The 72089-nt window shown below is 38.5% G+C and overlaps 2 protein-coding genes across 2 annotated transcripts; one reads left to right on the forward strand and one right to left on the reverse strand.

The window, feature by feature from the left end:
* Nucleotides 1-5355: 5355 nt before the first annotated feature.
* LOC128640486 (tigger transposable element-derived protein 4-like) lies at nt 5356-6918 on the reverse strand. Its single transcript, XM_053692963.1, has 2 exons — nt 5900-6918; nt 5356-5788 (listed from the first exon to the last, which is right to left on the reverse strand). Exons 1-2 carry the CDS (start codon nt 6916-6918, stop codon nt 5356-5358), a joined length of 1452 nt encoding a protein of 483 aa, XP_053548938.1.
* Nucleotides 6919-13392: 6474 nt separating this feature from the next.
* Nucleotides 13393-58365, forward strand: CLRN3 (clarin 3). Its single transcript, XM_053691730.1, has 3 exons — nt 13393-13703; nt 50783-50965; nt 56845-58365. Exons 1-3 carry the CDS (start codon nt 13469-13471, stop codon nt 57117-57119), a joined length of 693 nt encoding a protein of 230 aa, XP_053547705.1. The 5' UTR covers nt 13393-13468; the 3' UTR covers nt 57120-58365.
* Nucleotides 58366-72089: the final 13724 nt, after the last annotated feature.

Below are 72089 nucleotides of genomic sequence, written 5' to 3' on the forward strand. Positions count from 1 at the left end.
GGTGAGTGGAAGAATTTGACTCCATGCGATGTTTGCAATCTCAGTTTAGCCGGGAACAGTAAGGCTACCTGTCTCCCTTGCTCGTGAAGCTGAGAGCACAGTGGAGCAAACTCTTTTCTCTGCTTGGTTACCTCCATGGAGTAATCTTGAAATAGAAGAAGTTTTGAATCTTCATAAAGAATTTCTTTGCGGGCCCTATAGGCCCTTAGGATTTTGATTTTCTCCTGGAAATTTAGGCATTTAAATATAACCTGTCTGGGTTTGTCTTTGGCTTGATCTAGGCCTCTCTCCGGGCCTATGCGGTGCGCTCTCTCTACATCTATTGGCAATATATCAGGGTGGATGCCAAGGAGCTTAGGAAAGGTTAACGCCGTAAATTCTAAGAGGTCTTTGCCTTTGATGCGTTCTGGGACCCCAACTAGCCGTAGGTTGTTGCGCCTACTCCTGTTTTCCAAGTCATCAACACGCTCCTGAAGCAGTTGTGATTTCTTTACTAGTTGTTTAATTGTTGCATCTGCTGTCACTTGTCTGTCTTCTACATCTGAGATGCGAGTTTCAGCTGCATTTATTCTGGAGGCAAATTGACGTACCTCGCATGTAAGTGTATCAACTCCCGTTTGCAGGGAGTCCATTTTGGGGAGGAAGAATGACTTTAACTCCTGCAGCAAAGCATTATGATCAAGTCCTGTGGGTGCCCCCTGATCCAATGTATCTGACATTTCTGCATGGACCTCTGCAGGGTGTCTGAGCTGTTTTTTATATTCAGCGTTCTTTGTCCTGTGTGACATGTCTGTGACTGCAGGCATGGAGAGTTTGTGAAAAAATTTATCAACTTTCATCGAAATTTAGGGTTTTATTAACACTTTGGTGTGTCTCTGTGTGTGTTTAGTTGCACACTGCGTTGTGCGTTGCGTTGTGGAGGCTGTGGGGACAGTTAGCTGATTAAACGGCTTTGTTCTTTCTCTTTTCTTTTCTAAAGAGGTGGGGAGAGACCAAGCTGTTAAGAAGTAGGAGAGGAAAGTTATTTACTCTTAAGACTGTAATATCTTTTAATTCCCCCCTAAAGGCAGGATGTATTGTCCCTTTAATATAAGTTTTCTTTTATCCTCCACCTTCAGCGCTCCCAATAAAATGTGGTTTGTCGCCTTGGTGGCGATTTGTCTGCTCTTGGTGTAGGGGAACACGTGGGTGCCGTTATCTCAAACCACTCTGAATGTGTTGCGGTGCGGATTTAAAACATTAAAAGTCTCTGCGTCTATTTTCTCTGATATGTTCACTCTTATGTTAGTTTCCCAGCTCTTTTTAATTATCCCCCGCTCTCTTTGGATAGCTCCGTGGAGGTTGTATAAGCCTTTCTTCCAGGCCTCCCCCCTGAAAACTCTCCCCACTGATCAAAGTTCACTTCTATGTACGGAGTGTCTCCTGCTCTATCGCTGAGGCTGTTTTATAGTATAAGTCCCCTTTAAAGGTCTAGCTCGTGATTACCTGAGCAGTATGAGGGTAAGCCTGCAGGCGTAGTTAATGCTCTGTGTCCCGGAGTGATCCCAGTATGATGGGGGTAGAGCCAATATGGCGGTGCGCGTAAGTGTGGCGCTTTATCTTTTCCAGGTCTCCCGGTCGCTAGATCCGATGTAGCGATCTGCACACTGGTGATATAGGTCGGCGAAGCTTCTTGCTACCCGACAGTGTTTGAAAGTGTGGGGCTAGGCAGGTATTAGAGGTTTGTTAGGCTAAACCGTAACTTCAGTTTACGGAGCTCTGTTGAGATGCGACTGCCTGGTGAGCCCGCCTACCGGAAGTCTCGACATTCCTTGTTCTTATGTGTGCCTCCTGGTACCTGAGTTGTGGCTCTGTAATGGGGTGCACCAAGGGGGTTAATAGCCATGGTCTGCAGCCGTACCCTGCGTCACCTGTCATGTAACATATGTGTTTGGATTACTACAGGTACATCATGTGCTTTAAAAAGGGTCACAACATGAATCACAGATAAAAGATACATTTCAGCAAAATATTAATGGAAGTAATCAGGATAGTTAATTAAAATTAAAAGGCCTATCTGAATAATGGAAGAGAGATTTATACTAGACTGTCCATTTAATAAGAACCTGCAATTGTGAGCAGCTTGATAATTAACTTTTATTACATTAGGAATACCCCCCAGTCGATAGAAGCCTTGTTTAAGACGGTTCCATTCCTGGGGGGTATGGGGGAAATGAATGTATCGTTGTGTCTGGTTATCTAGAGCAGTCAGAACCTCCCCTAGAATCCTGGAGAAGGTAGACTGCGCTAGGCCAGACACAAGCCCCTCTGTTGACTGGTATGAGCCAGTTGCCAGGAAGTGTACAACACACAACAGCTTCTGCATACCAGTCAGAGCTCGGTTCCTATACGCTTGAGGGTCAATTTCATCCTTCAACACCTCATATAGGTTAATGAGGCTTGCAGATGTCAAGCGATATTTTTCCCTGACCTCCACTTCTGTCATCCCAAACAGGGTGACCCTAACCCTGTGTACCCTTGGTGCTCTTCCCCTCTGCTGATGCCTTCGTCTTATAGGCCCTGCTGGCCTATGGGCAGCTGCAGCAACAGCAGCATGGGGAGCACCAGGAACAGGGACAACAGCAGGAGGATCAGGGAGGGCAGCAGCAGCAGCTGGAGCAGGGACAGCTACAGCACCATGACCAGGGACCTCAGCAGCAGGGATACCATCCAAAACTGGGGCTTGTAGGGGTTCCAGCACCCCTTGTGCCCCACGATGCTGTCTCACTCTAAATGCTATATACTGCAAGGGAAACATGGTGGCTAATGAGGGTGTGCATTTGCAGGTGTTTTAAGGTTGCAGGTGAGGGGTTGTGCTGTTTGTGATTGGTTTGACACACTTGCAGGGGCAGGAATAATAAATGCTTTTAAGAGGTTAACTATTTGTGAACAAGCTGCTGCTATGTATATTGTTAGGCATGCATTTGTTAGGCCTTCTGAGAGTTACGTTGGTTTCTAAGTCAGTGCAAGGGTACCTGCGCCTTCAATTTGTGGCGAGCTGAGAATGGCGTAGATTTAGAAAAATCTGCGCGCGTAAGTCCTTACGCCGTATATAGGATAGCAAATTGCGCGTGTTTTATATGTCAGTCTATGGGCCAAAAAACTACGGGCGACGCCAGAAATCTACGCGCGTAACTTCTAGCTTACGCCGTATATAGGATACCAAATCCGCGCAATTCTTGGCGTCGCCGGATTTTGCGGGCGACGATTTTTATCGGATCGACCCCCAACTGTATTCTATACAAATACAGTACTGAACATTATTAAGTGTAAAAGATGAATTGTTGCATCAACTTTGTTCACAATTACTGTAATACAGTAAACATTTTAAAGTTCAGTACTGTATAGTGTGTGTTATGTTTTTTGTATCCAATCCAGTACTGTACTTTAAAATGTTTGTAGCTGCAATTGGAGACAGTGTTTACATAGATTACTTTTTTAATCAAGTTCAATACTGTACTTTAAAATGTTTGTACTGTACTGTTGCTGGAGAGGTCTTGCTTGAAGGTCCGGATACAGAATGATCTGGAACAGGCCAGTGTGTTCTAAAACAGGAAAATACAGTAGTTAGTCATCAGAAATAATGATCATAAACAAAACATTCAACAGTACTGTTAAATAATGTACATTACTGTACTAAAAAACAGTACAGTACTGTACAGGGAGTGCAGAATTATTAGGCAAGTTGTATTTTTGAGGATTAATTTTATTATTGAACAACAACCATGTTCTCAATGAACCCAAAAAACTCATTAATATCAAAGCTGAATAGTTTTGGAAGTAGTTTTTAGTTTGTTTTTAGTTATAGCTATTTTAGGGGGATATCTGTGTGTGCAGGTGACTATTACTGTGCATAATTATTAGGCAACTTAACAAAAAACAAATATATACCCATTTCAATTATTTATTTTTACCAGTGAAACCAATATAACATCTCAACATTCACAAATATACATTTCTGACATTCAAAAACAAAACAAAAACAAATCAGTGACCAATATAGCCACCTTTCTTTGCAAGGACACTCAAAAGCCTGCCATCCATGGATTCTGTCAGTGTTTTGATCTGTTCACCATCAACATTGCGTGCAGCAGCAACCACAGCCTCCCAGACACTGTTCAGAGAGGTGTACTGTTTTCCCTCCTTGTAAATCTCACATTTGATGATGGACCACAGGTTCTCAATGGGGTTCAGATCAGGTGAACAAGGAGGCCATGTCATTAGATTTTCTTCTTTTATACCCTTTCTTGCCAGCCACGCTGTGGAGTACTTGGACGCGTGTGATGGAGCATTGTCCTGCATGAAAATCATGTTTTTCTTGAAGGATGCAGACTTCTTCCTGTACCACTGCTTGAAGAAGGTGTCTTCCAGAAACTGGCAGTAGGACTGGGAGTTGAGCTTGACTCCATCCTCAACCCGAAAAGGCCCCACAAGCTCATCTTTGATGATACCAGCCCAAACCAGTACTCAACCTCCACCTTGCTGGCGTCTGAGTCGGACTGGAGCTCTCTGCCCTTTACCAATCCAGCCACGGGCCCATCCATCTGGCCCATCAAGACTCACTCTCATTTCATCAGTCCATAAAACCTTAGAAAAATCAGTCTTGAGATATTTCTTGGCCCAGTCTTGACGTTTCAGCTTGTGTGTCTTGTTCAGTGGTGGTCGTCTTTCAGCCTTTCTTACCTTGGTCATGTCTCTGAGTATTGCACACCTTGTGCTTTTGGGCACTCCAGTGATGTTGCAGCTCTGAAATATGGCCAAACTGGTGGCAAGTGGCATCTTGGCAGCTGCACGCTTGACTTTTCTCAGTTCATGGGCAGTTATTTTGCGCCTTGGTTTTTCCACACGCTTCTTGCGACCCTGTTGACTATTTTGAATGAAACGCTTGATTGTTCGATGATCACGCTTCAGAAGCTTTGCAATTTTAAGAGTGCTGCATCCCTCTGCAAGATATCTCACTATTTTTGACTTTTCTGAGCCTGTCAAGTCCTTCTTTTGACCCATTTTGCCAAAGGAAAGGAAGTTGCCTAATAATTATGCACACCTGATATAGGGTGTTGATGTCATTAGACCACACCCCTTCTCATTACAGAGATGCACATCATCTAATATGCTTAATTGGTAGTAGGCTTTCGAGCCTATACAGCTTGGAGTAAGACAACATGCATAAAGAGGATGATGTGGTCAAAATACTCATTTGCCTAATAATTCTGCACTCCCTGTATTTAAGCTTTACATACTCTTATACAGTACTGTACTGTATTTAGATAGTGTTCTACAGTTACTGTCTACTGTATGTTTTTACTGTACATACCTTTATTGGTTTACTTGTCCCCACATTCCCAATAATGTTGCTTGTTTTCTTGGGGCATTGGTTATCCTTTTTTCAATTAAATGTCTAGTGGATGTTATTGGTTCTAGAAGCTCCGGGCAGTTATTAAATAATGCAAACTCCTGCAACTGGTGAACTTTCTCTAGAGCATCTTGGTAGCTTTTAATCAATGGCTCACTGGGAATTTCTGTGGTTTCAGCACTTTGATCGTCATCCATGTTCTCATCACTGTCTTGTTGTTGATCTAAAAGTTCCACAGCATTTGTTAATGTGCTTTCCGTCGCAAGTTCTTTGTCTATGTCAATGTAACGGTCTATTTCACTGTCAACAAGACCTCCTTGCTGGAATAATGAACAAATATCATTGTTTTCTTCTACAGTCACCTGTATTATTTCTGGAAATTCTTCATTATCGTTCCTGTTTGAATTAGAGAAACCAGCTTTTACAAAGCACTTGCAAATGGTATCAGCAGAAATAGCCTTGCATGCCATAGAAATCCAGTTGACAGCATCAAGGACTGTTATGGACTTGGCAAGCTGGTGTACATTTTGTGTGGTAGAAATGTTTGCAACCAAGGACTGTAGCAATAATTTTCTATAGTGTGTCTTCATCGTGAAGATAACACCTTGGTCCATTGGCTGTGTTACGCTTGTTGTGTTTGCAGGGAACCAGGCTAATTTTACATTGCTAAGTTTCAGATGCGGATGGCAGGTAGCGTTATCCAAAAACAGGATGACTTTATGACCTTCTCTCTTCATTTTTCTGTCAAAAATCTTGAGCCATTCAGAGATTAGTTCTGCTGTCATCCAGGCTTTTTTATTTGCACGCCAAATAACGGGAAGCTGTGTAGTGTCTATGTTTTTGAAGCAACGTGGCTTTGCTGCCTTACCAATCACAAGAGGCTTCTCCAATCTCCCATCCATGTTTCCACAGAGGAACACCGTCAATCTTTCCTTGGATAACTTTCCGCCTGTGCATTTTTCACGTTTAACAGCCAGAGTTTTTGAAGGTAGCAACCTAAAGAATAGGCCAGTTTCATCGCCATTGTAAATATCTTTTGTAGCGTATGGTTCCTTAAGCATTTTGAGCTTTTCTTCCCATTGGCTAGCAGTTGCTTGATCTACATCATTTGCTTCTCCACATATTTCATTCCATACAATGCAATGCCTCCTTTTAAAACTTTCCAACCAGCCATTAGATGCCTTAAAATCTGTTTTGCCTAATTCTTTGGCTAGTTCGAGGGCTTGTGTTTGTAGTATAGGACCAGAAATTGGTAAATTTTTAGAGCGTGCGGCTACAAACCATTCCCACAGGAGCTTGTTTAAATCTTCATTTCCAGTTGCCTTTGCTTTCCTCTTCACTTCGCCATTGCCAGCTAACCATTCTTCCATGATTTTCTCTTTATTTTTGATAGCTTCATAAATTTGCGTTTTGCCACACTTAAATTTCTCTACGCATTGTTTTACAGACAACTTATCTTTTGTGTAGGCCTCAATCACTTTAACTTTCGCAGCGAGAGTAAGAGTGTTGCACTTTCTAGGAGCCATTCTGTGTCCCACACCTCTTAAGTTTCAGCATCCGTCCCAACACTCCTTCCGTTTCAGCGTCCTTCCAACACCCCTTCCGCTTCCTTCCCACACCACTTCTGTTTCAGCGTCCTTACAACACCCCTTCCGCTTCCTTCCCACACCACTAACGTTTCTGCATCCTTCTCACACCACTTCCATGTCAGCGTCTGTTCCGTCGTCTCATTCCCACCTCACTTCCGTTCCAGCATTGCCACACCCTTCCGCGTACATTTTCCGTCATATCCAGGTAAGTGAACCAAATGTATACGCAATTAACACTGTGACCACGTTCCGTTTCTACGTTGGACAGCTTATCCAGGTAGTAAAACAATGAAAGTATACACTAAACGCCGGGACAAATGGATATTTCCGACATGGACAGGTTTCCGTGTTATACAGAGTCCGTCTTGGACAGTTTTCACTGTATATGTATTAACCCCTAAATCCGCCAACCCCAACATCGCAAACTACCTAACAAATGTATTAACCCCTAATCCGCCATTCACCCACATCACAATCTACCTAATAAATGTATTAACCCCTAATCCACCATTCACCCACATCACAATCTACCTAATAAATGTATTAACCCCTAATCTGCCAAACCCCCACAATGCAAAGTACCTATTAAAACTATTAACCATTAATCCGCCATTAACCCACATTGCAACAAACCTTATAAATCTATTAACCCCTAATCCACCAAACCCACATCGCAAAAAAAATCCTAATAAATCTATTAACCCCCTAATCTGCCAAACCCCCACAAAGCAAATAACTAATTAAATGACTAAGCCCCCTAACCTAACACCCCCTAATTATACCCCAATTACCTAAATAAAAAAATACTAAGTTACAATTAAAATAAAAAAAGCTAACATTATTTAACCCCTTAACGACCAGCGCTGGTCGTTATGCCCTTAAGGACCAGCAATGTACCCTGTACGGTGAAGTCTTCTTCCACTGCAGCAACATTTTTTATCTTCATCCAGGACCAAGCCGACGCTGAGTGGAGATGAGCGCGGAACAGAAGACCGGCGAGCACGGAGTCATCGAGCGTGGAGATCCTCTTCGTACGATCACCACCGCACACTGAGGATTGAATTCAAGGTATGCGTTTAAATATGGGGAACCTTGCATTCCTATTGGCTGATTTGATTCTTCAAATTCGAATCAGCCAATAGGATGAGAGCTACTGAAATCTTATTGGCTGTTCAAATCAGAATTATGCTCCCACCCACTAACTATCGGTACCACCGCTGCCGATGCAGAGAGGACGACAGAGTGGCCCCCTCTTCATCAGTAACTCTGCAAATCTATTCCTACAGTGCCCCACTGGTGGAGCATGCAGAAATAGCGCAATCTCACTATTTTGAGCAAGATCGCGGAAGAGAGAAACCCAGGGTACGTCGCTGGTCCTTAAGGGCATAACGACCAGCGCCGTAAGGGTACAACACTGGTCGTTAAGGGGTTAAGTAATGTTAGCTTTTTTATTTTAATTGTAACTTAGTATTTTTTAATTTAGGTAATTGGGGTATAATTACGGGGTGTTAGGTTAGGGGGCTTAGTAATTTAATTAGTTATTTGCATTGTGCCGGTTTGGCGGATTAGGGGTTAATAGGTTTATTAGGTTTGTTGCGATGTGGGTTTGGCGGATTAGGGGTTAATAGATTTATAAGGTTTGTTGCGATGTGGGTTAATGGTGGATTAGTGGTTAATAGTTTTAATAGGTACTTTGCGTTGTGGAGGGTTGGTGGATTAGGGGTTAATACTTTTATTAGGTAGATTGTGATGTGGGTGAATGGCGGATCAGGGGTTAATACATTTATTAAGTAGATCATGATGTGGGTGAATGGTGGATTAGGGGTTAATATATTTAATTAGTTATTGCGGTGGGGGTTGGCGGTTGACAGGTAGATAGATATTGCGCATGCGTTAGGTGTTAGTTAGTATTTTCAGCCAGTTACAGGTGTTACGGTACTTTTATACTCAGTGCAAGGCTTGCTGTGCCTGCCTATGTGTGGCAAGGTAAAAATGGAGTAAAATATCTAAATTTTCGCTGCGTAAGTCCTTGCGCTGAATATGTGATACCGATTTGCGACACGGTTCTATGTTAGCTTATGGGAGTAAAAATTGCGGGCGACGGGTGAAATATATACGTGCAGCATATGTGATACTAAAACCGCATCGCCGGCATCTGCGGGCGACGCCGCATATGTAATCTTGCCCCAAGAGGGTAAGTAAGTGATAAGTGAGAGAGCAGCACAACTGCAGCCTTCAGTCACAAAATATTCCATCCAACTACATCCACATATCTGTTGAACTATCCATACATACCACAGAATCACTGCAGGCTCCTGATCAGCCGTGGAACCATTTGTTTTCTCCACATACCTATACTTAACTCATCAGGTAAGGAGTGTTACCCTGGTTTTTATTTTAATTTTATTCTAGAAAACAAATTACTGCACTATGATTGGCCTTTGTACCAACTGAAGGAAAAATATCTTTGTTACAAATAGCATAAATGATAGATTTAGAAAGGCAACATTTTCAATATCAAATTATTACTTCTGTTTTCCATGCATAACAATCACCTTTCAACAAGCTTTATTCATAACTATTGCTTTTGTGGAGAATCACTGGCCTGAGTGTGAAATGATGCTGATCCTTAAACTGATTAACGGACAAGTAGATAGACGGATCTGTGTTATAAAACTGCTTTAGGGTGAACAATTGCACGTTTAATGAACTGTTAAAAGCTCAAAAGCAGCATGTCAAGGTCAATACCATGATAGAATAAAGACTGACAGAGCATGGCAATAGTTCCTTTCTAAATCTCTTTGTCTCCATGTAAGAATCTCTACAAATTCACCGTTCATTGTTAATATTAAGCAGGCAATACAAATCAAACTTAAAATTAGAAGAAAAAAATTAGGGAATGACATAAAAAGTAAGGCCTTGAACACTGTTTGTTTTTTCTTAATCCTTTTAGAAGACACAAAGGGTATTTTTTGTAAAGGATTTGAATACATTTTTTTATATTGTTTAGTTTGCTGTTTCATTGTTGTCTCTAAAAATATGTATTTTAAATTATATTAATTTTTGTTTTAGGGAAACATGTCTCTGTAAACCAATGCAGCAGTGGGAGTTTCCCTTGCTAGTTAGGGATTAGATGAGCAGAAAAATAATTTTTTGTTACAATATTCATCTTAACCTTTAAACCTCTTAATTTCTGCCTGTTTCTAAGACACTAAAGACAGCCTCATGATCACATGCTTTTGTATTAGCGTTTCACAACAGGGGAGTGCTAGTTCACGTGGGCCATATAGACAACATTGTGCTCACGCCCATGGGTTCTGCACAGCACAGCACTAATTGGCTTAAACTCAAGTCAATAGATAATAAATAAAAAGTTATGTGATCAGGGGGCTGTCAGAAGATGCGTAGATACAAGGTAATCACAGAGTGTTTTCTGTACAAAACTAGGGAATGGGTAATAAAGGGATTATCTATCTTTTTAAACAATAAAACATTTTGAGTTGACTGTCCCTTTAAAGAAACACAAGCCACTTTTTCTTTGCTGCATATAACTTATTGCAGATTTTTAAAACCCCTTAATAACAGAGATGTACCCTGTAAATCACCTGTCGCAAGGGGCTTTAAGGGCTTTAACAGGGCAGTCTAGCCAATTTCGGCAAGACCCATGCTGTTAAAGGCTGGTGAACGCTACAGACAACCAATGTACAGGGTACTTTGCTGTCTTTAAAGGACCTCTAAATACAGCAGAATTAAATAACTACGCAATGTAAAGACAATGCCATAGCATTTACTTTGAATTTGAAATAAGCATTAGTATATTTTATTGCAAAATTTAAAACTTTTCATTTCCCCTCCCTCTGTACCACGTGATAGCCATCAGCCAATCACAAAATGTATATCTGTCTATATTGTGCACTTTTGCACATGCTCATAAGGAGCTGGAGCCTCAGAAAGTGTGTATATAAAAAGAATGTGCAAGTTCTGACAATGGAAGTATATTGGAAAATTGTTTTAAATTACATTCTTTATATATATCATGAAACATTAATTTTTGACTTTAGTGTCCCTTTAAGGGTTAAAATGGATGTTTCTGTACTGAGGTTATTTTTATTTAACTTTTGAGTCATATGAATTTTAACCAATAACACAGTAGGAGTTCTGCTAATTAGCCAATGAACAATCAATCCTTGAGGCCCAATAGTTCACTGGTATCCTTTTAGCTTTAAATTCAAAATAAAAGCTTTACATTTTTCATCAATATTTGTAAACACATTTAAATAGTATTCCCACATAAACATGCTAGAATGTTTTAGAGTTTACTGTCTCTTTAATTATTTATCAACCACATTTATGTTGCAATAAAATGACACACTTCCTGCTGTCTTAGTGACGAACATTAGAGCTGGGTTAAAACATTACTCATACAAATAAAGCTGGCGAGGATCAGCAATAAAATACAGCAATTAACAGAAATGATCTTCATAGCTAATAGCTTTCAGTATCTGTGTACAGGGAATTATGAGAATATTATGGATGTAAATCCTGAAACTCATGTATCATAAACAAGATATAATCTATAATGAAGAAACTATCATCTATTAACTATGTACAAAATAGATATCTATATACTGTATGTACCTAAAGGGACATTGTACACTAGATTTTTCTTTGCATAAATGTTTTGTGGATGATCCATTTATTTAGCCCATCTTGGAGTGTTTTTGTAACAATGTATAGTTTTACTTATTTTTTAAGAACATTGTGCTGATTTTCAGACTCCTAACCAAGCCCCAAAGTATCAGATGTAGACTGAAGTCTGCAGATTCCTGCTGTCTTCTGTTTGTTTAATGGGTCTTTTCATATGCAGGGGAGGGAGGGGGGGGGGGGGTGAGTGTCTGCACGTCATGCTTTCTCATCCCCTTTCAGTAAGTAAGTTTTTAAAAGGTTTTATATTGGATATTTAGATCAGTATCTGTGCACATTCTTCTTTATAGTAGTGTCTATTGCATACAGTTATATCAAAATAGGTGTATACTGTCCCTTTTAAAGGGTCATTAAATATGTTGTTATCATTTAATCTAAAAGGAAATTTTAAAATGGTTTCCACTTTTCTTTCTTTGAAGAAATGAACATTTTTGTACTGAATGTTTTTATGCTTGTGTAATTCCTTATCAATAAAGTTGTTGAACTTATCAACTAGTAAACTTCTACCCGTGAGCCAATTAGGAAGTTCCCGAAAATCACACTAAACTTTAAAGGGACATTATACACTAGATTTTTCTTTGCATACATGTTTTGTAGAATAGATTATCCATTTATATAGCCTATACAGCTTCTTTTTTTTTTAAAGTACAGTATAGTTTTGCTTATTTTTAAATAACATTGCTCTGATTTTCAGACTCCTAACAAAGCCCAAAATGTTTAGGAGAATACTGATGTATACCTACTCCAGCTTGCTCCTGTTAGTATAAAAAGTCTTTTCTATATGCAGAGGAAGGAGGAAGGGGGGAATGTCTGTTTTTAACATTGGACCACTTGGAGTGGGTGTTCCAGCTAATCTTTTCAACAGTGCTAAACTGGGAGCTTCTAAGTAAGTTTTTAAACGGGTTTATACTGGATTTTTATATCAGTATCTGTGCATATTATACTTTATAGTAGTGTCTATTACATGCAGTTAAATGAAAATTGGTGTATACTGTCCCTTTAAAAAGGGATGTTAAATGCTAATCCGACCTTAGACTCTGTGAAGAAGGGTCGGATTAGTGCCCCCCCCCCCACACACATGTGCTAAAGGAAAAGGGTAACTTTTACATTAGTTCTAACGAAAACAAATGTAAATTAATATTCAGTAGTCCGTTTGTTTTAAATGTACATTATACTGAATAGTATAGCACACAAATATTCTGAAAAATGTTTTTTTCTGAATATTCTTTCCAAATTTAGTCTGCATGTCTACTGTTCACCAGTGAAGTTATTGGGTACCTTCCTTATCAACCAATGAGCTTGTATCCCACAAATCAGCCTGCACTTCCTGTTAGTTTAAAAATAAAAAATAAACAGCTTATAATTAACATTTTCATAAAAAAATAAACATCTTTAAATAGGGCCCTTTTATATGCATAATAGAACTTTAATGATGTCCTGAAAAGATAAATTATCTGCATCATAGTACAACTCATTGTTTCCCTGTGTCAAATATAGGATACAATTACTATTTGTAGTTTAGTTGGGTAAGAAAACAATATCCAATTTTCCATCTCTATTATTTCACCTGAATTATTTTGTAGCTATAGCAACAGGCTACTAAAGATCAAAGTTCAGTCACTGGGAATCTTTATTGCTATAGCTAGTTCAAGGTCCATTGGAAAAATCAGCTACAAATATTAAATCCAGTTTACGTCTTGCCAACAAAGAAGAGTCTCCCGGGAATATTCTTTTATCTGTAAAAAAAGCAAAAAGAAACCACAAATAAAAGGAACCCTGTAAAATGCCATCAAAGCAGAAAACATTGTTATTTTTATCTGGGTTTGTAGCAAGTATTGGATCTTTTGCTTTAATTTGCACATGTCTGGGAACAGAAGAATGGGTCTCAACTAATATAAATTTCATTGCAACCAACCATTCAGGCTATATAAATGTGAAACTTGGTCTTTTTCAAGGAAGCTTTTCAAAGTTTGTGACTGCAGGCGCTGGACTTGGCAAACAACCAGAAAGGTTTCAAGGTAAATAATTCTTATTAGAAAAAAACAATCATAGAGGAGATGAATTATTTTTTATATTATGATCTGTGTCAGAAAGAATGATACATGCATCAAAACTCACTTTTCCTGGGACATTCACAGTTTTAAATCTCCTGTCTCTTGATATATTTGTGTTGGGATTCTGCCCCATATTGTTAAATTCTGCCCATGAATGTAGACTTGGTGTGGATATCTGATAATGTTGGGATTAGACATGAGGTCTTTGTTGGTATTATGTATATATTTGTTTGCATAATGGGGAATCTGAGCTTCCGGCACTTTATATTTTTATATTACAACAGAATAATAATAAAATAAGATTTCTAATACAAAACCAGCTCAAGTCATTGTGCTGCCTGGTCTAAATATTAAATGATTCATAAAATCTAAACCCAGCAGCCTCAAGAGATTAAAGTCCATTGAAGTTTCACTTGACTTGATACAAAGCTAAAGGATCCAAAATGGTAAACAATTCTCTGAAAAACATTATTAGCCAGAATATGCTCTAAATGTGCCCCCCTCTAGTCAAATGCTGCCTGGATCTTGTGGTCTCCCTAGGTTCTTTTAGATAGCTGGTCTTCATGTAATTACCTGGTCTTTTGCAATCTACTGATTAGATCAAATAATACAATATTTCAGAGTGTTCATATTGTGTGTATGGCCAAAACTCGAAAAATATATTACTTTGTTACAAAGTGTTACTGGAAATGTCAACTTTAAATAAAGCAGGGATGGGATTGGTCAGGGTCCAAATTACATAATCCTCACACTTATGCTAAAACCACTCCTCAAGATAAAATGGCCTTAATCACATTTTTAGCTTAATTAGTACAGACAATGATTTACTATTAACTAATTTAATGTAACTGTATATGCCTATAGCTTAACAAAACTTTGGAACAAATATATATATCATTTTTATTTTATTATATGTATTAAAATACATGGAAGGTCAGATGTGGAGTGTGACCTATAAATTGGATGTCCCTGCATTTAAATGTTCACAGTATATTTGTTAAAAACAACTGCATTAAACATCATTATTAATTTAACTATTAGAATTTTGATTGTGACATTATGGTCAGCTATTCTAGTCTATGAAGTATTCTAATAGGTCAGGCTTAGACTGAATGTTACATCTTCATAGGAAATTGATTAAAAGGATAAATTATAGTTTGTATTTTTAACCCATGTGTAAAACTTCAGCATTTTGTACCTAGTTGTATAAAAATAGAATTAGAATGTGAAAGTTCACATAATGAGATAGAAGGAAGTTGTGGTTTTGTTAGAATTGGAACAAGAAGTTTGGTACTAGTTTTAAGGAGTTGTGTGATCATGGGCAAGATCTATCTCAGGAAGAAATGACATCACAATCATCCAACCATTTTTAGTGTGATATTAATATTTTCTTTACATTAATGTTTCTATAGAAAACCTGGTAACATTATTCAGTCGTAATTGGATGAATTTAAAGCAAATGCATTGCATTACTTTTGTTTTACTGTTTGTTTGTGGAAACAATATGTATATTCTCCTCTATAATTATCTCCTCCATTTCCTATTTTTTAGGGTTGGCAAATGTCCAGTATTAAACAGTCCAGTAAATCAAGTGTCTGTCCACTAAAATTTATGGAAAAAAATATACACTTAAATGTCCATCTTTTTAATCCCCCAAGATAGCAACATTTAGAAAGGCCCCCAGTCCCTTAGAAATATGGTGGCAGCTCTTTCAGGATAACAGACAAGTAGGATCTCTGCTCTATGAGGTACTTACAGTCAGGTGGGGTCAAATTGCTACAAAGTTTGCGCTACTGGCAGCTGAGGGGTAAAATCTCTGATTTATGCGTTATCTATCTATCTATCTATCTATCTATCTATCTATCTATCTATCTATCTATCTATATATATCTATCTGTCTATAATCAAAATCATTATACAGAGCAACATATATATTATTATCAGAAGGGGCTCTAAAGGTAGTGAGGCCTTAGGCAAACTTAAAATATTAGGTCTTGTATATTTAATTTCTATTACCAAATAAAAAATGTTCTTGACCTTTATACCTGGTTGTATATAATAGGTTTCACTATTTTTGTTATTTACCGTATTGTGCCGCATATAGGCCGCACCTGAATATAGGCCGCACCCTTAATGTTTGGTGGCATTTTGAAGAAATTTAATTTTTAAAGAAAATATCTTCACACCTACAACACTCATAATGCAACAAAGTTCCCAAAAAGGGAGGCCCTTAAATGCACATTAAACCAACAAACACTGTGTGTATAATGGCTTAGCAAGTCAGCCTATCATGCGCCCATAGATAAAGTACCAAAAGCTAAATTAACCAAAAGCTAAGTTAACACACTTACCCACAAGCTGCGGCAACTTCTGTCTAACACCCGGTGCTGGATGTGTGGCTAACCGGACAACCCAGTCCCCTACGATTGTGTAATCCCCTTGAATGTAGCTGGGAGTGCTTCCTTCAGCAATAACTGACACCTCCATATTCGTTCTTCAGGTTACTTGGACTTCCGCACCGGGTAATGACATCATCACTCAGCGGCCAATTCAGTGGGGTAGCAGTAGTGGATCATGGTTGCATTAAGGGTAGAAACGAGTGCTCACTCCTAAAGGCCAAGTCTGGATTCAAATGAAAAATTGCAAGGGGAGCACTCACTTGTTGTAAAATGTCACTTTTATTTTGCCAATTTAAAAACTGCTTACACAACAGTCCATAAAACAAGCATCATAGAATCCCAAACAATACAGATAGCTGCTATCTGAATCGATTGGGCTTCTACAATGCTTGTTTTATGGACTGTTGTGTAAGCAGTTTTTAAATTGGCAAAATAAAAGTGACGTTTTACAACAAGTGAGTGCTCCCTTTGCAGTTTTTCATTTAAATACAATACCCATAAGGCCACGGGGTGCACCGGAAGTTCGGCAGCACTGCGCATGTGCAATATTGCCGATAAGCACCCGAATATAGGCCGCGGCCCGCATATAGGCCGCACTGCAAATTTAAAGGTACAAATCAAGGGAAAAAAGTGCGGCCTATATGCGGAACAATACGGTATTTAGATAATTTATGTTTTGACATTCATTTGCAACAAGAGAGAGATCCTAAAGAGAAAGAAAGGAAAGATGAGAAAGAGGAATGAGAGGAAAGACAGTAGATAGAGGGAAGAGAGAGTGTAAGAGAGTAGAGAGAAAAGGGGAAAAATAAGAGGTACTAAAGGGAAAAGGTAGAGAGTAGAGATAAGATACAGAGATTGGATTAGGAAGATAGAGGGAGAGTGTGAGAGACAATGAAGAGATATAGTTAGAAATAGACAAGGAGAGAGAAAGGATGGAGACAAGACATAGTTGAAGGGAGATAATGGAGTGAGAAGGGAAAAAGAGTGAGAAGAGAGAATGGAGAATGGAAGAAGACAGAGGAGGGTAGAGAGATGGATACGAAGGGAGTTAAGAAGAATAGAGAGGGGAGAGAGTGAAGAGAAAGAGGGGAAGAGAGAAGAGGGAAATATGGAAAAGAGGGTACAAAGTCAAGAGAGAAGGGAATGAAGAGGAAGAGAGAGGGGGAGAGACTAAAGAGAAAGAGGAGGGGAGGGGGGAGAAAGGGAGCAAAAGATGGAAATGTGGGGAGTGAGAGAGAAGAGAGTAAATAGAGAGAGACAAAAGGAAAAGAGGAGTGTGGGGGACCCTGAGTGTCACTATTAGCTTATCACCTCTGGTTGCAAGAGGGTTAAATTAATGCATTTTGCAGTGAGTTGCAGGGAGGGAACCTAGGAGATACTTGAGGACAACTAGACTAGGTGCAGCCCCCCTGTTCATTTCTGCTTGTGTCTCCCTGCCTTCTGATTATACTGAGGATGACAGCACCACACTGGGACAGGCAGAAAGTGGAGGAAAAAGAGAAGCCTGCACTTGATAGCAGCCAGAGAACGTTGCATTTAAGAGGCTCTGAGGGTTAGGAATATCTGGCTGTGCTAGAAAAAAAGCTGGTTGGATGGGTCTGCTATACCAGTGTTTCTCATCCTTTTTGTAGAAAGTACCCCCAAATGCACATAAATATTACTAGGTAACAAAGATAAGTGAAATGCCCCAGAATGTGGGTAAAAGATAATGAAAGGTCAAGCCACTGACTATAGCCACTATACTACCAAAAAATAACTGTCCCAGGGACAAAAATAGAAAATAAATAGCACACATTTTGTATTCCACTATGTGAGACCCCACCATGAGTGCAGCCTTAGGCAGTAGCCTATTTGGCCAAAAACTAGGGCCGGTAATCTTATTACTATTGATTACTACTGAGTCACTTTGGGGGGCCCAAACATTTTTTGGCACCTGGGCCTGTGTTGAGTAGATTCGCTATTGAGTCTATCCCCTACTTTTTAAAACAAAGTATGTAGTTCTACAGCACTAAGTATTTAAAAAGATTTACTCACACATTAAAAACAAGTACAAATGCAAAGCGACGTTTCAGGAGTTATTCCCTTAATCATGCTTCCAAAAAGTTGCTTTGCATTTGTAACTGTTTTAAATATGTGAATAAACCTTTTGAAATTCTTAGTGATGTGGAACTGCATACTTTAGATATTTGAGAGGCTTGCAGTCACCTCTGCACCACGGGCATCAAAACTGTCAGGAAGGTCCTGTATAACAGGTTGTGTATGTGCTACTTTTCAAAACATCAAGCCTTCTGTAAAAGGTTGCTTTTTTAGTGAAGTTTACCAGCCTCTATCTTAAAAGTTCTTCATCATCATAACCCACCAAAATAAACTTACAGCTGCCTTACATAAGCAAGATTCAAAACGATTTCCAGCCTCCAAATAGTAATTAAAAAACCTTTATGAGCTTATACAGGGTCCATAATATAGCAACAGTTGTTATAGTTGTTTCTATATTATGGACCCTGTATAAGCTAATAAAGGTTTTTTAATTACTATTTGGAGGCTGGAAATCGTTTAGAATTTTGGAATGTGAGGTTGGGATCTGGCTAATCCCCTTTTCCGTGCCCCAAAGTTTGGTGAGAGGTGCTGGCTTCCCTTGAGAATATTTACATAAGCAAGACCCAGAGCCTTTGGTTGAAGCCACCCCTAGACCTTCTGTTTGTAAGCTCTTCAAGGTCCTCCTACATTTATATCAATTTGTAATTGTCAAGTCTAAAAAACATAATTTATGTAAGAACCTACCTGATAAATTAATTTCTTTCATAGTTGCAATAGTCCATGAGCTAGTGACATATGGGATATACATTCCTACCAGAAGGGGGCAAAGTTTCCTAAACCTCAAAATGTATATAAATACACCTCCTACCTTATTCATACCTTAGTTTAACGTGTAGCTAAGAAGTGAGGTGTAAAAGAAGGAGTAAAAAACATACAAAAAGAGAAACTGGAAAAATAAAGTGCTTTATACAAAAAATCATAACCACAAAAAATAGGGTGGGTCTCATGGACTCTTGCCACTATGAAAGAAATGAATATATCAGATACGTTCTTACATAAATTATGTTTTCTTTCAAGTAAGTGGCAAGAGTCCATGAGCTTATGACGTATGGGATATAATACCCAAGATGTGGAAAACCATGAGTCACTAGAGAGGGAGGGATAAAATAACAACAGCTAAATCCGCTAAGAAATTAAATCCAAAATATTTAAGTTTTCTTTAAAAAAATTAAAAAAAAAAAAAACTTATATCAAAGGCATTAGAATCAAACTGAGACAACTGCCTGAAGAACCTTTCTACCAAAGGCTGCTTCAGAGGAAGCAAACACATCAAAATGGTAAAATTTAGTAACAGTATGCAAAGAAGACCAAGTTGCTGCTTTGCAAATTTGATTAACTGAAGCTTCGTTCTTAAAAGCCCAAGAAGTGGCAACTGATCTAGTAGAATGAACTGTAATTCTCTGAGGCAGGGACTCAACCAAGATGCCAAAGAAATGGCAGAGGCTTTCTGACCTTTCCTGGAGCCAGAAAAAATAACAAATAGACTAGAAGTCTTTCTGAAATCTTTAGTAGCCTCAACATAATATTTCAAAGCTCTTACCACATCCAAAGAATGTAAAGACCTTTCAAGAGTATTCTTAGGATTAGAACACAAGGAAGGAACAACAATTTCTGTATTGATGTTGTTAGAATTCACAACCTTAGGCAAAAATTTAAATGAAGTCCGCAAAACAGCTTTATCTTGATGGAAAATCAGGTAAGGAGACTAACAAGAGAGAACAGACAATTCAAAAACTCTTTTAGAAGAAGAGATAGCCAAAAGAAATAACACTTTCAAAGAAAGTAATTTAATATCCAGAGAATGCATAGGCTCAAAAGGAGGAGCCTGTAAAATCTTCAAAACCAAATTGAGACTCCAAGGAAGAGAAATAGATTTAATAACAGGTTTGATACGAATTAAAGCCTGAACAAAACAGTGAATATCAGGAAGTTTAGCAATCTTTCTATGAAATAAGAAAGAGAAGAAATTTGTCCTTTCAAAGTATTTGCAGACAAACCCTTATCCAAACCATCCTTAAGAAACTGTAAAATCCTAGGAATTTTGAAAGAATGCCAAGAATAATTATGAGTGGAACACCATGAAATATAGGTTTTCCAAACCTGATGATACATTTTCCTTGAAACAAACTTACAAGCCTGTATTATAGTGCTAATAACTGAGTCAGAGAAACCTCTATGACTAAGCACTAAGCGTTCAATTTCCATGCCTTCAAATTTAGAGATTTGAGATCCTGATGGAAAAATGGCCCTTGAGACAGAAGGTCTGGCCTTAAAGGAAGTGGCCAAGGCTGGCAACTGGACATCCGGACAAGATCCTCATAAAAACCTGTGAGGCGAGGAGGCTCTGGAGGAGGAGCTCAGGTGCGTGGTCACGCATAGCACCTGTTCTGTATCACCTTCCCCCAAGCTGCTGGCGAGAGACTCGCGCCCAAACCCACAGACCAAGGGTGGCTTGAACAGCCGAATACATTGCTACTAGAACCTCCATAAGTGCCATAACACTGCACTTTAAAGCTATATTTGACTATCCTCAAAAGGCTCACTCTTACATATACCTAATTCTACAAACAAATAGACATTTTGAGTTCTATACAGAGACCAGCACCGGGACGCTGCAGTGAACTTTCACACTCACTGAGAATAATAACTTTCCTGATATCATAACTGCAGCAGAAAGGAGAAATAATGCACCCAGCAGCGATAAGGGAAAGCCGATCGATAAAGCCTGCCTGGGGAATTTCCAAACCTGGATTCACAGAAGCCACCTGCGTCTTGGTAGGGGACTCCTCCCTCTCAGGTTGGCTTAAACCTTGCTTGTATTCGAGCTCTGGCAGTCCGGCCGGCAAGAAAGATCCTACCTGTTGCTGCAGTGCTAAACACCGCTATCTGCACCCGTGCAGGGAACGCATCCTCTCTAAGCAGGCTTGAATCTTGTCTGTATCTGCCTCCCGGCAGCCCGGCGGGTAAGAAAGACTTCACTTTTCGCTGCTTGACTGTACATCGCTGTCTTCATCCCGGCGTGGAACTTCTCCTCCCCAGACACATCCTCTCTAAGCAGGCTTGAATCCTGGCTGTACCTGCCTGTCGGCAACCCGGCAGGTCGGCTCGAATCCTGTTGTCACCTGTTTCCTGGCTGCCCGGCTTATAAGAAAAATCCTACCTGCTACAGCACTGTCAAGGTACTTGCACTGTGGACCACCGGTCCGCTCTAACAATGCTCACGAAGCTCCCTCCCACCGAAGCTGTGAGAGGGATAGGATTTGTGCATACCGGCAAAAGTTTTTCCGTGTGGGCTCATCTGTGACTCCTCACCAGCTACCGATACAACACCTGGTCAGAGATCAACAGCATCCATGGCCATCTGACAAGGCCACCCAAACTCCCCCTCCCACCGGTGCTGCACGAGGGGCAGGCGTTGGGCAAATCTGCAGAGCCGTTTTGCTGAAAAAAAACAGGGAAGACCTCACCTCAGCTGTTTCCAAAGGAGTTACTGCAAAGAACCTCCAGATCTCATTTTCTGCTTCCTTTGGACCGCTGGTAACCTCTGCCTGACCCCTTTCCTTGATCTCTGCCTGGTTCAGAGTGTACGGAGAGGGTTAAAAAAAAAAAAAAGTGGAGAGAGACTTAACACACCTGGAGACGGACACAAAGAGAGGTGGTAACGTATATACATAGTATATGTTGGTTCTACTTTCCCCCCTCTCTCTGGTGGATTAGCTGGGCGGATATCACCCTCTGTATATCAGCAAAAGGTGCCACGTTTGAAACCCCTTGGAACTCATTAAACTTAATACACGGGACAATAGTACAGAACTTTGTATATAAAATAACCATACTGGGTACTATTGTGGTTAAAAAAAGAGCACAATTAGAAGTTCTTTTTAGAGTATCTATCTTTATTGTAGAGGATAATTACTAAATATTATATGTCACCCTGGCTTAACCACACTCTGCTTTATTTAACAAGAGATATTTTTTTTTTTTTTTTTTTTTTTTTTTTATAACTTGATTCTACCACAGAAAGCTATTTTTCACAAATTGATAACAAAGTTGCAGTCTGTATATTAGTAACAGCAGAGCACTGGTTGAAGTACTGTTATTGTTTAAACTAAGCAGGTTGTCTTGTTGTGGGGAACCCATAGAGTTTTATACTCTCTCAACAAAGTCCCCCCTTATTCAGGAGGCTAAGAGATTGTACTTTAAAATACTTTGTTTAAAATCATAACGCCTTTATTTTTCTCTTTTGTTACAATTGAAAGAGGGTAACTAGATAGCTATATTATTCTATTTCCTCGTTCTATTTAATAACAAGATATATCTTTATATAATCTGAGGCTACTACAGAAAGCTGCTCACGCAAGCTAACAACAAAGTTCCATTTTGTACATTACTGAACAGCAGAACACTGGTTATAGTATTGTTATTCTTGAAACTAATCAGGTTTTCTCATTGTGGGAAACTAATATAGTTAAAAAAGTAGGAAGGAAGGGAAGAACAGAGGGGGAAAAGGGGAGAAGGGGAAGGAAGAGGGGAAGAGTGAAAAAAAGGGAAAAGAATAGGGGGAGAGTAACTGCATAAAATCTTATATCTTCTCAACAAAGTCCCCCCCCACTTAGGAGGCCAAGAGATAACACTCCAAGATACTTTGTTTAAAATCACGTTTCCATTTTTCTAGTTGTACAGATATACTGCTTCAATCGAAGAAGGTTAACTAGATAACGGTATTATCTCATATCCTCTAGGTATCACTTCCTCCTCCTCAGAATTTACAAATTAACCAATCCTTCCCGGGCGGTAAACGAAGGAGTGACTAAAATAATTTAGATTAGAAGTCTTAACTGAATTAATTTAAGACCCCCCTCTTGATATACTCCCCGGGACCACGCCGGGAATTTTTATAAGAGTGTAGACCTTGATATTTCTCTAAGTCTATTTTTTCTCTGGAAAGTAATATTTCCTTGCTGTTCAACAGCGGGGCTGGAGAACAATTGCCTTTGCACTTAGGAATCCTTTATCTTTGTGAATTTGAAATCCACTTGATTTTGTAGAAATTAATATTCTCTGTTGAGTCTTCCCATTGGCACATAGATCTTTTGAACTCAGCGTACTCCTCCTGTCACGGCCTAAAGGAGAATATTTATAATTTTTTATTCTCTGCTGGAATTTCTCTTTCTTTCCTTGTTATTTTTTCTTCTTTTCTTTTTTTTCCTCATCACTCTCCCTTCACTCCACACATGTCCTTCCCTTCACTCCCATTTTCTAATGGCACAAAAGGGAAACATCACCCCTTAAATCTCACATTAAATTTATGTTTCTTAGACACACCTACGCTCACTCACACCTACGCTCACTGGGTATCTTCTACCCCTTCCGATTAATTTATAATCACTGCACTATTATTCACTATTCACTTCACGAATTGGATAATCCCACATAGTTATCCTTAACTCACTATACTATTTATGGATAGATTTCTACACGGGCACCCCAAAACCCCTCCTTTGGCCATGACTGGGAGACAAAAAGAAAAAAGGAATAAAGCCGTTTTAGAAAAATCCGCCGACACACAACCACTCTCTATTTCTCCCTCAGTTACCTCAGAACAACTAGATATTCATTCACTAGTCTCTAAAATTTCTGAAGCATTATCTCCTAAATTTGACTTACTAGAAAAAGAAATTAGACGAGACATTGCTTTTCTATCTAAAGAGGTAAAACAGTTCGCCTGCAGATTATCTGAGGCTGAACAAAGAATTTCAGATCTGGAAGACCTGACCGTTAACTATAAAACAAATTTTGAATCTATAAATAACATTGTATCAAGAATGCAAAACAAAATTGATGACCTAGAGGATAGATCGAGAAGGAACAACCTCAGGATCATAGGGGTTCCTGAGGAAGGGCAAAATGAAGACTTGGAGAAATTAATTAAGGTTACACTTCCCAGGCTATTGCAAATATCAGAACTTCATTCGTCTATAACTATAGAAAGAATACATAGGGTAGGCCAACCCAACACACCTAGAAACAATACCCGACCAAGACCTATCATTGTAAAAATTTTAAACTTTCAACATAAGATGCTACTACTTCAAGCTTTTCGCAAACAGCAACCTATTTTCTTAAATGAGGCTAAAATATACCTGTTTCAGGATTATTCTATATGCACAGCTACAAAAAGAAGGGAAATTGCTCCATATTGCACTAATTTCATAAAGAAAGGTGTGCAAGCAACCTTGCTATACCCAGCCAGGTTGAAACTCTCCCTTGATGGTCATACACACTTCTTTGATACAGCATGAGAAGCAGCTAAATTTTATGCTGAATCTTTCCCTCAGGATAAAAACTGAGCAAAGTTGATTAGCTAAACAGAGATACCCACCTAGAGTGAGTCCAATGAATGAGTTGACAGCATACGGGGCACAAGGGGCTACAGGGTTAAAATCACTTTTCATCCCCCCCATCCTTGTCCTTTTTTTTTTCTTTTTTTTGTGTGTGTGTGTCGCTATTTTTTCCATTTTAAATCAAAATGGCAGCGGGGAGTAGCTTAAAAATGACCTCCTGGAATATTGGAGGCCTCACTTCACCCATTAAATGGAAGGCCATACTCGCCCAATTAAAAAAGATAAATACTGATGTAGCTTTCCTACAGGAAACTCACTTAAAACCAGAGGAAGTTTTAAAACTTAAATCTTCCTGGGTTAGGGAAGTCTTTTTTTCTTCTACTACACAAAGAAAGGGCGGGGTAGCAATCAAATACAAATAGCCACAGACCAGGAGGGAAGATACTTACTGATAAAAAACAGAATTTATGTTTACCTGATAAATTACTTTCTCCAACGGTGTGTCCGGTCCACGGCGTCATCCTTACTTGTGGGGATATTCTCTTCCCCAACAGGAAATGGCAAAGAGCCCAGCAAAGCTGGTCACATGATCCCTCCTAGGCTCCGCCTTCCCCAGTCATTCGACCGACGTAAAGGAGGAATATTTGCATAGGAGAAACCATATGATACCGTGGTGACTGTAGTTAAAGAAAATAAATTATCAGACCTGATTAAAAAACCAGGGCGGGCCGTGGACCGGACACACCGTTGGAGAAAGTAATTTATCAGGTAAACATAAATTCTGTTTTCTCCAACATAGGTGTGTCCGGTCCACGGCGTCATCCTTACTTGTGGGAACCAATACCAAAGCTTTAGGACACGGATGAAGGGAGGGAGCAAATCAGGTCACCTAGATGGAAGGCACCACGGCTTGCAAAACCTTTCTCCCAAAAATAGCCTCAGAAGAAGCAAAAGTATCAAACTTGTAAAATTTAGTAAAAGTGTGCAGTGAAGACCAAGTCGCTGCCTTACATATCTGATCAACAGAAGCCTCGTTCTTGAAGGCCCATGTGGAAGCCACAGCCCTAGTGGAATGAGCTGTGATTCTTTCAGGAGGCTGCCGTCCGGCAGTCTCATAAGCCAATCTGATGATGCTTTTAATCCAAAAAGAGAGAGAGGTAGAAGTTGCTTTTTGACCTCTCCTTTTACCAGAATAAACAACAAACAAGGAAGATGTTTGTCTAAAATCCTTTGTAGCATCTAAATAGAATTTTAGAGCACGAACAACATCCAAATTGTGCAACAAACGTTCCTTCTTTGAAACTGGATTCGGACACAAAGAAGGCACGACTATCTCCTGGTTAATGTTTTTGTTAGAAACAACTTTCGGAAGAAAACCAGGTTTAGTACGTAAAACCACCTTATCTGCATGGAACACCAGATAAGGAGGAGAACACTGCAGAGCAGATAATTCTGAAACTCTTCTAGCAGAAGAAATTGCAACCAAAAACAAAACTTTCCAAGATAATAACTTAATATCAACGGAATGTAAGGGTTCAAACGGAACCCCCTGAAGAACTGAAAGAACTAAATTGAGACTCCAAGGAGGAGTCAAAGGTTTGTAAACAGGCTTGATTCTAACCAGAGCCTGAACAAAGGCTTGAACATCTGGCACAGCTGCCAGCTTTTTGTGAAGTAACACAGACAAGGCAGAAATCTGTCCCTTCAAGGAACTTGCAGATAATCCTTTCTCCAAACCTTCTTGAAGAAAGGATAGAATCTTAGGAATTTTTACCTTGTCCCAAGGGAATCCTTTAGATTCACACCAACAGATATATTTTTTCCATATTTTGTGGTAAATTTTTCTAGTTACAGGCTTTCTGGCCTGAACAAGAGTATCAATGACAGAATCTGAGAACCCTCGCTTTGATAAGATCAAGCGTTCAATCTCCAAGCAGTCAGTTGGAGTGAGACCAGATTTGGATGTTCGAACGGACCTTGAACAAGAAGGTCTCGTCTCAAAGGTAGCTTCCATGGTGGAGCCGATGACATACTCACCAGGTCTGCATACCAAGTCCTGCGTGGCCACGCAGGAGCTATCAAGATCACCGATGCCCTCTCCTGATTGATCCTGGCTACCAGCCTGGGGATGAGAGGAAACGGCGGGAATACATAAGCTAGTTTGAAGGTCCAAGGTGCTACTAGTGCATCTACTAGAGTCGCCTTGGGATCCCTGGATCTGGACCCGTAGCAAGGAACCTTGAAGTTCTGACGAGAGGCCATCAGATCCATGTCTGGAATGCCCCACAATTGAGTAATTTGGGCAAAGATTTCCGGATGGAGTTCCCACTCCCCCGGATGAAATGTCTGACGACTCAGAAAATCCGCTTCCCAATTTTCCACTCCTGGGATGTGGATTGCAGACAAGTGGCAGGAGTGAGTCTCCGCCCATTGAATGATTTTGGTCACTTCTTCCATCGCCAGGGAACTCCTTGTTCCCCCCTGATGGTTGATGTACGCAACAGTCGTCATGTTGTCTGATTGAAACCGTATGAACTTGGCCTTTGCTAGCTGAGGCCAAGCCTTGAGAGCATTGAATATCGCTCTCAGTTCCAGAATATTTATCGGGAGAAGAGATTCTTCCCGAGACCAAAGACCCTGAGCTTTCAGGGGTCCCCAGACCGCGCCCCAGCCCACCAGACTGGCGTCGGTCGTGACAATGACCCACTCTGGTCTGCGGAAGCTCATCCCCTGTGACAGGTTGTCCAGGGACAGCCACCAACGGAGTGAATCTCTGGTCCTCTGATCTACTTGTATCGTCTGAGACAAGTCTGTATAGTCCCCATTCCACTGACTGAGCATGCACAGTTGTAATGGTCTTAGATGAATTCGCGCAAAAGGAACTATGTCCATTGCCGCTACCATCAAACCTATTACTTCCATGCACTGCGCTATGGAAGGAAGAGGAACAGAATGAAGTATTTGACAAGAGTTTAGAAGTTTTGATTTTCTGGCCTCTGTCAGAAAAATCCTCATTTCTAAGGAGTCTATTATTGTTCCCAAGAAGGGAACCCTTGTTGACGGAGATAGAGAACTTTTTTCTACGTTCACTTTCCACCCGTGAGATCTGAGAAAGGCCAGGACAATGTCCGTGTGAGCCTTTGCTTGAGGAAGGGACGACGCTTGAATCAGAATGTCGTCCAAGTAAGGTACTACTGCAATGCCCCTTGGTCTTAGCACCGCTAGAAGGGACCCTAGTACCTTTGTGAAAATCCTTGGAGCAGTGGCTAATCCGAACGGAAGTGCCACAAACTGGTAATGCTTGTCCAGGAATGCGAACCTTAGGAACCGATGATGTTCCTTGTGGATAGGAATATGTAGATACGCATCCTTTAAATCCACCGTGGTCATGAATTGACCTTCCTGGATGGAAGGAAGAATTGTTCGAATGGTTTCCATTTTGAACGATGGAACCTTGAGAAACTTGTTTAGGATCTTGAGATCTAAGATTGGTCTGAATGTTCCCTCTTTTTTGGGAACTACGAACAGATTGGAGTAGAACCCCATCCCTTGTTCTCCTAAAGGAACAGGATGAATCACTCCCATTTTTAACAGGTCTTCTACACAATGTAAGAATGCCTGTCTTTTCATGTGGTCTGAAGACAATTGAGACCTGTGGAACCTCCCCCTTGGGGGAGGCCCCTTGAATTCCAGAAGATAACCTTGGGAGACTATTTCTAGTGCCCAAGGATCCAGAACATCTCTTGCCCAAGCCTGAGCGAAGAGAGAAAGTCTGCCCCCCACCAGATCCGGTCCCGGATCGGGGGCCAACATTTCATGCTGTCTTGGTAGCAGTGGCAGGCTTCTTGGCCTGCTTTCCCTTGTTCCAGCCTTGCATTGGTCTCCAGGCTGGCTTGGCTTGAGAAGAATTACCCTCTTGCTTAGAGGACGTAGCACTTGGGGCTGGTCCGTTTCTACGAAAGGGACGAAAATTAGGTTTATTTTTGGCCTTGAAAGACCTATCCTGAGGAAGGGCGTGGCCCTTACCCCCAGTGATATCAGAGATAATCTCTTTCAAGTCAGGGCCAAACAGCGTTTTCCCCTTGAAAGGAATGTTAAGCAATTTGTTCTTGGAAGACGCATCCGCTGACCAAGATTTCAACCAAAGCGCTCTGCGCGCCACAATAGCAAACCCAGAATTTTTCGCCGCTAACCTAGCCAATTGCAAAGTGGCGTCTAGGGTGAAAGAATTAGCCAATTTGAGAGCACGGATTCTGTCCATAATCTCCTCATAAGGAGGAGAATCACTATCGATCGCCTTTTCTAGCTCATCGAACCAGAAACACGCGGCTGTAGTGACAGGGACAATGCATGAAATTGGTTGTAGAAGGTAACCTTGCTGAACAAACATCTTTTTAAGCAAACCTTCTAATTTTTTATCCATAGGATCTTTGAAAGCACAACTATCTTCTATGGGTATAGTGGTGCGTTTGTTTAAAGTAGAAACCGCCCCCTCGACCTTGGGGACTGTCTGCCATAAGTCCTTTCTGGGGTCGACCATGGGAAACAATTTTTTAAATATGGGGGGAGGGACGAAAGGTATACCGGGCCTTTCCCATTCTTTATTTACAATGTCCGCCACCCGCTTGGGTATAGGAAAAGCTTCTGGGGGCCCCGGGACCTCTAGGAACTTGTCCATTTTACATAGTTTCTCTGGGATGATCAAATTCTCACAATCATCCAGAGTGGATAACACCTCCTTAAGCAGAGCGCGGAGATGTTCCAACTTAAATTTAAATGTAATCACATCGGGTTCAGCTTGTTGAGAAATTTTCCCTGAATCTGAAATTTCTCCCTCAGACAAAACCTCCCTGGCCCCCTCAGACTGGTGTAGGGGCATATCAGAACCATTATCCTCAGCGTCCTCATGCTCTTCAGTATCTAAAACAGAGCAGTCGCGCTTACGCTGATAAGTGGGCATTTTGGCTAAAATGTTTTTGATAGAATTATCCATTACAGCCGTTAATTGTTGCATAGTAAGGAGTATTGGCGCGCTAGATGTACTAGGGGCCTCCTGAGTGGGCAAGACTGGTGTAGACGAAGGAGGGAATGATGCAGTACCATGCTTACTCCCCTCACTTGAGGAATCATCTTGGGCATCATTTTCAGTGTCACATAAATCACATCTATTTAAATGAGAAGGAACCTTGGCTTCCCCACATTCAGAACACAGTCTATCTGGTAGTTCAGACATGTTAAACAGGCATAAACTTGATAACAAAGTACAAAAAACGTTTTAAAATAAAACCGTTACTGTCACTTTAAATTTTAAACTGAACACACTTTATTACTGCAATTGCGAAAAAGTATGAAGGAATTGTTCAAAATTCACCAAAATTTCACCACAGTGTCTTAAAGCCTTAAAAGTATTGCACACCAAATTTGGAAGCTTTAACCCTTAAAATAACGGAACCGGAGCCGTTTTTATCTTTAACCCCTTTACAGTCCCTGGTATCTGCTTTGCTGAGACCCAACCAAGCCCAAAGGGGAATACGATACCAAATGACGCCTTCAGAAAGTCTTTTTTATGTATCAGAGCTCCTCACACATGCGACTGCATGTCATGCTTCTCAAAAACAAGTGCGCAATACCGGCGCGAAAATGAGGCTCTGCCTATGATTAGGGAAAGCCCCTAGAGAATAAGGTGTCTAAAACAGTGCCTGCCGATATTATTTTACAAAAATACCCATATTAAATGATTCCTCAAGGCTAAATATGTTATATATGAATCGATTTAGCCCAGAAAATGTCTACAGTCTTAACAAGCCCTTGTGAAGCCCTTATTTACTCTGTAATAAAAATGGCTTACCGGATCCCATAGGGAAAATGACAGCTTCCAGCATTACATCGTCTTGTTAGAATGTGTCATACCTCAAGCAGCAAAAGTCTGCTCACTGTTCCCCCAACTGAAGTTAATTCCTCTCAACAGTCCTGTGTGGAACAGCCATCGATTTTAGTAACGGTTGCTAAAATCATTTTCCTCTTACAAACAGAAATCTTCATCTCTTTTCTGTTTCAGAGTAAATAGTACATACCAGCACTATTTTAAAATAACAAACTCTTGATTGAATAATAAAAACTACAGTTAAACACTAAAAAACTCTAAGCCATCTCCGTGGAGATGTTGCCTGTACAACGGCAAAGAGAATGACTGGGGAAGGCGGAGCCTAGGAGGGATCATGTGACCAGCTTTGCTGGGCTCTTTGCCATTTCCTGTTGGGGAAGAGAATATCCCCACAAGTAAGGATGACGCTGTGGACCGGACACACCTATGTTGGAGAAATTAAGATTTCAAATACATTATTTACATTATGTAACGTATATGCCCCCAATGTTTTTAATCTCCCCTTCTGGGAAACATTTCAAAATAAGCTTTTTTCATTTACAGAAGGGTATTTGATACTCGCAGGCGACTTTAATATGGCTCCTCAACACCCGTTGGATAGGCTTAGACAGAACTCTACTCCAATTAAAACTAAGCGAGACAATTTGGAATCCAAATTATTCATTAGACTGCTTCGTAATCTAAAACTTTGTGATATCTGGAGACTACAAAATACTGATAACAGGGATTATACATGCCACTTGAGAGCGCATAAAACGCTTTCGAGAGTTGATCTTTTTCTAGCAGATGAAAGAGTATGTAGAATGAAAGTCTCCACTAAAATTTTACCTATAACGATATCGGATCATGCTCCTATGACTCTCGAGTTCCACCTAAATTCCATAGGGTTCAGGAATGGTAGCTTTGTATTTCCACGATACTTAACATCAGACTTAAAATTAAAAAATTGGCTTATTTCCAGATTTCAGGAATTTACACTGTTTAATCAACAACATACCTCCAAACCTGCCCTATTTTGGGAAACTGCAAAGGCGGTCCTCCGTGGGGAAATATTAGCATATACCATCTCCAGGTCCAAGAAAATCAAAAGGAGGAAAAATGAAGTGTTAAGGGCTGTTATGAATGCATACAATCGTTATATCCTACATAAGACTCCAGAAAATTGGTCTAGATATAATACAGCATTAGTGGAAAGGGATTCCTTTCTTCTTTATAAAACTACCCAGAGAGACCTTAGACTACAGGCTAAACTATACCATTATGGCAACAAAACAGGGAAGCTTCTGGCCAACCTGGTTAAAGTTGAAAAAGGTTCTCGCATAATAAAATCTATCATAAATGGCAGCAAAAGTCTTAATTCCCCTGAAGAAATTCATGGAGTATTCGCAGAATATTATGAATCCCTATATACCTCTAAGATCTCTAATAAATTCCAGAGAGAGAATTTCTGGGATAAATTAGTTTTCCCATCCTTGCCGCCTGATCTGCTTCAAACATTGCAATCCCCCTTTTCGGAAGCAGAAATTTTAACAGCAATTCAAAGTCTGTCTTCCAATAAAGCTCCGGGACCGGATGCACTTCCAAAGGAGTTTTACAAAATATTAGCACCTGAAATAACAAACCATCTAACTTCACTTTTTAATGACATCTACATCTCTGGTAACTTACCAACTAAAGAATTTGTTGCGTCATATACTACCCTTATTTTAAAACAGGGGAAAGACCCAAATAAAAAGGAGTCATATAGACCTATTGCTCTTCTAAACACGGATTACAAACTTCTTACATCTATTCTAGCGCATAGACTCCAACCACTGATCTTCATTATTATTCACAAAGACCAAGCTGGTTTCTTATCAAACCGAAATTCATCAGCCAAAATAAGGGAAGTATTTACACTAATAGAACATCTTAAGGTGCTCGAGGCGGGGGCGGCGGGGGGAGGGGACACCCCTGATATGGCGATCATATCTATCGACGCTGAAAAAGCGTTCGACTCAGTACACCACGACCACCTAAGTTTTGCGTTACAACAGTTCGGACTTAGAGGTAACTTCCTTTGTTTATTTAATAATTTGTATAGTAATACTTCCACGAGAATCATGGTTAATGGCGGTTTAACACAGGATATAAGATTAGTGAGAGGAACCAGACAGGGGTGTCCCCTTTACCTGTTACTTTTCGACCTAGCTATCGAACCCCTTGCTATCCAAATTCGTCATCAACTTGAAGGGATTAAAATTAAGGGAAAAGAACTGCAAATTGCACTTTATGCAGACGATGTTTTGATTTATATCTCAAATACTGCCAGAAATATTCCAATACTTCTTGACATTATAGATCAGTTTAGCTCTTTTTCTGGTTATAAAGTGAACATTTTAAAATCTGAGTTATACTGGCTTAAACATACGAATGATTCTTATGTAGCTATTCCATTTTCCATAGTCCCAGATGCATTTAAATACCTAGGTATCTGGATTTCTCCTAACCCTAACAATTGGTATGACTTAAATATTCTCCTGGTACTCAACAGAGTCAAGCAAGCTTTCAAAAACTGGCAGAAACTTCCTTTGTCCTTGTCAGGACGTATTGCTCTCTATAAAATGACTCTTCTCCCCAAAATTCTGTACGTTCTTCAGAATACTCCACTTGTCTTGAAAACAAAAGATATTCTTTCCTTTAACTCAGCTCTTCGTTCTTTCTTATGGCAGAATAAGAAACCTAGGATTTCCTTCTCTAAATGAATGCTTTCTACAGATTACGGGGGTCTTTCGCTACCAGATATTCGATTATACAATATAGTCTTTCAGGCTAGAGTGGTGGTAGACTGGTTAACAGGTGCTAATTACATTACGAGTCTTGATCTTGAAAACAACATCTTATCCACATTCTTTAATAGCGCTACTACACTGTAATAATAACATAATTCCACCTGAAATAAAAAAAATAAAGTCCATTTATAATCCAATTCAGATATGGAGAAAGATATGCTCTATGTTGCATATTCAATTTAGAGTTTCACGCTTCTCACCACTCTTAAATAATCCTCAATTTCAGGCTGGGATACAATCGGCTCTTTTCTCTAAATGGGAATCTCTGGGCCTTGTAAACATTGCTCAATTACTCGATTTTCAAAGAAAATGTATCAAAACTTTTGAAGCTATTAAAGAGAACTTTCAGCTTTCTAATAAAAACTTCTTTGCTTATCTTCAAGCAAGACATCTTGCACTCAAATTAGTAAATGATTATGGATGGGATTGGTCTCTGGGCATACTTGAGAACTGGATACTATTAGTTAAAAACGGCCGGTCATCAATCTCATATATATACCAAAAATTGACCTCCTTCAAAGGCCCAGAAATAGTGGAAAAAATCCAGACTAAATGGAGAGCAACCCTCCCGGAAAACTCAGTGGTCATTCCTGTAGTAACTCCATCAATACAAGCAATTTCAAGTGCCACACTTTCTGCCACTTGGCGGGAGGCTCATATTAAACTATTACATATGACGTACTTTACGCCAGAGAAGGGAGTCAAATGTCGAAGTCGTAATTTTAACAAATGCCCAAAATGCTCATATCCCTCGGTTAATCTCACTCATATGTTCTGGTATTGCCCAAGAATCAGGAACTGTTGGTTAAGAACGCAATACTGGCTTACTAGCTTGATGGGCATCACCCCACTGAAGCTATCCCCTGCAAACATAATTTTCCTCACGGAGGACCTCGGCCTTCCTCAGGAGAAACTTAAACTTGTTGTTATGGTAATTTTGGCAATGAGGTATTTAATTTTGAAGAAGTGGAACTCGAGAGCAATCCAGAGTATCTTAGAAATAAAAAATTGTTTGAAGAAACAGTGTATTATGGAACAATTAGATACCAACTTACAGAACGACCAGGATGTAAGAAGTTTTTTCTCTAAATGGTCTAATTTTATTAAAATCTTACCTCCCAGGGAGATTGATCAGTTGATCTACCCATTCAGAGATACGGAACTGCTTCTTTTGGGAGTTTGGTAAACCCCACGTAGCCAATAGAGCGACCCAAATATTTTGATTATTTTTTCCCCCTCTTTTTTTTTTTTTTTTTTTTTTTACACACTGGATGGATACTATGCAAGACTGATGATGTAACATTACTAAAATAAACTGATATAAAATCTGGGGGAAAATTAGAGGGAGGGGCGAGGGGAAAAAACAAGAAAAAAGGGGGCATCAGGTGGTACGCTTAAAGAATGTAGTTGAATAATTCACTTAACTGTATTAACCGATGATTTTATTATTGTTTATGTATGATGTGGCCCTGGTGTTTTAAGGGCTGGCATTGTTTGCGGGTTTTTCTTCTTTTTATGCATTCTTTTTTTCTCTTGCTGTAATTGATCTCATGTTCTGTTAAATACCCCTGATGCTTAATAAAAATAAAAGGAAAAAAAACCAAAAAAAAAACCTGTGAGGCCATGCTGGTGCTATCAGAAACACATGCGATTGTTCCATTATGATCTTGGAGATCACCCTTGGATGAAGAACCAGAGGCGGAAAAATATAAGCAGGTTGGTAAAACCAAGGAACTGCTATGGCATCCACCATCTCGCCTGAGGATCCCTGGACCTGGAAAGGTATCTGGGAAGCTTCTTGTTTAGACAAGAGGCCATCAGATCTATTTCTGGAAGACCCCACATCTGTACAAGATGAGAAAACACATCTGGATGGAGAGACCACTCCCCCGGATGTAAAGTCTGCCGGCTGAGATAATCCGCTTCCCAATTGTCTACACCTGGGATATGAATCACAGAAATTAGACAAGAGTTGGATTCAACCCAAGAAAGTATTCAAGATACTTCTTTCATTGCTGAAGGACTGCGAGTCCCTCCTTGATGATTGACATATGCCACTGTTGTGATATTGTGTGTTTGAAATCGAATGTAAAGTTCTCTCTTCAATAGAGGCCACGCCTGAAGAGCTCTGAAAAAGCACAGAGTTCTAAAATATTGAGTGGTAAGCTCGCCTCTGGAGGTTTCCAAACCCCTTGTGCTGTCAGAGACCCCCAGACAGCTCCCCAACCTGTAAGACTTGCATCTGTTTTGATCATGGTCCAGGAAGGACCAGCAAATGAGGCCCCTTGAACAATAAGGTGATGGTCTAACCACCAAGTCAGAGAGAGTTGAGTGTTGGGATTTAAGTATATCAGTTGTGATATCTGAGTATAATCCCTGCACCATTGGTGCAACATGCAAAGCTGTAGAGGTCTCATATGAAAATGAGCAAAGGGAATAATATCCGATGCAGCAGTCATGAGATCTAAAACTTCCATGCACATAGCCACTGAAGAGAATGATAGAGACTGAAAGTTTAAACAAGCTAAAACTAACTTAATTAGTCTCTTGTCTGTCAGAGAAAGAGTCATGAACACTGAATCTATCTGGAAACCTAAAAAGGTGACCCTTGTCTGAGGAATCAAGAAACTATTTTGTAAATTGATCCTCCAACCATGTTCTTGAAGAAACCACAATAGTTGTTTTGTGTGAGATTCTGCTAAATGAAAAGATTGAGCTAGAACCAAGATATCGTCCAAAACACCGCAATACCCTGCTCTCTGATTACATATAGAAGGGCACCGAGAACCTTTGAAAAGATTCTCGGAGCTGTCACTAGGCAAAATGGAAGAGCGACAAATTGGTAATGCTTGTCTAGAAAAGAGAATCTCAGAAAACGGTAGTGGTCTGGATGAATCGGAATGTGAAGATAAGCGTCCTGTAAGTCTATTGTGGACATGAAATGACCTTGCTGAACAAAAGGCAGAATAGTCATTATAGTCACCATCTTGAAAGTTGGGACTCTTACAAAACGATTAAAAAATTTCAGATCCAGAATTGGTCTCAGGAGGACTAGATTCCTCAATACCCAAAGTAAACAATACTTCCTTTAATAAAGAACAAATATATTCAATCTTAAAAAGAAAAGTTGATTTATCAATTTCAGTCTCTGAAGTAGAATAATCTGAACCAGATAAATTCTCATCAGCAGAAGATACTTCAGTATGCTGTCGATCAATACAAGCTTCATCAGATTTATGAGAGTTTAGGAGAGACCTTTTACGTTTATTTGAAGGCAGAATAGCAGTCATAGCCTTCTCTATGGCTGCAGCAATATAATCTTTTATATCTACAGGAATATCATGTACATTAAACTGTGAAGGTTTTACAGTAGATGTATTTGTACATTATCAGCATGTTATAATTTTTCATAACAAGTGCCACATATTTGAGTTAATTTACAACATACACACTTAGCTTTGGTAGAATTGTGTTCAGGCAGCTTAGTTCCTACAGTAACATCAGAGGCAGGATCAGTCTGAGACATCTTGCAAAATGTAATAACAATTAAACAAAATATTCAATTTCCTCAAAGTAGCAGTTTCAGGAATGGGAAAAAATGATTATGATAAAAATAAGGTAATAATCAAAAGCAAGCAACTTAGCCCTCTAAGAAAAAAATGAGAGCAGATAGCAAAAGAGGCAGATAATTAATATAACAATTTTTGGCACCAAGAATGGCGCAAATCACAGATAGCAACGCGTTTCTCAGACCTCTGTCTGTTTCATCAGGCTTCTGATGAAACAGACAGAGGTCTGAGAAACGCATTGCTATCTGTGATTTTAATATCAGAGTCATATGTTTGACATCTGTTTTTATAATTATCATTAAATATTGGAAATTTCTAACTACTTTTGAGAGTCTGAGCTTATTTTACCTATTGAGGACACCTGGGAGACCGGTACCCATATTGGGCCAGTGAGCTGGGACACTGAAAGTTCCCAGAGTGTTTGACTCAGCACTATTTGGTGCTGCTCCATTTGTGAGTATCAATTTGTCATTTACATAGTCCATCTTGTATCAACATTATCACACTAGGAGGTGCCTTTGTCTTGTGATTGTTGTTCACAGAGAAAGGATGAATCCCTGCGACCGATTACAGAGAGCCTTAGAATAGATTTCCCATAGGTGAAAACATAGTATCATCAGGCAATACTCCCTTCACATCCCTCAGACAAACACTGTACTTTGAGAGGAACTGGGCTTCAATATGCTTAGAAGCACCTATCCCAGAAGAAAATAAAGCACATCTTGCTTCTCCACCTCCACAAGGAGGCAAAGATTGTAAAACTAAGGTATGAGTGAGGTGGGAGGTGTATTTATAGGCATTTTGAAGTTTGGGAAACTTTGCCCCCTACTGGTAGGAATGTATATCCCATAAGTCTTTAGCTCATGGACTCTTGCCACTTACATGAAAGAAATGTATTGTATATACTAATTAATATGTAATATATTGTGGCACTCAAAAACAAATTAACAATATTTAAATCACTGAGTTAAATTTCCTTTTTCCCAAGATCCTATAAATTAAAGTGCCTCAAAACCTATTGTAACAAACACCCCCCTGATTTTGTTAGATTTCGTGTAATACATTGTCAGTTTTCATGTAATACAAAACTCCACTGATGTTGCCGGGCAGCCATTCTGCATAAGTGATCTTTGAATATAAGCAGGTGGTACAGCCAATGAGAAGACATACTGCCTGCTCCATAACCAAAGACAGTTTGCTTTCCTGGAGCAAAAGTAGACATGTGAGATTCAGTTCGGTTCGATTAGAAAATTCGGAAAATTCGGCAAATTCGGAGATTCGGATCGAACCGAATCTCCGAATTAAAATAGTGCCGAATCTACCAAATAAATCCGATTACTTCGGATTTATTCGGATTTATTTGGTAGATTCGGATGGCCATGGATTACACTAGTATTGTACAGTATATTAGGTTATATCACTCTGCTATGGGTTACACCTAATGTACAGTACATAATACTAGTCTAATCCCACCTAACACTTACCGAAATTCCGAATTTCCAAACCGAATCCAGCAGGATTTATTCGAATCCGAATGAATCCGAAACAAATCCGAACAGAATTTATTCGAATCCGAAACAAATCCGAACCGAATTGATTCAAATTTTTCCGAATTCGAATCGCTCCGAACCGAAATTCGAAAAAATCCGAATCGTTCCGAACCGAACCAAATTTTTTCGCCATGCACATGTCTAAGCAAAAGAAAGAATCTAAAGAAGAATTTCCTGCTCCACATGAGGATCTATTAATTTCTTTTAAAATGTTTTCAGCACAGGCTTCTCTAGAGAGTCGAGGGTGTTAGTGGCCACCACATGTGTGTGCCTCCCTAACAGTGATTTATACATATGTTTTCCTTTATATATATTAATGTGCACATTTGAATGCTTCATTATTTCAAAAATAGGTCTATGACATTGGCAAATATATATGGTATTAAATAAGGCTTGTTATAGACTTTGCAATTTGGGAGTACTACCAAAGGTTACCAAAAAACTAAACACTGAGGTTAGAGGGCTTTACTGGGGTTTTAAAAAAAATATATAATTTCTATTACTAATTTATTTAAATTTCCAAGTTGCCCATTCACTTGTTCTGGGTGCAGTGCAATACATAAAAACATTTTTTTTGTTGCTGGTGGCACCTATAAGAAGAGTAGCACACTTCCTTAGAGAACTGTACTCAATACTTTCGAATCGCTCAAAAAGGTTGTAAACATGCTTAGCCCTGGGTGCTCAATAGCACTCTCAGGAAGCTGTGCTGTCCCCAGAGTCCCAGGCAGTATACCCCAGACAAGTTTGGGTGCAAAGCCCATAGGGAAAATTAAAAAATAAATTAGTACAACACACAGAGAAAAGGGACTGCACTTTCAGATTGTACTGTACACATCATATGATCCTGCAATGTGCTCAGCCCTGGGTGCTCAATAGCTTGCATTTGTATGGCTTTATTAGGAACCCAGGTTTTGGGAGAGACCTTGACATGGTACCTGGGCTTGTCCCATTTGGCCAGATGCGGTAACTAACTCTTCCAGTTTTGCTTTTAATCTTAGCTGAGAGCTTGCAAGTGAGTGCTGGACTTTGGATATTTATATGTGTTACAAACAGATATACACATATAAACACATAAATACAAATGTATACATATATAGACATATATAGAAGTGTATTGGAGCCCTTAGTAGTTAAGTAGATGAAAACATGTAATATGATATTTATGTAATATTCATATTTTAAAAAAAGTTTTATACTGTATATTTACTGTAAATATCTCACATTCCAATGTTCTGCACATAGCAGATTATGTGCTATGTATTTAAAAATAGATATATATCTGTGTATACTCTATACCTTTATATAAATAAATATATATTACCAAAATACCATCAGATATATGTAGAAATATGTATTTATGAATAAATAGATCATCTTCTTCTATGTGAAGAACATTGGAATGTGAAATATTCAGATTTTCATGTCGGGTTAGCACACATGAGAAAATGCAATCGGTGTGTGCATAAATTATTTTTTTTCCCCACTTTTTTTTCTCTCTATTAAATTCTATGGGGGAATAGGTTATAACACGCATGATATTCTAATTGCGGCTTTTTGCGCGTGTTAAGTTAGCGCAAAAGCAATAACTTTTTAGTTTCATGTCATAATACAAGCGCAACCCGACGCGCACAGAAAATTTACTTCTAGTATAATTAGTGCAATTAGTGCTCTAGCGAATATAATAAATAGGCCCTAAATGTAGAAAACTCTTTACTCTCTATCAACCTTCCTTAAAAGGATATTCTAATGCAAAAATTGCATGATCTAAATTGCTATAATATGCATTTTTTGCACTAGTTAACCTAGATTACTATGGGCCAGATTACAAGTGACATTCTGATTGCGTCTGTGCTAACTTGTGCGTGTATTAATTTGAAAGTAAATGTGTTCGCTCAAGGGAAAACTAAATTTGTGCGCGTTGTGTTATCGTGAGTGCAGAGTAAGAGTTAAAAAAATGTGTACCAAACACAATATGAATACATTGAAATAAAGTGTTATACTCATATACTCACTATCTGACAAAAAAATATTTATATAAATATTAATATCATTTTTTAAATTAGAATTAAAAGGTATAAATGTTTATGGGTGTATATATGTGCATATGTGTGTATTTGTGTATTTATATAAGTATATATGTATAATATAAATGCATATATATACATGTGTGTGTGTGTGTGTATATATATATATATATATATATATATATATATCTATATCTATATATATATATATATATATATATATATATATATATATATATATATATATATATATATATATATATATATACAGTATATATACACACACGCACTTTGGAACCCTTTTCCAATGTTCTTCACATAGTAGAAAAAGTAATTTGTATTTACCTATATATATGTATCTGTATATATCTATACCTGTATATATTCATATAGATATACAGATAGATATTGATATATTGGTAGATAAATAATTTTTTTTTAAATCGTCATATATGTATATAAATTTATATTTAAAAATAAAAAGAACATTTATTTCTATGTGAAGAACATTGACCTAATGTGGTGTCAGATTAGCTTGTGAGCGGTAATTTTTTTTTTTTTTTTTAATGCAAGCTCCATTAAAGTCTATGGGGAGAAGAATTTAACACGGTTACGATATCTGACGTCCTGAAGTTTGCGTGCATTGGGTTTTGCTCCTACTCAATTTACATTCAACTTGTAATATGTGCGAAATCCTACATAAAAGGTTTACTTCCAGCGGTGTTTGTGCGCGAGCAAAATCACTAAATAGAGCACCAATTGTAATCTGGTCCTATGGGGCATATCTATCAAGCTCCGTATGGAGCTTGACGGCCCGTGTTTCTGGCGAGTCTTCAGACTCGCCAGAAACACAAGTTATGGAGATGCGGTCACAAAGACCGCTGCTCCATAACCCTGTCCGCCTGCTCTGAGCAGGCGGACAGGAATCGCCAGAAATCGACCCGATCGAGTACGATCGGGTTGATTGACACCCCCTGCTGGCAGTCCATTGGCCGCGAGTCTGCAGGGGGCGGCGTTGCACCAGCAGCTCTTGTAAGCTGCTGGTGCAATGCTGAATACGGAGAGCGTATTGCTCTCCGCATTCAGCGATGTCTTGCGAACCTGATCCTCACTGTCGGATCAGGTCCGCAAGACATTTGATAAATAGGCCCCTATATGTTTAACCACCAGACACAGGTAAAGTCTTTTGTGATTTGTGTTTTTTGCTATGTAGAGTTCTATATGTGAAATTAGATTCCTACATTACAAACTAATGCTCAAAAAAGTCCCCAAACGGTTAGGTGATTTCTCTTTTTGATCATAAGGTCCTTTTAGTTCTAGTGATATTCTTACTGGAAAGAATAGATCCATGCTGTTGTTTTTTTAATCACTCAAACTCCTGTTCTGTTTCAGGAAACCTATTCTCTAAAGTGTGCATGACTCTTTCACATGTCAGTAAATAAGCTCCAAAAGAACAGGAAATTTACAGACATTTGAGAGGATTCTTTCATTTTGGAGGAATAGATCTACAGGCTAAAATATATAAAGCAATGGGGTTTATTCCAACCATTCCAATTTTCTCTTTTGATATTGGAAAAAAGGGATTTACCTTTTTTTCTATCAAAGCTATCAAAATCCACCAGTCAAACACAGTTGAGCTTGATAACAGCCAGTAGATTCCATTTCCATTGACCACATGACCAACATACAACACGGCCACTATCAGTGAGTGTTGATGATGATGATAGGGTTAATGAAGTCCATGTTTGCAACTGGATAGAGTGATGTTTATTTATTTTTATTTTTTTCTCTCTCAAACAAGCTTTATTAAAGATTATGCAATTACATTACAAAATCAGAGTTCCATTCAATATCATACATTTAGAAAGAGTTCATGACCCAATGAATTGTGCCTGAAGTTTCAGATGGTTTGCGATAAAGTCCAATTCGAGGATTAGGCTTGAGGAGATCCCCACCGGAGACCAGCAGGGTCCCGCCTCGTACCAACATACATTGTAAGCCTTTTGTCCTTGGGTATCTTTACATGGTACTCTGTACGTCACAGCTTGACTTTTCAACAAATTTTTTTCAACAAACAAGCATAAAAAACTTTTTTTTGTTATTGAAATAAAGATACTCATCTGAGACATTCCATGCACACCGGGTATAGGGGAAAAGGGAAAGACGTATGATAGAAAGGGAGGAAGTTAAAAGGGGAAGTGGGAAAAAAAGAAGGGGAAGGGGGATTTCTAGAATGTGGGCTTCTTTAGCCGAAGGGAGGTTAGACTTATGTTTTAGAGTCAATGACTATATTGACTGTTTTGACTAGGGGAGGGGAGAGGTCCAAATAGCCAGCATCATGTCATACATGACCATCTGGTTACTCATAGTATAGTGCAGCTTTATCAATACCAATAATTCGTCCACGGCAGATCGCCACTCAGAGATGGTTGGCGTCTCCCTAGACTTCCATAATCTGGGAATAAGCCGCTTCGCTCCTGTAAGCATGATCAAGAGAAGGGCCCGCTTCTGCCTCTCCATTAGGTCGGGAAGGTGCAGAAAGAGAATAGTTTCAGGTGTAATTGGTATTTGTATGTTTAGTTTATCTGAAATCTCCCCAATTACCGTCGCCCAATAGTTTGTTAGTTTGGGGCAAGCCCACCATATGTGTATGAGTGTACCTGTCTCACCGCAGCCCCTCCAACAGGCGGCAGAAGCCGTCGGGAAGATTTGATGTAATCTAGAAGGTGTGTAGTACCATCTGGTTAATAATTTGAGCTGTATTTCCTGAACAGTAGCTGAGACGGAAGAGCATTTAACCATTCTAAATGACCTGAGCCATTCATCTTTCTCAATTGCATTATTAAGGTCTCTGTTCCATGCTCTAGTATATGTCGGCAATTGCATGTCCGGTGGTGTGAGTAGCAGTTTATATATTTTTGAGATTAGTCTTTTTGGTGGGGTAAGTCCCGTGCATAAAGTTTCATATAGAGTGAGTTCCCTGCAGAAGTCACTTTTGTGTTTGTGGTGCGTTACAAAGTGGGACAGTTGGTGGTATCTCAGCCAGGAAGAAAAAATGTTTCCATAATGTTCTACCATCTCTTGTTGGGGTCTCAGTTTGCCCCTGACAAGTGCAAAGTGTAGAGTGCCTAGTCTCAAGCTATATGGGTTGCAATTGCGTTTGCTCAGTGCATGATAGGGTATTTCAGGATTTTCTAGGATTGGGATTAGTGGTGAGGAAGTATTAGATATGTGCGTACTGGTGGAGATTGTTCTATCCCATTCTAGGAGAGTTTCTGTTATTAAGTGGTATTTATGCAGTATTTTGGGACGTTTAGCTGTAGGAATCCAGGCAAGGGAAGCAACATTACTATAATGAAGGAGTATGGCTCTTCTATATAGTGCTAGATTTGGGAAGCCCAGTCCCTCCTGTCTCTGGGAAGGTAGAGTGTCTTTTTAGGTATTCTAGGTTTCACTCCAGTCCATATAAACTGTTCTAGAATTCTCTGGAGGTTGATAAGGTAATCCTTAGGTAAGTGGATGGGAACAGTTTGCAACACATATAGAATTTGTGGTAAGATATTCATCTTAATTAGGCCTATCTTTCCCACCCACAACAAAGATTTATTCTTCCAAGAGGATAAGTCGTTAATTATTTCTTTCTTTAATTTAATGTAGTTGTTTTTGTAAAGGTCAGAGGAATGTGCTGACAGGTATATGCCTAGGTATTTCAATTTGGTAGATGCTAATGGTACTTTGTGATTCGATGTTAGGAATTGAGTATGTTCGGGAGGGGAATTAATGTTGAGGAGCTCAGACTTTGAAAGATTTAAGTGAAAATTGGAAAGTTTTCCATATTCCCTAAGTTCTGTGAGAAGCTCTGGGATCGATGATTCAATGTTAGAGAGGGTATAAAGAACATTGTCAGCGTATAACGCCTGCTTGTGTTCTACGTCGCCAATTCGGACTCCCCTGATATTAGGGTTAAGACGTACCTTTTGTGCTAGTGCTTCGATGGAGAGGGCGAAAAGTAAGGGGGACAGTGGGCACCCCTGCCGGGTGCTATTTGATATGGAAAAAGTATTAGACAATGTTCCGTTAATTCTAATCCGCGCATTAGGGGTTGAGTAAAGTGCGAAGACCATGTTGAGGAAAGATTCCCCGAAATTCATGGCCCTCATGACCTGACGCAGAAAAAGCCAATCGACCCGGTTGAAGGCCTTCTCTGCGTCTGTCGAGAAGAGTGCCATAGGCACTCCCTCAACTTGTGCAAAATTTAGTATCTGAATCACTTTGGTGGTATTGTCTCGTGCCTCCCTGCCTGGCACAAAGCCCACTTGGTTGGAGGAGACAAGGTTCACGAGATGTCTGTTAAGGCGATTTGCTAATATTTTGGCCAGAATTTTTATGTCTAGGTTCAATAAGGAAATGGGTCTGAAATTTGCTGGGGAATTTGGAGGCTTGCCCGGCTTAGGTAAAACAGTAATATGTGCTTCCAGCATTGTGTTAGATAGCGCTGGTTGCTCTATTAGGTTGTTGAAGAGTTGAAGCATCAGTGACCCTAAAGTATCCTTGAATGTTTTATAATATTTTAAAGAAAAGCCATCTGGGCCTGGGCTTTTTCCGCTGGGGAAATCTTTAATGGCCTGTATAAGTTCCTCTGAAGTGATGTGCGAATCTAAACTGTCTCTTTGTTCAGGGTTCAGTTGTGGTAAGGCTAACGTTGCCAAGTATTGGTCTATCATTTGCTTCCTAGTGTGTGCATCTTCATGGGGGTCTAGTGGGTCAGGGGACTGGCTTATGTTGTACAGTGTCTGATAGTAGGAGTGAAATGAATTGGCTATTTGCTTGCTGCCTTTGATTACGGAGCCATCTGGGTTTTGTAAGAGGTGAATGTGTGTTTTTAACTGTTTTCTGCGTACAGCCCTAGCTAGCAGCTTTCCAGGTTTGTTGCCACCTTCATAATATTGCTGCTTTACATTCAGAGTTTTACAATGGTATGCCTCAAGGAGGTGTGCTTTGAGGTCCTTTCTGGTGGTGTCTAGAGTTTTTTTGGTGTCAATATCTAGTGGGTTTCCCTTGTGCTTCTCTTCTAATTGTGTTATAGTATGTAGTAATTGGGTATGCTTTAGTCTGTATTGTTTATTAAGACGCGTCTTGTGTTTGAGGAATTCCCCCCGTATGACGCATTTGTGCGCTTCCCAGACATTTATGAGTGACGTTTGTGGAGGGTTATTATGTGTTAAATAGTCTTCCAGTGATTTTTGGATTTCTGTTTTAATGATAGGGTCGTTCAATAAAAAATTGTCAAGTTTCCAGATATATGTCGTGGGGGGGAGGTCAGGCCATTGGACTGAGCATGTGACCGGAGCGTGGTCTGACCATGTTATAGGCCCAATGGAGCAGTCGGTGACCATGTCTAGTCCGTTCGAATCTGTATAGAAATAGTCTATGCGGGAATATTTGTGGGGGAGAGAAATATGTGTAATCTTTAGTGTGCGCCATATGTCGTGGAGTTGAAGGTTAAGGATTGTGTTTTTGACAGATTTAATTATTTTAGGTGAGGTGCTGGCAGGGCCCTTCGAAGTATCTAGTTGAGTGTCCATAGATAGGTTAAAGTCGGCAGAAAGGAAAATCGGGCCCTTCGCAAGGTCAAGGAGGAGCTTTGAGATTTTAGATATGAATGTATGTTGTTTGGTATTTGGACTGTATAGCATAGCTAGTGTTATTGGGTGCTCGTATAGAAGACCCGTTATGATCAGGTATCTACCTTCCGGGTCTTTCTCAATATGTAAAATCTTTAATGGCACTGAATGGTGAATCAGAATGCCCACTCCACCTTTTTTAGATTGCCCTGAGGCGAAAAGTGCTGTGGGCTATTGGGAATTGAACCATTTCGGCTCTTTTCCCTTGCGGAAGTGGGTTTCTTGAAAGAACAGCACATGGCTGTATAGATTTTTTAGAGCCCGGAAGGCTATGGACCTTTTACCTGGGTTATTCAGTCCTTTGGCGTTAATAGTAGTCATCGTCAGGCCGTGCGAGCCGAACCTGCTAGGTTGTCGGTTCATTCTAGAGAGGAAGAAAAAAAAAAAAGAAAAAAAAAAAAAAAGGGGGGGGGGGAAGGGGAAAGGGAGGAAGAGGTAGAGTGGGAATTAAGAGAGACGGGTTGTAAGTAAGAGAGATGGGAAGGTTAGTTAGGGTTAGGGGAGAAGAGGATGAGAAACGAAAGGTAGGAGGGAGTAGGGAGGGAGAGGAAGGGGAGGGGGAGGGAGAGAGAGAGGGAGGGGGGGAGGGGAGAGGGAGGAGGGGGGGTAAGGAGAGGAAGGGGAGGGGAAGGGGAGGGGGAAGGGAAGGGAGGGGGAAGGGGAGGGGGAGGGGGTTTTGATGGTAAGGGAGAGAATGGGCTTAGATTAGGTGTTGATTAAATGGGATATGGGGCCTCGGACCCTTGTGTAAAAGCCTGTAGGTAAGACAGTATTGCAGTATTCGTGTAGAAGGATAATAAAACGTGAAGATTAACTTTGAATTAACCAAGCCTAGGTAACATTTTAAGACAACAAGATTAAGAGATGGCAATAGATTAGGATAACTAATGTAAACATCGTGTAAAATAACTGAGTAAACATAGTGATTCTACATTGCACTTTGTAAATGAGAGATGGCATATTGGACTGTAAGTTATGAAGAGGGCCCGTATTCTTAACTTTTTCTTACAGACTCCCTACATTTTCCTTGTGCCGAGGGACGTTCGGCTCTATGAGCAAATTTTCCCTCTCCATAACCTGCACGAGTGGAGACAAGTGCGACTGCATACATTGAACAGCTGATAGTCCTTAACAGTGTTCACAGTCACAATAAAAAGGATACGGTGGAAGCCTGTCCTCGTTAAGGGCCTTGGTGTCCCTCAGGGCAGGCTAGTCTCTAGTGTCAGCTGCTGGATCATGTATTTGAAGGAGTATTTTCAGGAGTGATGTCCCAGTGAGGTTGATCTTCGTCAATTGATAGGCCTGAGTAGAAGGCCTGTACGTCTGATCCCGGGTGAAAGACTGCAGATTTGTTCTGGTGTGTGGCCACTATCGATACAGGGAAGCCCCAGCGATATTGGATATTGTGGGCTCTAAGTTTGGCTGTAATGTGGCCCAGTTCCTTTCTTTTCTGGAGGGTAGTAGGTGATAAGTCCGAGAAAATTTGTAATTCTTCTCCTGCATGGTGTACTGGTTGTTTGAGTCGCGCACATCTAAGGATCTCCTCCTTGTCTCTGGAGTTTAAGAAACGGACAATGATGTCTCTGGGGGGGGGGCCTTGGGTGGAGGTTTTGCTCTGAGCGCTCTGTGTGCGCGTTTTAGAATTATGTCTGGAGAGGAAGGTGAGTCCTTCAGGGTACGGAACAGACTTTGGAGGTAGCCATCTATGGCTGGGGGGTGGATAGTTTCTGATATCCCTCTAAAGCGTAAATTGTTTCTTCGGCCCCTGTTATCTAAGTCTTCGATTTTATCAGATAGCTGTTGTATTACCTCTGAGTTGCTTTGAACCTCTGTGGTGATTAATTTTACTGAGGCGGAATGTTCTTGCTGCTTGGCTTCTACCTGCGAGACTCTGGTGTCGAGGACAGTGATATCTTTCCTAAGTTCGTTAAAGAGGCTGCGCATTTCCTGAACTGCGTCCCTAATGTCTTCCTTGGAAGATAGGTGTTTCAAATCCTCTTTTGTGATTAAGTGTTGGGCTTGTGTATCTGAGCCTTGTTGCTGTGTGTTATTAACACGTGGGTTAACTTCCATGTTGTCAGGTGTTGCTGGGGTGGTGGATTCTGCTTGCTTCAGGTATTTGTTAAGCGTGCCCGCAGGAGTATTTTTATCTGTCTTTTACTGCCTTTTGCAAGGCATCCCTTAGCTCTCTTCGTTTTGTGAGTGAGGAGTTAGTGAGTGTGTCCTTGTAATGGGCTCATCGCTCCCTAAGTATGTCTTTATGAAGATGCCTGCTAGGTGGGGAAGGGATGGTGATTCCTAGCCAAATGGTGTGTCTATGGTGGCTGGGTTTATTTGAGACACAAAGCAAAAATAAGTCAGTTGTTATATCCTGCAGTAGTATGATCACCCTGTTCCGTACTTGAGGGTATTTGGATAGTAGTAACTATATATTTGGGTGTCCTTATTGTTTCCTGGGTTAGGAATTGTCTCTCCTTAAGACACACTACCCTTTTAATGCGAGGGCAGCTATAGAGAGTGAGTGAGATCCGTGAAGCAGTTTAAACCAACCGAGAAGGCTGCTTAGTATGTGCACAAAGGGTTAATTTAACGTGTTTACTTGTGCAGCTGTACCCTTCCTCACCCTCCCGTCCAGTTATGGCCCAAAGTTTCACCCTTCCCCTGCTAAAGGTTAACAGTGTTGTTTGTTTGTTTTTTCTTTTTTCTTTGATTTGTCTCTAGTTATTTCACCACTGTTCACTGAGTGTTACAGAGGGAGCCGGGTTGCTTATGACTCCTTTGTGTGAAATCTCACTTGGGTATAACGGTCCATTATGCAGGGCCGTGTTGCACGTGTGCAGCTGAAATTAGTGTGTGGCGCACTTAGGTCTTAGTGCTGGCGTTATGTCGCGGGAGTTTGTGTGGGCAGTTGGCTTACCCTGCTTGATGTCGATGTCGAGTGGTCTCCATGCTCCCGGTTAGGGCTAATAGCCGATAGTGAACAGTCCCCCACTTCTGTGTGTCAGCGGGCTTTGAGGAGTTAGTGATGACTGCCATTTTACAGGCGCAGGTTCTCCGTCTCAGCGTGAGTAAGGGTAATGCCGCTGCAGCCGTTTCTGTGTAAATGTGCCGAATAAGGCTATTGCAGTTTCCTTCTAAGATTGGCCAGGTGATAGAAGATGCTTCAGTGCTCCCTTGCAGTTATAAAATAAAAAAAAGGAGTATTATTATAACATTTATAAGCAATGTACAGCTTGAGGGTTGAAGAGCTCTTCTAAAACACAGCCATCTGCCTGCGTGGCTTGGCTCCGCCCCCCGATGTTTATTTTTTATTAAAATAATGTTTAAACTCATTTACTGATAGGCGCACATTGGTATTAATATCTGTATTGATTTTGCAACTGGTCATACATTGTAGATTTGTTTTATACATATTTTTTTCATATACATATTGGTTATAATGACATATTCAGTATCATTTATTTGGTGCAAATCTATCATCATCAAAAAGGATCATCCCTGTTGTTGGTATGGACTGCAGCATCTTGTTTTTCTGGTCCAAGCATAGGCAGAGCTCTGGCACAGGTGTGTTATCAGTCTATCTGCGGGTTTTGAGCATTTATCAAGTGAACTCAATGTTTCCATTTTATTGTCGATATTTGGTCGATAACTTGTGCTGGGGGCGGATTGTGATCTCCAGAGTTCACACTGTTAAAGGGACAGTAAAGACCAAAAATGTTATTGTTTAAAAAGATTGATAATCCTTTTATTTACCATTCCCCAGTTTTGCATAACCAACACGGTTATATTAATGTACTTTTTACCTCTGTGATTACCTTGTAATCAAAGCTTCTGCTGAATGCCTCCTTATCTCAGTTCTTTTGACAGACTTGCTTTTCAGGCAATTAGTGCTGACTCTTAAATAACTCCACGGCGTTCGCACAATGTTATGTATATGGCACACATGAACTAGCACCATCTAGCTGTGAAAAACTGTCAAATGCATTCAGATGAGAGGCGTCCTTCAAGAGCTCAGAAATTACCATATGAGCCTACCTCGGTTAAGCTTTCAACTAAGAATGCCAAGAGAACAAAGCAAATTTGATGATAAAAGTTAATTGGAAAGTTGTTTAAAATGACATGCCCTGTCTGAATCATGAAAGTTAATTTTGGACTAGACTGTCCCTTATCAGCTAATTGTTTTACCAGTGCTCCAGTTCAGATATCCTCAAAAACTGGCCTGTTAGGGAGTCCTCCTGAGGAAAGGTTAGAAAACCATTGATTTAGACTAAATGACATAATACAAAAGTACAGAATCCCAATAAAGGCTCTGAGTCATCGCATAGTTTCCCACTCTGGTGCGAACGACGGCTCAGAGCCGTCGCTAGCACTCTCCTACCTTGAGGGAGATCTGGGGGCTCCCACCTGCTCCTACCCCGGCGATCGGGCCTGCATAGTGACAGGCATCGCCGGGGCTTCACGTTATGCGTGGTGATGTCACGCACATTGACTTGATGATGTCACTGCGCAACTTTAGATAAACAGGTTTGGAAAAAACGGAATTAGCCCCAATGTTTTTAAAGCGTACATGATCAGAAAATGTTATACTTTGTTGACTGTTTTACCATAGATAAATGAATTTATTGGACAGTATAATACTAACTGATATATTTTGTGGTTAGTTTTGCAGAAATTAAATGGATCGGGCAGCATTATAGTTACCCACATTTTGATGATATTATTCCAAGCATTGAGTTTGCTTTGTACATTCATGAGTTCTGCAACTACTTGTTTGAACAGTGTGAGCAATCCCTATGTCACTTTCTTGGGGCCTCTTGGTGTCTACATTTGGGTCTCAATCAGCGGTAAGTATGCATTACGTGTTATAGTAATTATACGCAGACTATATGCATTGCATTAAAAGGTCAAGTCTCTCAGAAAAAAAAGTTTGTTTATTCAGTACAGTGACACACATGTTTCAAAAAACCAAAGCACAATAATACATTTAGAAACATTTTTTTTACTGAGAAGAGAAACATTTTGAGAATCATGTTAGGCAGAATGATGTATGCTATTCAAAGCAAATATTAGCCTAAGAATAATATTCAGATGTATGTAAAAACTTTTTTAAAGTTTCAGTGTCCATAAAACAAAGAGCGCCGCCATGTTGCAACTTAGATTTCCTTCTCTGCTGAGGCCAATAATGGACAGCTATAAATGTGTCACTAGATTTTTAAAAATACTATTAAAAACAGGGGCACTTTCATTCATCAAAGTTTAGAAAGCAGCCATTTTGATTAAAAACTTACCTTTGTTTTTTTGACAGCCAGAACAGCTTCCCCCACCCGGAGATCCTCTCTTCACACGTCAGCAATGACTAATCCGGCTTCCTCTAATCACAGCTTTCCCCACAGGGGAGTCATTGCCTGAGGCCAAGCCGTGATTGCAGGAAGCCGGATTAGTCATTGCTGACGTGTAAAGAGAGGTTCTCCGTGTGGGGGAAGCTGCTCTGGCTGTGAAAAGAACAAAGGTACATTTTTAATCAAAACGGCTGCTTTCTAAACTTTGAAGAATGAAAGTGCCCCTGTTTTTAATAGTTTTTTAAAAAAATGGTCTTTCATTCATCAAAGTTTACCTTCACTTTAAATCTCAAATTGTTTAATGTCCATTAAAATTTTACAATTTATATCTGTAATCAAATGTATCTCTTTCTCTCGTTATCATTTGTTAAAACAAACCATTTTCTTGCATGAAAAAGTCAAAGCTGTATAAATTTAAAGTAAAACTAACAGGAAGTGCATGATTGTGTACTATACTGCTTTTCAAAATTGATCTGATGACACCTGAATTTTAAAACAGCTGGTTTTGATCTACTTAAAGGGACATGAAACCCAAAATGTTTCTTTCATAATTCAAACAGAGCATGTAATTTAAAACAACTTTCCAATTTACTTGTTTTATCAACAATTCTATTATCAACTATGGTTTATTAAGTTGGTAACCTTAATTGAAGGAGCATAAATGCAATACTGGGAGCTAGCTGAATACCTAGGGTAAGCCAATGATAAGAAGCAGATATATGCAGCCACCAATCATCAGCTAGCTACCTCCCAGTAGTGCATTGCTGTTTCTGAGCCTATCTAGGTATGAGTTTCAACAAAGTTTTGAGAGAATGAAGCAAATTAGATAACAGAAGTAAATTGGAAAGTTATTTCAAATTGTATGCTCTGAGTCATGAACATTTTAATTTTGGCTTTACTGTTCCTTTAAAGGGACATATAACTCAATTTGATTGTTTCATGATTAAGATAGAGCTTTCAATTTAAAATCATTTTCAAATGTATTTCTATTATCTCAGTTGTTTTGTTCTCTTTGTATCCTTTGTAAAAAAGTTTACCTATGTAGGCTCAGGATGGTGACTGCACATATATGCCTCTCTAGTCATTGTATTTCAGCTAGCTCCCAGTAGTGCATTGTTGCTCCTTCAACAAATAATACCAAGAGATTTTAGCTAATTAGATAATAGAAGTAAATTGGAAAGTTGTTTAAAATTGTACAATCTATCTGAATCAGGAAAGAAAAAAATTGGGTTTCATGTCCCTTTAATTCTGAGGGGAAATCTTCAAACACCAGTCTGTTTTTTTTTTTGTAAACTTACTTTGCATAGGTTGTATTCAGCACGAAGTTAGTGTAAATTAAAAACAAATATGCAGGTTTAAATCATAACGAGAAGCACTGACAATATGCTTTGAATTTAAATAACACAAAGAAGGATAACATTATTAAACAATAATTCAACTATAGTATAATCATTTAAAATTTAAAGTGCAACAGGAAGCCCATGATTATGTACAACTGAGTTCTTGGACTCTGATTGCTCATTGGCTGAGAAAGACAACTTAGACAGAAAAAAAGTTGGTTTATTCAGTAGAGGAACATCCTTACAATAAAAGCTCTGTAATACATTTTGAAAGATTATTTTTATTTATATAAAATATTTTAATATCATGTTCCCTCAACTTGATGTTTATTACATTATTTACAAATAGCTCTTTTACCTTTATTTTGCCATTTGAAATAGCTATGTTTCCCTGTTGAAATCACCAGCAATAAAATATGAATATTGCAGTATGTTCTATAGAAAAGCTACATAAACAAGGGTCATTCGCAGAAATCAACCTCCTAGTGAGGGTGGGAGCGAAATTAAGACAGCCCAGCCCATTTGAATGGGTGCTCCTGCAGCTGTGGCGATAACAAAGAACTCTTACTTGCCTCAATACATTGTTCATTTAACTTTTCATGAAAAAATATTACCAAACCATGTAGAACTGCTGCTCTTTTATATTTATGATAGAAAATATTTGAGTACAATGTCCTTTTAAGAGCATGTAAACAGTTAAGTTTAATTTCCACTTTCAGATCTCATTATCCTATGAGTAATGATTACCTTTATATGTTTGCACAAAATGCTCCCAAAGTGTCATAGTAACATCCCTGAAAACCAAGGGCAGAGTTATTTGCATATTTATTGTTTAACTAATGAGTTGTTCCTTCGCCTGACATTTAAACCAAGTCAGCAGAACACATAAGGTAAAAAAATAATACTACAATGATCATTGAATTAGTGGTCTTTATCATTTGCTAGCCTGCTGGTAAAGGCTAAATTAAATTCTTATTATTTGGCAAACAAATAGTTTGTCCAAAGTGGTAACAATGCTTTTTTTTAAAGCATTTTACGTTTAAATCAATTCCTGTTTTCACTACGGCCAGATTACGAGTGAAGCGTTAGTTTGCGCTCCAGCTCTCACATCAATCCTGCTAGACTTTGGCTTTTTGAGAGTGTATTACAAGTAAAAATCTTTTGCCCATGCGCTAACCCAACGCTCGCAAAAAGCCGAACTTCAAATATCATGACCACGTTAACATATTTCCTCATGGAGGCCGATTTATCATGCCCTGAATGTGGCCAGATACATCTGTTTCCGTGCGAACCTCTGAGGCGGCGTACAGCAATCAGCCCGATCACGTACGATCGGGTTGATTGACACCCCATGCTAGTAGCCGATTGTTTACCAGAACTGCTTGTGCAATGTTAAATGCTGACAGCGTATGCTGTCAGCATTCAGCAATGTCGAGCGGACATGATCGCTTCAGTGGATCATGTCTGTCCAACTCTTAATAAATCAACCCCATAGACTTCAATGGAGTTGAAAAGTGGAAAAAGTCTAACACCCTTACTCACGCGGAATCTGATCACATTTCCTCAAGTGCGCTAACCTGACATGAAAATATGAATATTTCACATTCCAATGTTCTGTACATAGAAGAATATGTTCTGCTTATTCATAAATACATAATTCTATACATCTGATGTTTTTTTTGGTAAAATATATATCTATACCACTGGTTTTCAAACTTGTCCTCAAGCTTCCCGTACAGGCCAGATTTTCAGGATTACCTTGAGTGAGAGCAGGTAAAATAACCATGGTTACTAATCAGCTGATTATTTCACCTGTGCTCCAGTTTAGATATCCTCAAAATCTGCCTGTTATGGAGACCCGAGGTCAGGTTTGACAACCAGTGATCTATAATAGAGGAATATTTATTTAAAAATATTTAGACCATGTTTCCCTATGTGATGAATATTGGAATGTAAAATATAGACAGTAAATACATAGTAAAAACCATTACTAAAGGAATAGTCTAGTCAAAATTAAACTTTCATGATTCAGATCATGCAATTTTAAGCAACTTTCTTATTTACTCCTATTATCCATTTTTCTTCATTCTCTTTGTATCTTTCTTTGAATGAAAGCTTAAGAGCCGGCCCATTTTTAAATCAGCACCTGGGTAGCGCATGCTGATTGGTGGTTACATTTAGACACCAATCAGAAAGTGCTACCCAAGTGCTGAAACAAAAATGGGCCGGCTCCGATGCTTACATTTTTGCTTTTTCAAATTAAGATAAATTCCCTGCTCAGTCTGAATCACAACAGTTTTTCAAATATGAATATTGCATAAATATTAATTTGACTTGTTTTCAGCTACTTGACCTCATATCTTTGAGCCCTTATAACTTTTTATATAATTTTTTTTAAAATAATTCTTATTAGATTGTAACTGTACTTTAAAATGTATTTTCGATGTGTTTTGTGCAACATTTTTGTCTTGCATAACAGTTACCAGAGCTCTTATGTCTCGCTCCCCCGACGCACACTAAATTAAATTGCGCTTGAGCGAATGTGTTTACCTACAACCCCTTTGCGCTTGTGCACAACAGTTAACGTGCCACTCGTAATCTAGCCCTATGTGTTTTACCCTTGCATAGGAGTTGAATACACACCAAACAAGCTCCTGTGTAATATTTTTTTAACAAGTCAAGCCAGTCGATTAATGGATACATACATATGCTACTCATGATTGGCTGACCAGTTGTCATGAGCAGCAACTCTTTACATCACCTTTTTGCAGGGGCCATACACACACTAAGAGAACACAATTTGTTGGAAACTATAATAGATCAATTTTATTTTTTCTTATTGTTAGCAGTGTCGTTAACTTTTTTTCACCGAAAAAGTTATGAACTAGAACCACCAGTGCCAAAATGATACAATTTGTATAACTGATATCAGAAATACTTTAGGATCCTAATTGGGCCACAGACCCTTACTTAAAGGGACAGTACATACCTTTAGATTTTTATTTACTTATGCATAGCCAAACAACTTTGTTATATATGTTCATAAATCATTTTGCAATCTTTTCATATAATTTAGCTCTAAAAAAGGTGACTTCCCTTATTTTCAGAGCTGGAAACGCACAATGTACTTCTAACCCTGCTACATATCTTTCCCTAATTGGCTTACTTAGATCAGTGTTTCTCAATCATGGTCTTCAAGTACCCCCCCAACAGGCCAGGTTTTCATTATAGCCGGACTTGAGCACAGGTGATATAATCAGCTGATCAGTAACTAACCTGCTCTCACCTTCAGCTATAATGAAAATCTGACCTGTTGGGACTACTTGAAGACTGCGGTTGAGAAACACTGACTTAGATAACAACTGCAAAACAACCCAGTTTATAGTAACACAATGACTGCGGCTCGCCCTGTTGTCTGCAGATTCAATTCTAGATTGGCTCTTCTATAAGAGGCAATTGGTGGGTGGAGTTTGGCTATTGAAAAACAATTGCAGTAACAATGATGGTAATTTGTTTTAAAATGTTTAGACTTGTCTAGTATATTATTCTATTGAAACACAACAGATAGGTATTGTGAATACAATGTGTTTAGAGTCCCATAAATAAAATCATACCTTAAAGGGTCATAATAGTAGAACAATGACATGCTCTAATTCAGTAGCTCATGCCATTTTAAGAATATTTACCCTGACTGCTGTATGCTGAACCTAGCAAAAAAATTAAACACACAGTAGAAGTTTCATTCGGGACCCACAGAGCACTACTGGTTCAGAGCCGAAACCGCCACTGATCCAATCAACAATGTGTGACTAATGTTGCGGATTGGAACAGCAGCCCTTTCCACCCAGGTGGCACTTCTACTGTGGGTTTAACCACTCTGGATGGGTTAAACACATAGTAGTGCATGGTCAATAGTCTTAAAATAGTCTTAAAATGACCTGCTCTTATGAATTAGAGTATGCAGGTTTTTTTTTACTATAATGGCCCTTTAAAAAAAAAAAAAAAAAAAGTAACATTCCTCTCTCTCTGATTTTACATTTCTAGCTGTCCTTATCTTGCTTACAATGATTTTGTGTGCTGCAAACATGGAAATAAATAAATTGCCAAAACATCTGGCGGAAGTACTGAAGAACGGTCCAGAGGACTTAACTTCAACTGTCAACACCTATGGATATTCTTTCTGGTTACTGCTTCTAAGTATATGTCTAAGTATTGCTACAATAATTGTAATTTATTACTACCAGCACGCCAGATATAGCAAGAAAAAGGAGCACGAGAGACCCCTGGAAAATGCATCAAAAGATGTGATATTATTTTAAATCAAGAATCAAGAAATAAATGGAACCAGGCTTTGAAGCAGTGAGAGTGACAGTATATTTAATATTTGTACCATTGATGCACAAGTAAACAGCAATTTCTTATGTATAAAGTAACATTTGTTAAAGGGACATTAATATGTTTTTGTATATGCATATTATATACCAACAATTAAAGAAGCATGAAAGCCAACATTTTATTTCATGATTCAGATAGAGAATACAGTTTAAAAAAGGTTTCCAATTTACTTCCATTATCAAATTTGCTTCATTCTCTTGTCATTCTTTGTTGAAGTGATATCTAAATAGGTTTCGTGCACATGCCTGAAGCACTATATGACAGGAAATATTGCTGTCATCTAGTGCTCTTGCTAATGTACAACATTGTTGCAAAACTGCAGCCATTTAGTGCTGCAGACACGTTCACACTCCTGAATTTAGCTTCTTGTTTTTCAACAAAGGATATCAAGAAAACAAAGAAAATATGATAAAGTAAATTGGAAAGTTGTGTGTTCTATCTGAATCATGAATGAACAATTTTGGGTTGTATTCCTTTAAACGCTGCATTGCAAAAAAAATATTTTTACATTTCTTTGCAATCCAGGAACATACCCCTTGAAAAGTATATTTTTTTCTTTACTGTGTTCAATTAAAGACACATTTAAATTAGTTCCTGTACTGAGCAAGCAATTATTGTATATAATGTTGTAGGGTTGGGGTTCTGAATCCTGCAACATCAGCTTGACAATTTTTGTGGGCCATGGAAACCCCCCAATTTTTTTTTATCAGAGTTATATATATTAAGTGGGCAAACAACAAATAAGAATACATTAATACGTTTTTTATTAATTATATTTTTAGGGTAATGTTCCTTTAACATTTCTGTTAAATATTTTAAGATTTTTTTTCATTGGGTTAGATTTTAAGAAGTAATCCCCCCCCCCCCTTTTGTCAATTTTTGTCCTCCTATGCTTTCGTTTTGACATGGCTGGTCAGTCAGTTAAATGTTCCTGTGAGGTAACAAATCAGTCACTCAGTCTTTTGCTGTTTCTTAAAAGTAAGCATGTAATGTTTGGAGAATGGAGTGGATTATACTACTGGAAAACAAACAGTGCAACTTTCAGAACAAATAAATACTGATGTTTACATCCATTCAGGGTCTGAATGTAAATATTTAAATTATTGTTATAAAATAATGTATACTGAGATCTATTAAATGATCCAATATGAAATAAACGTAACTCCTTTAGCATTTTGTAATGTATGTGAATACTACAATAAGCTTTTGCATGAAGTCTTTACATTAAAATCATTTTGCAAATTTAAAAAAAAAAGGAAAGGTTGAGAAGGAATTTATGGGTAACCTTATGGTTAGTCTGTTTTATCTGATTTCACACCAAAGAAAAATTGCAATTTTGCTACATTTATTTGCTTTAATAAATATAGAGAAATAAAAAGCATCAACTTAAATAGTAATTGTAGGGTAATTTTTTTGTAAATAGCTAATTTGTATCATTTTTGGCGATCAGAATGGTAAACATATATTATCTGCAAAACACAGCAATCAGAATATTCTGTTTTGTTCTTTAAAGGGACAGTCTACACCAGAATTTTTATTTTTTTTAAAAGATAGATAATCCCTTATTACCCATTCCCCAGTTTTGCATAACCAACACAGTTATAATGATACACTTTTTACCTCTGTGATTATCTTGTATCTAAGCCTCTGCAAACTGCCCCCTTATTTCAATTCTTTTGACAGAGATGCATTTTAGCCAATCAGTGCTGGCTCACTGGAACTTCACGTGCGTGAGCACAGTGTTATCTATATGACACACATGAACTAACACCCTCTAGTGGTGAAAAACTGTCAAAATCCCCCGAGAGAAGAGGCGGCCTGCTTAGAAACTAGCATATGAACCTCCTAGGTTTAGCTTTCAACTAAGAATACCAAGGGAACAAAGCAAAATTGGTGATAAAAGTAAATTGGAAAATTGTTTAAAATTACATGCCCTATCTGAATCATGAAAGTTTATTTTGGACTAGACTGTCCCTTTAACATAACACGTCCTATGTTTTGTAAAAAGCTGCAATTTTATTTTTTTACAGACTAGCGCAAAGGTGGGCAATTATCGGCCCTCCAGATGTTATGGACTACATCTCCCATGATGCTTTGCCAGCATTATGGCTAAAAGAGCATCATGGGAGATGTAGTCCATAACATCTGGAGGGCCGATAATTGCCCATCCCTGGGCTAGACTAAGGCATGCTATACCATGAATGACTTTATTAAAAGCACCAACAAATATTATTTCAGGTTTTGTGCTGCCATAGGAACACAGAAATCTGCTGTCCCTCATTGTCTCACATATTTTATATTAGGTTTGCTTAATTTAAGTGTATCTTATTAGTTAGTTTATGAACACACTGATAATTGATTTGACATCCTACCTATCTGCCAGAAACACAAATGCAATGGTGATTATTTTAAAAGGACTGTAAAGTCAAACTTTCAAGATTCATATAAAGCCATTGGAATCTTGATTGCTTCTTTCTGCCTTGTTTACTTAGCTTTTCAATAGAGGTAATTGAAAACTGATTAAATCACAGAAAAATTACAGTACAATGTCCCTTTAACTGAAGTGCAAAGTGTTTTCCAAAGAAGAGAAGGAGGAGGAGTGAGGAGGAACACAGCTGGATCAATTGATGGCTTTTTATAAAACCTTTAAAGTGATGGTAAATCCAAGCGTTTAACAAATGCTAGGATTTACCATCACTAAAAATAAACTCTAGTTTCTGTAATCAAATACTAACAAACGGATGCTAAACTCACCCTTTCTGTGCTGAAGTATATCGCTAAAATCAGCGCCTCCAGCTGCCCACGGCACAGCGCTCCTTTACCAATGAGGTAATGTTTCCTCTTCTAGCCGTGCTAGGATGTCAGTTAACACGAATGGCTATAGTTTTAGAGGTGGAAACGTCACCTCATTGTAGAAGAGCGCTGTGCCATGGGCAGCTGGAGGCGCTGATTTTAGCAATATACTTTAGCACAGAAAGGGTGAGTTTAGAACTCGTTTTTTAGTATTTGATGGCAGAAACTAGAGTTTATTTTTAGTAATGGTGAATCCTAGCATTTGTTAAAAGGACATTAAACACTTTGAGATGGTAATATACAATGATAAATCGTATATATATAAAAAAAGTCTGCAATATACTTTCATCTTTCATTATTTATTTTGTCCCCTTTTCCTGTAATTCCATTCTGAAATTTGGAGCTTTTCAGTTCCTGTTAGAAATGAAAGTGCAGAACACTGTAATAGTCCACACAGCCATTGGCTGCACACTCTAGTAACCTTTTTATAACTGTCTCTAATTGGCCACAGCAGAGAAGGTAACCTAAGTTACAACATGGCAGCTCCCATTGTTTTATAGGCACTAAAACTTTACACTTATTTTGTCAACATTTAAACAGCTAATGAAACTTTAAAAAATATATCTACATGTTATTCTCAGACTAAGCCTTTCTTTGAATGCTTTATTCTATCTAGCATTTATTTGGTGTTTAATGTCTCTTTAAATGCTTGGATTTACCATCACTTTAAGCGGTAGGTAGATAGGTCCACTGGCTGGATGGTGATCCCCTGCAATTTTAGCAAAATATGCAATTCCTCATTTGCATATGAAAGTGCAGCTAACCCACTTTCAAAAAAGAAGCTGGGTGTCCCTCTAAGTTGTACAGTGGAGGAGTGGTTAAAAGCACAATTTGCCATGTTTCTAATGCTCTTTAGTCCTGTTCCAGCTTGTTTCTTCAGATTTTTCTTTCTATGGTTCCTATTGGACAGGGGAGGTGGGGTGGGGCCCTACACTACACTACAGTAACAATATTTTTTATTAAGACAATAAATACAATGTATAGCAAAATGTATGTCAACTGGGCAGCTGCCAGTCCCCAAGATATTGGAGACCATTGGAAGGGGGGAGTTTTAGAGAGCTGTTTGGGAAGGATCAGGGAGGTGGGAGGGTAAGGAGATATCCTGAACTGCATAAAATAATAATAATAAAAAAAACACAAACTCTTCATATGAGGTGAGAGTGAGTGTGTGTGTGTGGGGGGGGGGGAGAACTGTTTGGGAGTGATCAGGTAGGGATCAGGGAAGTAGGAGGCGTCAGTTGGGAGGGTAAAACCTATATTATAATATTATTACCCTTAACAGCTAACTAATTAACCCATTCACTGCCGGGAATTTCAAACGTGTGGTACGCAGCTGCATTTAGCAGCCTTTCTAATTACCAAACTGCAATTCCATGCATGTCTGCTATTTCTGAACAAAGGGGATCTCAGAGAAGCTTTTCCAACTATTGTTGTTATGACTGCATAAGCGGTATGTAAATAATTTCAGTGAGAAGCCCAAAGTTTGTGAAAAAGTTAGGGATTTTTTTTATATTATCACATTTGGCAGCAAAACTGTGCCATGGAATATACCAATATGTGCCTAGATCAATACATTGGGTACTCTACTAAAAAAATGTATAGTTTTGCTAGGTAAATCCAAAAAAATAATGCTCTATTTTTGTTTAAATGAATAGGAAAAATGCTAAAAATTCTTCAGTATTTTGGGCACATTTTTCTCTGAAATTCCCAGTCCTTGAGGGGTTAAATCACTATTAAAACATTTTATTATATTAATAAACCGTTATTTTACATTCAATATGCACACTATAACTGAAATAAAAAATGTTAATATTATTAATTTGATATTATTTTTTAGTTTTGTTACGCACATTTTCCATAATTTAACACTTTATGGCAGGTCTCCCAAAATGCAAACTTTTTTTGTGCTATTATGTGTATCCCTCAAGCACAACACATAAATGATCACATATAATATAAGCATTAATAGTGCTCCCTGTGCCACTGTAAGATTTTCTGGTTGACCTTTTGTACCACCCACTTGTAATACCTGATTTTGTGCAAAATAACAAACTGTGCGATATTGATTGTGCTCCATTTTTGATCTATCCCATAATCTTCAAATATATGAAATGAAAGGGAAAAAAAATCTAATGACCACATGAGGGCAGCACAATCTTTGTTTTCTCTTTTGTGGCTGATGAATTATCTAGAGATTGATATTTTAAGAAAAAGTCTATCAAAACAGTTAGAAAACTAACAGTGCTAGTAAACTGAGCATATGCCTAATTAGTGTAGAAAGAAATCTTAAAAGACACATTTTTAATAAAAACAAATACATATATTTCAGCTAGGATTTTTCTAAATTTGTTCCAAAAATCAAATAATAAATCTTAACTGTAAATGCAATTTTAGTTATAAATAATGTGAGTTTTGTGTTGACACAGCTAGGGCTTCTGGGCATATATTTATTACAGAACAATATATTTATCTTAAGGTTGTGGCTCCCACTTTTTTATGGCTCAAATCAATTGGATATGTTCTAGATATTGAGGTTTATATTATATACAAGGGTCAGTTACTGTAAAATTGGTTTCCCTTTAATGTGTTTGAAAATTATTTATTCAATTAAGTTATGGTGGAGATAAAAACATGAGATTCAATTCCTCCATACAATAATTCTACAATTAGTTATGATTCCAGCTGCAGAGTTTAGAATGTATTGGATAGTGCTCCTTTATGTTATTTTTGTATATAAAATAGCTGCTAATTGAAACTACAATTCAGTCAAATCGGTTGAATTTGTATGGATAGCAACAGCATTATCTTATCTCTCCATACATACACAGAATGACTCTGGGCGGATCAGTGGTTTGAAACAAATTTATGATTTTGACTGAGTGAGTAATAATTTAACTATAACAACTAAACAAGGAGGTTTTTGTTTCATACACATCTTTTGAACAATATTATTAAACACAGACTGTCTAGAGGAGCTTTACTAATTTTGGTCCAATTTATATCATAGCATAACCTAAGGGACTCTTTTTATGTTATAAATATTACCAGCCGGTAGACAGATGTTGGTGAATTTGACCTGTGGTAATTCCTGTATACTGGTTGCGGATCTAGCACGTGTATTTATATTTAGTAACTTGTTATGAGTAATGTACATCCCATTTGTTTGCCCCTCATTTTTGTTGGGTCTCATTTAAAGGGACATTAAAGCCAAAAAATTTCTCTAATTATTCAGATAGAGAATACAATTTTAAACCACATGCCAATTTACTTCTATTATCTAATTTGCTTCATTCTTTAGATATTCTTTGTTTAAGAAATGGCATTGCACATGGGTGAGCCAATCACATGCGGCATCTATGTGCAGCCACCAATCAGCAGCTTCTGAGCCTATCTAGATATGCTTTTCAGCAAAGAATATCAAGAGAATGAAGCAAATTAGATAATAGAAGTAAATTAGAAAGTTGTTTAAAATTGCATGCTCTAGCTGAATTATGAAAGAAAAAAAATGGATTTAATGTCCCTTTAATGCTTTCAACTCTTTTAATGAAACCTTTTTACACTTTGCTATATTTTTATGTGTGCAATATTAGTGGTCCAGGAAAAACCTGCTACTTTTTTTTTACTTTTTCTGAATATCTTGGCCAGTGAACACCTTTCAAAATAATCATAAAAAAGTAAATCCTTCTGCATTCGAAAACTAAACAATTCTTTAGCAAGATAAATATAAAAAGCTAGATATACATAATGCTTGCAACTAATGGATTGCTTTAATAAAACCTATATATTGCGATGTTGTATCCCTTTTTACACTGTTCTATATTTTTACATATTTAATATTAGTAAAAAACCTGATACATTTTACCTTTTTCTGAATATCTATAATTTATCTATCTATCATCTGTCTGTCTGTCTGTCTATCTATCTATTTGTCTGTCTGTCTTTCTGTCTGTCTCCAAAACACAGACATCCATCCAGCACTGAAAGTTAAATGCAAGCCACAAAGGGGAACCACTCAAATCCCCTGTCAAACGAATCCAAAAAATCCAAGAAGAGTGACAGCAAACAAATTTATTAAGGATCAAAGCACAGAAATAGAAAGCAGCAGTGCCGTGACCCAGATCACGGCACCGCTGCTTTATATTTCTGTGCAATGATCCTTAATACATTTGTTTGCTGCCACTCTTCTTGGATTTTCTGTCTGTCTGTCTGGCCGGCCAGTGAACACCTTTGAAAAATTATAATTAAAAAGAAATGCCATTTTCGGAATCCAGTAGAGATGTGTGTTCAGAGCGTCTCAAATAGGGCCAGGTGACCAATTTTTTTCTTTCATGATTCAGATAGAGCATGAGATTTTAAGCACCTTTCTAATTTACTTCTATTATTAATTTTTCTTTGATTTGCTTTAGAACCGGACCATTTTTTGTTCAGCACCTGGGTAGCACTTGCTGATTTGTGGCTAAATGTAGCGAACCATTCAGCAAGCTCTACCAAGGTGCTGAACTAAAAATGGGCCGGCTTCTAACCTTTTATTACTGCTTTTTCAAATCAAGATAACATGAGAACAAAGAACAATTGATAATAGGAGTAAATTAGAAAGTTGCTTAAAATTACATGCTCTATCTGAATCATGAAAGAAAAAAATGTGGGGTTAGTATCCCTTTAAGTAAATAGTGGTGAAGGTAGTCGTGAATGGCAGTCAAAGGTTTAATTGTAAAACAATATATTTGAATTATACAATCATAAAAATAAAGAATAAAAGATATAGTCAAATTATACAATCATAAAAAATTGTGGATCCACAATATACAGTTAACAAGTAAAAAACATAAAAACAATGTGGGTTGGCTGGAGTGGAAATGTCCAACTAATGGACCTTAACCTTGTGTTGGTGCTACCCAATAAAAGGTGTGTATTTTGCTTGAGACCCTGAGTTGGATGGGGTCAGGGCTGTTTAAAGTGTAGTGGTGTAAGAGTGATGCAATATGAATAGCGCTATTCAGGCTAATAATCAACAGGATGTACAACTCCAGCTTGTGATTTCTGTAGAATTGCAGCTTAGGTGAGCTGTAACTTATTTGATGGTGAGTTGGTGAAAAAAGACCAAAAAATGTGTATAAGTTGAAAAAGTGATCAAAAGAAAAAATGAAAAAATTGTGAAAAAATAAAAATGGATAAAAATATATGAAAAATAAAAACAAAAAAAGAAAATGGTGATACAAATATGTAAGGGATAATCACAAAGAAATTGTCTGGTGAATGTGACAAAAAAATGTAATAAAAATGTGTGCACAAAAAAACAAATTGTAATCCAGTGGTGAATGCAGTCAATATTAAAAGTTAAAAGTTAAAAGATGAAATAAAACAACCTTATTTCTTGATGGTGGGAATCCCTCTTAATTTCTGGTGGCGAGAACCCCCGTGATGGATCCTAGTGGTGTCCCAGAGAGTGGTTCGTAGTCTCTCCTGATGGAGGAAACCTTCCTATTCCTGGTGGCGAGAATCCCTGCAAATGGATCCTGTTGGTCTCTCAGTTATTAGCTCCAATGTACTAAAAATTAAATATTGATAGTGTAGATTGTACAGGTATTGGTGCTAGATTGAAAGTTTGCTTACCAGCTCCTTAGTCAACGCGTTTCAGCCCATCTAGGCCTTTCTCAAGACTAATGTCTGTCTGTTGCTGGTGTCAATTTATAGTGGTCTATCTATATCAAACCTCACACACACAGTTAAACTTCTGTTTTTAACCACACCCCTAATTACACAAAGTGGTGTAAGAGACCACTGTAAATTGACACCAGCAACAGACAGACATTAGCTGCAATTCTACAGAAATCACAAGCTGGAGTTGTACATCCTGTTGATTATTAGCCTGAATAGCGCTATTCATATTGCATCACTCTTACACCACTACACTTTAAACAGCCCTGACCCCATCCAACTCAGGGTCTCAGGCAAAATACACACCTTTTATTGGGTAGCACCAACACAAGGTTAAGGTCCATTAGTTGGACATTTCCACTCCAGCCAAACAACATTGTTTTTATGTTTTTTACTTGTTTACTGTACATTGTGGATCCACAATTTTTTATGATTGTATAATTTGACTATATCTTTTATTCTTTATTTTTATGATTGTATAATTCAAATATATTGTTTTACAATTAAACCTTTGACTGCCATTCACGACTACCTTCACCACTATTTACTTAATCTACTCCACAACAATCAAGTTTTTGTCACTTGGCCCTATTTGAGGCGCTCTGAACACACATCTCTACTATTAACCTCTTGCAGGCTAGCTAGATAGCCTTTGTTCAGAGCTATAGGTGGATCTGTCTCTTGGCGCTCTATCTATAATCCATTATACATTTTCGGAATCCACCGGGATGCAACGAAGGCAAACGTAGCATTACAAAAAAACAAACAAAAAAAAAAATGCCCGCAATAAGTAATAAAAAAAAATAACCGCCCGTACGACCAATTAAGACAAAAATTAACTAACCGCCCGCACGAAGTATTAAGAAAAAAAAAAAAATACCCAATAAAATTATTAACCCCTAAATCCACCAACCACATCGGAAACTACCTAATACATCTATTAACCCCTAATCCGCCTACCCCCACAACGCATTAAACCTAATTTACATATTAACTCCTAAACCGCCAACCCCCACAACGCAAAAAACTAATTTAATGAGTAAGCCCCCTAACCTAACACTCCCTAAATTAACCTCTTAACTCTTAGTTAACATTTTAAAAAAATTACATTACATTAATCTAAAATTAAAGAAAATAAAAAAAGGCTAACATTACAAAAAATAATAAACAACACTATCCAAAATAAGAAAAATTAAACCTAATCCCTATGAAAATAAAAAAGCCCCCCAAAATAAAAACACCCCCTAATCTAAGAATAAACTACTAATAGCCTTTAAAAGGGTTTTTTGTAGGGCATTGCCCTAAAGAAATCAGCTCTTTTACATAAAAAACAAACCAAGTCCCCTCTATTTTAAATTAAAAAAACAAAGTCCCCTCTAACAGTAAAACCCTCCACCCACTAAACCCCCCCAAAATAAAAAAAAACTAACACTAATAAACCTAAACTACACATTGCCCCTAAAGGGGCATTTGTATGGGCATTGCCCTTAAGAGGGCATTCAGCTCTTTTTCACTGCCCTTAAAAGGGCATTCCGCTCATTTGCAAATTGCCCAAAAACCCTAATCTAAAAAAACACGGTTTCAGAAGTCCAACGGAGAAGGTCTTCTTTTAGGCGGGTCCATCATCTTCATCCACAGCGAAGGCGGCACGCAGCGGAGGTCCAGAGCGGTCTACCCAGAGGTGGCGGTCTTCCCAGATGTGCGGGGAGTGAAGGCAGCGTGGAGAGGACTTCCAAGATGTGCGGCGGCAGTCCTCGGTGGCGGTCCTTGGTGAAGGCATGGAGGTTCCTCTTCATGCGATCGTCCGCTGCACACTGAAGATTGAATTCAAGGTACCCCATATTCATTGGGCTACCTTGCATTCCTATTGGCTGAAATTTTCAAAATTAGCCAATAGGATGAGAGCTACTGAAATCTTATTGGCTGATTTGAACAGCCAATAGGATTTCAGTAGCTCTAATCCTATTGGCTGTTTTGAAAAATTCAGCCAATAGGAATGCAAGGTACCCCAAATTGATTGCGGTACCTTGCATTCAATATTCAGTATACGACAGACATTGGATAAAGACGAGCCTCCATGCCGCCGCCGACCACCGCCGCCATGAGGACCGCCGACGCCACCAAAGATGACCACTGCTGAGGATTGCCACATCTAGGAACACCGCTCCGGACATCTGCTCCACGCTGCCTTTGCTGTGGATGAAGATGATGGACCCGAATATTGAATGCAAGGTACCGCAATCAATTTGGGGTACCTTGCATTCCTATTGGCTGAATTTTTCAGTGTGCGGCGGAAGATCGCATGAAGAGGAACCTCCATGCCTTTGCCGAGGACCACCGCCGAGGATCACCACATCTGGGAAGACCGCTCCAGACCTCCGCTCCGCGCCGCGTTCACTCTGCGCACATCTGGGAAAACCCCCACATCTGTGAAGACCGTTCCGGACCTCCGCGCCGCCTTTGCTGTGGATGAAGATGATGGACCGGCCTGGGAGAAGACCTTCTCTGCCGGACTTCTGAAACCCAGTGTCTCACAGCACCATAAATTCTTTACAAATTTCCTTTATTTCAGCATAACACCAGCACAGGTATGCAACATTTCGGGATCACAGTCCCTTAATCATACCTATTTGGGGCTTTAGTGTTAGTTTTTTTTTTAAAGTTTTTAGGGGTTTTTGTTTTTTAGATTAGGGTTTATTGGGCAATTTGCTAAAGATCTTAATGCCCTTTTAAGGGCAGTGAAAAAGTGCTGAATGCCCTTTTAAGGGCAATGCCCATACAAATGCTCCTTTAGGGGCAATGGGTAGTTTAGGTTTATTATTTTTACTTTTGGGGGTTTGGTGGGTGGGGGGTTTTACTGTTAGGGGGGACTTTGTTTATTTGTAATGTAAAAGAGCTGATTTCTTTAGAGCAATGCCCTACAAAAAGCCCTTTTAAGGGCTATTGGTAGTTTATTCTTAGATTAGGGGGTGTTTTTTATTTTCATGGGGATTAGGTTTAATTTTTTTTATTTTGGATAGCGTTGGTTATTTTTTCTGTATTTTTACTTTTTTATTTTTTGTAGCTTGAGGGGTTACATTTTTCACACATAGACTGCACTCTGGGCAGGCTTATCAACTAGTATATATATATAAAGAACCTAATACATTTGAAAGTTTAAATGTCTGCACCAAAGGAGCTTGGCAAAGAAAGATGGTCACGTATGCTGTATCTGACAGCCTCCCATGTAGAATGACAATATTAATCTGCTGAAATCACAGGTAAATACATTTTTTCCTAAGGTCAGGTTTCTGACCAGGCCTCTTCCAAAGTGGACAATGAAGGTAGCCATCTCCTCTTTATTGGCAGGCAATAAAAAGCCCTGCAGCTCTGACAGAAGTTATGGAATCATTTATAATGTTGTGTTATGTATATCCAGTACCTATACCCATATAAGCAATCACGTTGTGACATCATGAGGATTATTTTGATACCAAACATGACATGTCTGTCATATTTTGTCACTCAATTACAGAAATGTGATTAAAATATGTCTTAATATATATCAGTGTCATCTCTTACCGACCTCAGGTTGGTGTCTTCCTAGGAACACTGTTTTCTGCCACTTATGTTGACATTTTTTATTCATAAAATTCACTAGGTGTGGGTAATAAAATTCATTGTTCCCAAAAGTTTGTCTTTTTAGATAGATCTGGTACAAAGATGTAAATAGCAGAGGAGAAAAAAACTAAGAAAGAAAAAAAAAAAATAACCCCTGACATCCTATAATCATGAGGCCTTCATAATCCAACACATTTCAAATTTCAGTAGAAACCTTTTTAAAGCTTTTTTAAATTTAAAAAAATAGCTTCTGGAAAAATTATTGCGATCATTTTAATGTCCTATACGTCTTACTGAAAATACACAAAATCTTCACCAAATTTTAGAAAGATATAAAACAATGTAAGCAGATTGAATATTCATGATACAAATCTCTTTTCATATGACTTTAGTGTAACTGGCACTTTCTACTGGCACAATTCAAATTAGTAAGTTAATGTAGCCAAATTATTTGTTACATTTTACCGTTAACATTTTGGTATGATTCAATTTACAGGTTGTATTTCATCATGACACATATGTGTAATATTTATTCTATGGCAATAGCTAGTTACCTTTTGCTATAACAGTTATTTTGCATATACATTGTGTAACATTTTATATACATTTCACTATCTGTGTGTATCTGACTATATACCCTATTTGAATCTGATTTATGGTTTTAAAAAAATCTGTAGACTTAGTTTTCCTGTTAGTACATTTACCCCTGGTGGAGAAACTAGGCTGTGCACTGCTATGTGAAGGCAGGGAATCAATTAAATCAAATGAATAATCAATCACATTTCTACTCAACACTCTTAAAGGGACATTAAATCAATATTTTTTCTTGCATGATTGAGATAGAGAATACAATTTTAAACAACTTTCCAATTTACTTGTATTATCTAATTTGCTTCATTCTTTAGCTATCCTTTGTTGAAGAAATAGCATTGCACATGGCTGAGCCAATCACACGAGGCATCTATGTGCAGTCACCAATCAGCAGCTACTGAGCATTTTTAGGTATGCTTTTCAGAAACGGATATCAAGAGAATGAAGCAAATTAGTTAATAGAAGTAAATTAGAAAGCTGTTTAAAATTGCATGCTCTATCTAAATCATGAAATAAAAAATTTGGGTTTTAATGTTTATCTTGCAGAACAGGTAACATATAGTGATCAGCATGGAATATTTTAAATTAGTAAAACCCTTTTGATTACATTTGTCAAGAATTCTGTAGGAATTAAAATGAGATAAGTGACCTTGGCTTTGGCATCTGTGCGACGTAAAACTAACTGTAATTGTTTTAATTCTATGTGTTGAAATTACAATTACAAGACACAAGAAATCACAATCACCTTATTGATCCATAATGGTTTGTTTTCCATGGGGATATAAAATGATTTTATATTTTTATAATAAAATGCCATATGTCAATTCTGTCTAATAGAAAGATTGTTTCAAAATACTCAAAACTTACCATGGCCTGTTAAAAGTAAAAGTATGAGTGTTGTACTGGATTTTGCTCTGTTTCAAAGTTTATTGAAATTTCTACAGGAGGTGAGAATCCCCCCTCCTCCCTCATCTTACTTTTAATAATGCATTTAAGATTAAAATAAACCTCTTTTGACCATGGCTGTTACATAGCATTTAGAAGTGTGAGAATCCTTTGTAGAAACTAATATAGTTTGGTCATCAATAGGCTGACCATATTGCCGCTTTAAGAAGGGACACAGATAAAAAATACATATGTCAGGGTTCTTATACAAAACATTTCTTTAAACTGCCCTTAAAAAAGCCCTGACATATGTATTTTTCATATGTGTCCCTTTTTAAAATGCAATATGATCACCCTAGTCATCAAGCAATAACTGTGCAGTGTGTAGAAGGCTCAGTGTTCTGAATTACACAGAATTTACTCTCTGTGGAAGTGGCAAAACTACCATTTTCAGAAAGAAAAACAAAATAGTGAAAAAGCACTGAAAAGTATTTTTTTTTCACAGTGTACAATGCTTATTACATAATTAACAGTGATTGATATAATTCCCCTTGCTAATTTCACAATGAGACAAACAAAAATTATTTGGATAAATCCCATTAATCTTTCATGATTCAGTTACAGCGCACAATTAAAAAAAAAAATCCAATTTACAAGTAGTATCAAATTTACTTAATTCTCTTGGTATCCTTAGCTAAAGAGCATAACATAGGCTCAGGAGCACTTTATTGCAGAACTTTTGCAACAATGTTTTTAACAATATTATACTTTGAGCAGAGCACTGCTGCCATATAGTGCTCTAGACTTATGCACACTTCTAAGCTTACCTAGCTTTGCTAAGAGTACATTTATAACGTAAGCTAATTAGAAAGTGTTTTTTTTTGTAAGCTCTATCTGAATCATGATAGAACAGTTTCATGTTTCTTTAAAGGGACAATCTACACAAAAATTAATATATAGATAACGCCTTTACTACCCATTCCCCAGCTTTGCACAACCAACATTGCTAGATTAATATACTTTATAACATTTAAACCTCTAGATTTCTGCCTGTTTCAAAGTCACTACAGACAGCCTGTTAATCACATGCTTTTGTATTTGCTTTTCACAACAGGAAACTGATAGTTCATGTGGGCCATATAGATAACAATTGGCTAGATTACGAGTATTTCCACCGCTTACCTCCCTATAGCGCTGCTATTACAGGTTTGCAAAAACCCGGCGTTAGCAGGCAATATGTCAGCGTTGAGCAAAATTGAGCTCCATACCGCACTCAAATACCAGCGCTGCTTTGAGCTGGTTTTTCG

This window comes from Bombina bombina, chromosome 9 (genome assembly GCF_027579735.1).
Source record: "Bombina bombina isolate aBomBom1 chromosome 9, aBomBom1.pri, whole genome shotgun sequence".
Lineage (NCBI taxonomy): Eukaryota > Metazoa > Chordata > Amphibia > Anura > Bombinatoridae > Bombina > Bombina bombina.

What these genes read in the sequence shown, in the direction of transcription:
- CLRN3 (XM_053691730.1), top strand. Translation starts at nt 13,469, where the DNA reads ATGCCATCAAAGCAGAAAACATTGTTATTTTTATCTGGGTTTGTAGCA. An exon ending in ACAACCAGAAAGGTTTCAAG is followed by an intron (nt 13,704 to 50,782) that starts GTAAATAATTCT and finishes TTTTGTGGTTAG; the next exon opens with TTTTGCAGAAATTAAATGGA. An exon ending in CATTTGGGTCTCAATCAGCG is followed by an intron (nt 50,966 to 56,844) that starts GTAAGTATGCAT and finishes TTACATTTCTAG; the next exon opens with CTGTCCTTATCTTGCTTACA.
- LOC128640486 (XM_053692963.1), bottom strand. Translation starts at nt 6,918, where the DNA reads ATGGCTCCTAGAAAGTGCAACACTCTTACTCTCGCTGCGAAAGTTAAA. An exon ending in AATGTACACCAGCTTGCCAA is followed by an intron (nt 5,789 to 5,899) that starts GTCCATAACAGT and finishes TAATTCAAACAG; the next exon opens with GAACGATAATGAAGAATTTC.